The sequence below is a fragment of the Neomonachus schauinslandi genome, chromosome 7, assembly GCF_002201575.2.
Source record: "Neomonachus schauinslandi chromosome 7, ASM220157v2, whole genome shotgun sequence".
Lineage (NCBI taxonomy): Eukaryota > Metazoa > Chordata > Mammalia > Carnivora > Phocidae > Neomonachus > Neomonachus schauinslandi.
Genome location: NC_058409.1, coordinates 75,307,663 through 75,379,751, shown reverse-complemented (window position 1 = coordinate 75,379,751; position 72,089 = coordinate 75,307,663). Strand labels below are relative to the sequence as shown.

The following is a 72,089-nucleotide window of genomic DNA, read 5'->3' as shown; positions in this document are numbered from 1 at the left end:
GTCTACTGAATTGCTGGAGTGTGACACAGCTGGTTGGTTATTTTGGGTTTCTTAATGCTTGCCCTGATTATGTGGCATTCAGCTAATTATATGACTAAATATCTGACTCAACTACAGAGTAGTTAATTCACTGACCACATATGGACACAACAATGTTAATCTTTCCTTCCAGTGAAAAATTAGACATAATCATTCCAAGGAAAATGAATATACTGGACTCCTAGAGCTAGCATACATTATATTTTATGATGTGTCCCTCTGTCATGCTATTTTCAGTACCTCTATTTCCATCCTCACAAAGCTGGGTTGGGCTATGCTTAGGTCATAAAAACTCTACAATAAAGCTCACATGAATCAATTACTCTTTGATCTCACGGTGCTCTGCAATCATTTATCATTCTTTGCATCATATACATTCGTTTGTCTCCTAGATCAATACTATTCTCCAGAAATATTCTTATTCTCTTAGTTTACTTTCGCTTCCTAGTGGAAAGTACCTGTCTTTCAACACCCAATTTCACTGATGAATCTCTTGTTAGTTCTTAAAAGACACATGGCCAGACAGTTATGCTTAAGGAATATGCTGAGTCAATCTAAAAGTCAATCCTAAAATCCTAAAAAGTGTTAACCAACATGGGAGTAGAGGCGTTTTTAAATAAGTGATAAGAAAAAATAATGAAAAGCATAATGTAATCAAGTGGCTTTTTTTCCCCTGAAAAGATAATGCTGTAGAATGTTATTTTTGTTCTGTTTAACTAGGTTGGCTGTGATTATTTTTACAATTATAAAGAAAATGAAGTATAGATCTTATTTTTTTCTATCGTAGAAATCCTCTGAAAAGAATTGCTGAGGAATTGTTTTAGTGGAAAGATATATCATGTTAACTGTGACATTAGCAAGTGTTGTCTATTTTTACCTGAGGAAGGAGAAGTGTCTGTAATAATGATGTTCTGAATGCATTTTCCCCACGGTATCCAAATTCATCTTATAATTAACTTGGTTAGAATTTTAGATTATTTTTAAAGCTGGCATGGAGCACAGTTTTGGACTTGAAAAATTATCATGTCCTCAATCTTCCATGAATTCCACAGTAAGATGTTCATTTTGGCTTCTGTTCACATGTAGCTATTTTCCAAGGCAGTCCCATTCATAATATTCTTACTGTGATGGGAATGAATAATATCTAATCTCATATAGTACACAGATCATGGCTAGACCAAATACTATATCATATGATATAGTGGGCATAATTAAATATATATAACTTGAAAAAATTGTCTCTTTCTAAATAATATGATGTGCTATTTTGTTTTGTTTTGTTTTCTCTGAGGAGCTTGTCCTAAATAACATAGACTTTGCTTAATTGTGTGAGATGTTTGTTGCGGTAGCTAAATGTTGTCAGAGATCTAGAAAGTAATAAGATGTATTAATTAAGAGAGATAAGGAAAGATATTCAAGCCAGTATTTTTAATAGCAGAGCACACACTTCACTCTTTAATTAAATCTAACTTGTTTGAGAATTAAAGTGGCAAAGAGCACAAGGAAGAATATTGTGAGAAACTTTCATAATGCAGTCAGACCTGCAAAAATACAGAAAGAAGAAATCAGTTTATTTCCCCTTCTCTTTAAAGGCTGATATAAGGAAAGAAAAGTAAAAGAAATCGTGTGTGTGTATGTGTGTGTGTTTTCATGAAGCAGTAGATTGAATAGATTTAAATGATTTTTTCTAAATTAGCAAACTCTTGTTTGTTTCAAATCTGACTTTTCACTTATTAACTAATTAAAACTTGCCTTTTTTTAGCAAATTAAAAATATTTTTAAGCTATCTTTTAAGTTGAATATCCAAAGATCTGTGTGATAGAATCAAAGAAGCATCACAAATTGGTTGAAGACAAAATTCATGGTGCTTTTCAAAGCTCCCTTTCAGCATAAGACTGAAATCAGATACAAGAATAAAATCAGGTGCAAGCACTTTGTGAGGCCCTGGAACTTCAGTGGGAAGAACAGGACATCAGATTCTGTCCCTTCTCTCCAAAACACAAAACGTATGTGGCATGTTAGCAGGGGAAAATAGACATTTTGAGGACATGCTCAAAAAGAACAGAAAGATATTTGGTAGTAAGGGCTTCTCTGAATTATTTAATATCCCCAAAAGGGATATTAAATGTGATAATTCCACCTTTCTAAATTTTCTTTCCCATTTAGGGTGGTAGAGGGCAATTATAAATACGTTTGTGGAAAATACTATAAGGAATTGTATTTTCATTTGACCTCAGGATACAGAAAAGCTACCTTCACTTGATTATGTTTATAAAGTTGTTAAAATGCCTTAAGCTTGACAAGTAGTGCAGATTCGACCATCACGTCTAATATGTTTTACTTATAGAATACCATGTGGTTTAGATTGCCGACTGCATGGCAACTGAACTTTTGTGAATTTACCATCATAAATTCACTTATTAGGAATTCATATCATGTGGTTTTATGAAGATAAACAGCAAAGAGTATTCTTAGACAACAGGTTGAATTAATATAAATGACAATTTAAGCCCTATACTAGGAGATCACATTATTGAAGACAATATTCCTGAATATGGGGTAACTTACTGAAATATAATTTTACCTGGCAGATTATCTTTTTTTTCCAACCTGGTGAAAAGAAAATGCTTGTTGCCCACTCTTCTTTTTATGCACACCATTTTAGGAGTGAATGTTTCATATTTATTTTTCATTTGTCCATTAATTTTTTTCCTCTTCAGGTGTAATCTAGCCCCTGTGGTGGAGTTTGCTGCAGATGTGGGAACTAAATCAGATTTTATTACCATGAATCCATCAGTTGTACAAAGAGCATTTGGAGGCTTTCGGAATGAGAGTGACAGAGAAAAATTTGTGCATAGACTTTCCATGCTGAATGACAGTGTCCTTTGGATCCCTGCTTTCATGGTCAAAGGAGGAGAGAAGCACGTGGAGTGGGTTAATGCATTAATCCTTAAGAATAAACTGAAAGTGCGAACTGCCTATCCATCATTGAGACTTATTCATGCTGTCAGAGGGTAAGTGTCTGGAAAGGACCAGTCTGTCCTTGGCACAATGGAACACATAACTAAACATATTCCCTAGACAGGAGGGAGCCTCAGTAAAATCTCCCGATGGATATATGTTTCCACTTTTTTTATAATGGCTACTCTATCAACTTGAATTTTGTTTATGTACCATATTATTTTAGCTTACTCTCTTTCTTGAAAAAGCAAATATTTGAACTTGGCACTTATTTATGTCTGTTTTTATGTTTTGCTGTGTTAAAAAGTAATAAGGATTCACCATAAAGTTAATGAATTTGAGGTAAGAAAACTACCAACAGAAGTGCTATAGGGCTGCTGAGCAATATTGTGGAAGCATAAATGTTAGATGTATTTAAGGAGCAATTAAGTCCCATCTGTAGTTAAGCGGCCTACCAGAAATAGAGAAAGCTGGCTGAGATGACATGCCTTAATGCTCCCCCCCCCCACAAGTCACAGATGTCATTTTTATGAATTAAGTCAACATTTCCCTTTTATTAATATAAGCTAAGATGTAAAACCTAAGAAATAGACTTTTATTTAAAAGTGGCAAGTGACCAAAAGGCCAAATTCAGTCATGCATACATATAAATCTGTAAAATATGTAATACAAATATAAGCAATGATGTATTTTATTGAATATCTACTGTCAGATATTGGAGGCAGAAAAATGAAGAAGGCTGACCACTGCTTTAAAGGAATGCATAGGTTTTACGGTAGAAACAGACCCATATATAACTAGCTAGGACATAAACGCATGGTAAGGTGGTATGTTGTCAGGAGTGTAGAATTTGTTCCTCATATTAGCAAAGAAGACTTAAAAGTCTAGTCAAGTCAACTAGACTTGAAGAACAGAGTAGCTATTAACCAGGAATAAAAAGAAAAGGAGACAGAGACAGGGACAGAGAGAGATGGCGATAGAGAAAATGAAACAGAAGGAAATATTATTGCATTATTAGAGTGAACTGAGAAGGACATAAGTACATGGTAAACTTGTGAAATAATGGAGTCCATTGTGGAGCATTGGAATACAAAGTTAGAAAAATAACTTATGATCTGGTTAGGAAGAGAATCAATTTTATTTTGCATAAAGCAAAGTTGTATGTGTGAATTTAGGAGAGTAAATCTTCTAACAGCCGACTTTGCATGGGCAAGAAGAGGTGCTAAACGTGTGAAGACTAATTTGACTTTTTGATTAATTTACTCATAAGATGATAAAGATGTAGGGCAGAATCAGTGGCCATGGGAAGGAAGGGCAAGTGCAAGGGACCAATTAAGTAGAATGGCTGGAAGTTCTAAAAGAAAAAAGGTTTCCAAATGCAGAGTTAATAATAGTCTGCTTCAAAAACTGTAATTGGGTCTGGGCTAAGGTGTTTTCATTGTGTTTTGTTAATATGATACTTTCCTTCCGGGATTTATCATTTCCTTGGTTAAGACTCAAGACAGTTTCTTGGATTGTGTTATTCTGTACACAATTAAATTGCATTCTTATAATTAGATCATGGTTATTCAACATTCATTCTTTTGATGCTTGACATGAAGCTTCAACAAAGTAAGATAAAATATATTCATTTGGAGGATAAGTAATTTTTTTTTAATTATGAAGATTCCTGGTAATTACAATCTGACTCTGAAGAAAAAAATCTGTTTTTAACAGAGTAACTTTATAAAGCATTGTGCTAAGAACACATCTTATTTTTTGACATGTTAATGTTGAATATCAGTTGAGGGTGAATTTTAAAGATAACACTCTATCTTACTGTCTTATACACAGACACGCTCTGACACACATGTGCGCATATACTTACACACTTCAGTGATAGCTTATTAGATTCAAAAACAAATATTTTATAGTAATTACTCCTTGATTATAGGAAACTAATAAAATTTAAGATTACTCTGATTTATTACTATTTTTAATAGACTATTTTTAGAGCAGTTTTAGGTTCACAGCAACATTGAGAGGGAGGGACAGAGACTTCCCATATACTCTCTGCCCCCACAAATGCAGAGCCCCATTATCAAAATCTTGTACCAGAGCTGTACATTGGTTACAACTGATGAACCTACACTGACACAACATTATTACCCAAAGTCCATAATTTATACAACCGTTCACTCTTAGTTTGTATATTCTGTGGGTTTGACAGATGTATAATAACATGTATCCACCGTTATAGAATCGTACAGAGTAGTTTTGCTTTCCTGGAAGTCCTCTGTGTTCAGCCTATTCATCCATACCTCCCCCACTAACTCATGGCAAGAACTGTTTGTTTGTTTGCTTGTTTTTGTCTTCATAATAAAAATTTATTGCTGAGCAATTTTCCACTGAGCTGATATGTCATAATAAGAGATACATTTGCTCGTCTCATATATTTAGATTTTATGTAGTTTTCTGTTATTATAGATAATGTCCACTGACTATCTTCTTTTTTTTATTATGTTCAGTTTGTTTGTTTTTTAAATGTCTCTATTGTTTTGCCTTTTCTCAAATATCATGTAGTAGGAATCATACAGTATGAAGCCTTTTTAGATTGTCTTCTTGCACTTAGCATTAAGCACTTAAAGTTCCTCCATGTCTTTTCATGGCTTGATACTCATTCTTTTTAGTACAGAATAATATTCCATTGTCTGGATGTACCAGTTTATTTATTCATTCACTTGTTGCTTCCAAATTTTGGCAATTATGAATAAAGCTGTTCTACATATCTGTGTGCAGGTTTTGGGGTGGACATAGTTTTCAACTCATCTGGGTAAATACCAAGGAGTACAATTGCTGGATCTTATGATAGGACTATGTTTAATTTTGTAAGAACTTGCCAAACTGCTTTCCAAAATGGTTGTGCCATTTTATATTCTCAGCAGTAAGGAATGAGAATTCCTGTTGCTCCACATCTTCACCAGTTGGTGCTTTCAGTGTTCTGGATTTTGGCCCTTCTATGTAGTGTTATTTCATTGCTGTTTTAGTTTGCACTCCTCTGATGAAATATGATGTAGAGCATCTTTTAATATGCATATTTGCCATCTTTATCTCTCCTTCAGTGAGGTGTGTGTTGAGGTGTTTGGCCCATTTTTTTAGTAAGGATGTTGGTTTTTTTTTGCTGTTGAGCTTTAGGAGGTTTTTGTGTATTTTGGATAACACTCCTTTATCAGATATGTCTTTTGCAAATATTTTCTTCCAGTCTGTGGCTTGTCTTCTCATTTTCTTGACAGTGTCTTTTGCAGAGCTTAAGCTTTTATTTTTAATGAAGTCCAGCTCATCAATTATTTCTTTCATTTCTTTCGTGCCTTTGGTAATATATCTGAAAAGTCATTGCCAAACCCAAAGTTATCTAGATGTTCTTCTCTGTTATCTTTTTTTTTTTTTTTAAGATTTTATTTATTTATTTGAGAGAGACAGAGATAGTGACAGAGAGCTCGAGCAGGGAGGAAAGGGAGAAGCAGGTTCCCCGCTGAGCCGGGACTTGGTCCCAGGACCCTGGGGTCATGACCTGAGCCAAAGGCAGACGCTTAACCGACTGAACCACCCAGGTGCCCTATCTTCAAAGAGTTGTATAGATTTGCACTTCACATTTAGATCTATCATCTATTTTGAGTTAATTTCTGTGACAGATATAAGATCTCTGTCTAGTTTCTTTTCTTTATATGTCGTTGTCTAGTTGTTCTAGCACCATCTGTTGAAAAGACTATCTCTGGGGCACCTGTAAGGCACACATCAGAGGACAGGAGAAAGGTTTCGGCACATGCACAGTCCGGGTTCTCCCAGCAACCTCCAGCCCAAGATGGCACCAGGAGAATCTTAAAAAAAAAAAAAAAAAAAGGAAAGAAAGCAAAAGACTATCTTTGCTCCATTGTATTACATTTGCTCCTTTATCAAACATTAGTTGACTATATTTATGTGTATCTATTTATGGGCTCTTTACCGGTTCTGTTGATCTATTTTTCTATTCTTCACCAACATCATGCTATCTTGATTATGCTAGCTTCATAGTAAGTTTTGAAGTCAGGTAGTTTCTGTCCTCTGACTTTCTTCTATTCCATCAATATTGTGTTGAATATTCTGGTCTTTTGCCTTTCCATATAAGCGTTGGAATTAGTACTCTTGTTCCCTATATTGTATTTTATATTTCTTCATTCATTATCAATATCAAAACACAAAATAAGTGGTATGATTGGAATGGAGCATGTTCAATTAATTAGAATCCAGATGGAGTTGCACATGATCAACAACTGTGAATTCATATACACTTTTTATAGACTTTCCTAAATATAGAAAGTACAGAGCATTTTAATAACTAGTTCATCAATACTCTCCTTTTATGTTTCATCTTATCCACTTTCCTTCCATACCATTATGAACTACTTCACTAATTCCTAAGCATTTTATTCCAAAGAGTAACAAGGCGAAACAAACTTCTGATCACTGATGAAGTTAATGTTATACTTTCTTTTGATTACTGTGCTCTAGGTGTTTTTAACAAGACTTATTTTGAATTCTCCAGGAGGAATTTACCTTGCTACTTTACTTCTTATACATCTACATTCTCCCCCTCAAGTGACAAGTGATTGAATTCTAAAAACTGTGACCCAGGATATAAAAAGTAGCTCTAGAGTTGCCTTTCACCTTTCAAATAGATCGTAAATTTGTACACGTGGTATATATGAAAAGTAATTTCATTTATGGAATTAATGAAACAAACACATTAATGCATGCAGCGTAGCATTTCAACATGTTTGTACTCTACAAAGCTACTGAAACTCTGAAAGAAAATAAGGAAGTATGAATGCTGATGAGACAAAGATTCACATGATATGAAAGCAAGAACAAACTCCCCGAAGATCTGTTCTTTAAGTATCTGTTTTACATCTCTCTGAAACATATTTTATATTTTAATATTTTAATTATTATTTTGCAATTTTCCTTGTGAAAAATGGAGCAATTTTCATAGGACTTTAAGAATGAAGAGGGGAGTTTGAAACTTTAAAATGACTTATTGAAACTTTAAAAATGTGACTGCAAGATATAAAAAAATCAGTTCTTTTATTTTTATAATAAAATTATCAACGGACAACCTACAATATCCTGAAACAAACATTTAACCTAATGGCATAGTTTAAGATAAAATTTTAAATTATAAGACATATCAAAATATTTTTAAGGTTTTATTCATTTATTTATTTTAGATAGAGAAGGTGAATGCACATGGGTGGGGGGGGGAGCAGAGGCAGAGGGGGAGAGAGAATCTCAAGCAGGCTCTACGCTGAGCATAGAGCCTGATACGGTGCTCAATCTCACAACCCTGAGATCATGACCTGAGCCAAAACCAAGAGTTGGATGCTTAACCAACTGAGCCACCCAGGCACCCCTTAAAAAAATATATACATATATATGTATATATTTTTTTAAAGGTTTGTCTTATTTTTTTAAAGATTTTATACATTTATTAGACAGAGAGGGAACACAAGCAGGGGCAGAGGGAGAGGGAGAAGCAGGACCCCGCAGAGCAAGGAGCCCGACCCTGGGCTCCATCCTAGGACCCTGGGATCATGACATGAGCTGAAGGCAGACTCTTAACCGACTGAGCCACCCAGGTGTCCCTCAAAATATATTTTTATAAAATATTTAGTCTTAGCCAAAAAAAATCCTATTTTTATAATTACTATGATTTGATTCATAATAGCCAAGTGTTTTATTGAATGGGATGGTTATACTTTAGTTTCTTATTTTTTAACATGGTGAAAAAAAATCAGCAGGCAAAAAGTAGATCCTTAGGGGCGCCTGGGTGGCTCAGTCGTTAAGCGTCTGCCTTCGGCTCAGGTCATGATCCCGGGGTCCTGGGATCGAGCCCCGCATCGGGCTCCCTGCTCAGCGGGGAGTCTGCTTCTCCCTCTCCCACTCCCCCTGCTTGTGTTCCTGCTCTTGCTATCTCTCTCTCTCTGTCAAGTAAATAAATAAAATCTTATTAAAAAAAAAAAAAGTAGATCCTTAGTTCCACTACCAAGTGCAATAGATAATTCTTAAGAATTCTCCAAGAAAAGAGATTAGATAGATACATATGTGTATTTTAAAATGATGTTTTATATGCATAAACATGTTACATATAAATTGCTAATTCTTCATTAGAATCATATGTAGTCTTCTGCCTCTTTTTTTTTTTTGTGGATGTTGGTACTTTAGGAAGTTTGCTCTTTTAGTTCTCATCTCTACTATCTTATATCTTAATTATAATTCTCTTACCTCTATTAAGATATTTATATTTAAGAACATAATTGATTTAATTTTTTTTAAGATTTTATTTATTTATTTGACAGAGAGAGAGGGAGAGATCACAAGTAGGCATACAGGCAGGCAGAGAGAGAGGGAGAAGCAGGCTTCCCCCTGAGCACAGAGCCTGCTGCAGGGCTTGATCCCAGGACGCTGGGATAATGACCTGAGCCGAAGGCAGACGCTTAACCCACTGAGCCACCCAGGCACCCCAAGAGCATAATTGATTTAAACTTTAGATTTGTTTGCAATCATTCTGGAAAATATATTCAAACATTTATATTTGAATCCTTTGCCCCCTAATGATTATTATGAAGCGTTAAAATATTTAAGCCAAAAATTAAATATTCAAGTCTTAATTATTTTATAAATTTATATGATCCATTAGTTTTATTATTGTAATTCTACTATAATAAAAATAATGTATCTATCCTATTTTGTCATCACCCCTAATTATTTGTTTTAATATCAATATTCATACAATAGGAACTATACTCTCATTAAATTGATAAACACTTTGTATTAATTGAGATTAACATATAGATTAAGGATTCATTGGTTATTATTGAGATTAATAAAAGTACATAATGTTCTATGTGTTGGTAATTCTAAAGTTATCCAACAATTCTGTAAACATCTTCACCAAAATGATTTTTTTTTAAAGATTTTATTTATTTATTTGACAGAGAGAGAGAGACAGTGAGAGAGGGAACACAAGCAGGGGGAGTGGGAGAGGGAGAAGCAGGCTTCCTGCTGAGCAGGGAGCCCGATGCAGGGCTTGATCCCAGGACCCTGGGATCATGACCTGAGCAGAAGGCAGACGCTTAATGACTGAGTCACCCAGGCACCCCCAAATGTTTATTATTTAAAGGATAATTTAACAACTACAAAAGAAATGTACAAGTGTGAGACAAAATGACTACATGACTGCTTTAAATTTGCTTGGAATTAAGAAATTTCATTTGAAATGGTTGGTATACCCCATGATCTATAGCAGTGTTTCTCAAATTGGAGTCCACAGGTGTATTTTGCAGGTTCTGAGAAAATGTTCTTAATCTTTTAAAAACTGGTTTCTACATTGATCCAAACTGAGAACACTGGCTTAGAGAATTTTTAAGAATTATTTAGGAGTTTGATATATAAGGAGGGTCAAAATAAAACTTCAATTCTGTCCATGGATAGACTATTTACATCCTTCAGACTCAAATTAGTATCCTTTAAAAAGTGGGTATTAACATAATAATCATTTAGATTCTTTTCAGTGCTGAGTTTCACTGGTTTTCTGCTTTAATTGTCTTACTCAAGTAAATATTCAAAGCACCATGATGCATATTTGTACTTAATTTTTACAGACATTCTCAGAAGTGCCTTCTCTTAACCTAAATAAAAAGCTTCATTTGATCATCATGATAATTGAGGTAGCTTAATAAAATATTCCTGCTTCAAAGACATTTCTTTTGGAATTTTAGTATTCTTTATGTTTTTCAAGACCATAATTAAGCTAAATGTTTCCCTTTGCTGGTAAAAGATACACACACACACACAAACAGACACACACATATACACACAATAGATGATAGATAGATAGATAGATAGATAGATAGATAGATAGATAGATAGATAGAGAAGATAAAGGCACATATGTTTGTTAGGGAGCCATTTAGCCTATTGAGTTTATTCTTTCTTTAAATTTTTAAAATTATTAAACTTTTAAAAAAAGCATAGCTCTTTCTACAAATGCAAATTATGTAAAATTATTTCTGGAGTGGTGTTTATATGTTGTATACAGGAAAAATAAAAGTAATACATATAAGCTATATATACACAGAACATAACACAACATTAAATATAATATTAATATTTTATATACACTTACAAAGTATGTAATGTACAGTATAATACACTATTATAAATAAGTATATAGCATATGATATACTAATAGTATTCCATGCAAGTTGCTTTGCTAGACGTTTTGCCTGTCAAGCACAGTACCAGTAATACACTGGCTTTGCTTATAAAGACAATTCATGTTGATTCATGTTCAACTTGCCATCACTTGGGATTTTCAAAGATTAGTTTGGTTTTGCCATGCTTAATATATAGCAAGAGTTTCCCACTTTATATTTATTTTGTTGGTATTTGCTGTGCTACCTTGAATTTGTTCTTAGTAATTTCATCTTGTATTGGGAGGATAGGTATTCTTTTCCACTATTACTGTAAGTGACTAAAAAAACTTTTGAATTATTTCCCCTTATTCAAAATATAAGATGATATTCTATTAATTTGCATATTTCATGAACAGTATACTTATTTCTTCATTTTTGTCATTAAATAAAATTACATTTAACAATGGAATATCACTTAATACACCCTCTTAAGTTTCCCAGGGTTTTGCTGGATCAATGAGGTTTTCTTTTGGCATGCAGCCCCTAAACTAGCAGGCTGTGAGTACTTCACTCACAATTTAATAATCAAATCATAATTTTCTAACTTGTGGATTTAAATGTAGGAAGGAGTAACAAGCCTTGCAGAAATCAAATCAAGTGACATCTCTAGTTCACCTCTTAATGGTGTGGTTGTCATTGTTCTAAATTTTTCATTATCCAAGTATATCTTTCTTTTTATTTATCTATTTTTATTTTTTTATTTAGAGACAGTGCTAGTGCAGGGAGGGCTAGAGGGGGAGAGGCAGAGGGGGACAGAGGGAGACAGGCAGGCTCTGTGCTCACAGTGTGGATCCCAATCTGGGGACTGGATCTCAGGACCCTGAGATCTTGACCTGAGCTGAAATCAAGAGTCAGATGCTAACCAACTGAGCAGGCCAAGCACCCCAAAGTATATCTTTATATTAAAAGGAATAAAAGCACACGTTAGTTTATTAGTTGCTTTGTTAAATGTATGATTTTTTTGCCTTAATTTTTTTTATTTCAATATAGTTGATGCACAGTTACATTAGTTTCCATAGTCAACATAGCAATTCTACTTCTCTATACATTATGTGATGCTCACCACAAATGGAGCTCCCACCCGTCACCATACAACACTATTACAGTATCATTGACTATATTCCCTATGCTGTGCCTTTTGTTCCCATGATTTACTAATTCCACAATGGGATGCCTGCATCTCCCACTCCCCTTCACCCATTTTTGTCCATCCACCCACTCCCTTCCTTTCTGGCAGCCATTAATTTGTTCTTTCTATTTATAGGTCTGATTCTACTTTTTGTTTGTTCATTCATTTGTTTTTCTTAGATGTTGCATGTGAGTAAAATCATATGACATTTGTCTTTCTCAGTCAGACTTATTTCACTTAGCATAATACTCTCCAGGTCCATCCATGTTGTTGCAAATGGCACAATCTCATCCTTTTCATGTCTGCATAATATTCCATTGTATATATAACAATGTTTGATTTTTAATATAGTTCTTAACAAATAGATTGTATCTTCACACATCTTTGAGCATCAACTTTTTTTTCCACTTTTAAGACTAACACAAAAATACCATTTCTCGGATGTTAGTTACTGCACTCATCTGTCAGACGTGAAAATCTTTCATTTTTAAAGAGTGTAAAGATAAAAGGCTATATAAAATTAGGGTAATCCTCTGCAGGCTAAATTCTTGTGAATGGGATGAGCTTGCAGAATTTGAATCAGACCAGCCTCCCAGTAGAGTCTCCAGTAAAAGTAGAGACTGAAATAGACCACTGGTAGGAAATATGAGTTCATCACTGTTACTCAAATGGATTGTTTTGGAATATTGGACCAAGTCAAAGTCACACAAGGAAAAGTAATTTAAAAAAAAAAAAAAACAACTTTGAAGATCGTGACACTCACTCCAAATGCTTTCTGAAAATGGCTTACTTGTTTTAAATTTAGTCTTATGCCAAAAACATTTCCAAATTGTTTCTATTTTGACCAATGAGCAACACAGCTGTAATATTTCTTTTAAAAAACATGCCTCTTTCTTTAATATTTTTGGGTAGCTAGACTACTGCATAATAGGTATTTTAAACCTCATGATATTTCCATGATGGAGTATTTCTTCCCTTGCTGGGGATGCTGGAGTGTTCCTGAAATCATAATCCAGTTACCTTTGTGTCACAGGATTATTTCCTAGCAGCTCCTGCCATTTATATTTCATTGTGGAATGTGAACATATAAATGGCTTATATCTAAGAAATCATTCACAGGTATATGGCTCAAAAAGGAAGCTATTGAAAGCGCAGCTGACAGACTACCTTGGCCAACATACTTCCCAATTCTTGGTTCTTTCTTAATGAGACTAAAAAGTTCTGCAAAGTATCTAGAATAGCTTTTGAGCAGTGGGGAAGGCTTCATGGCCATCAGTGACAGTGACATATCCTAATTTTTTTTTCCTTGGTGTGCATTTTGTTCTTTTCTCCTTCTGGATCATTTCTATTATTTCTTCAAGTCTCAGTTTAAAGGTAAGTTCCAGTTGGGCACAATTCCTCACTCTTGTCCCTTTCTCAGAGATTGACATGGGTGTCTTTTCTCTATTCTACTTATAAAGGATTTATGTCTCTAATAGAACAGTAATCAGAAAATATTATTACTTTTCATTTTGTTCTCTATGTTGTAAATCTCGTAAGGGCAAAGACTGATTTTTCCATCTCTTTATATAACTAAGAAAAAGGATGGAAGGCCTGTATTCATTATGGTGGGGGCTGGGACACAGGTGCAAAAGTGTAGAGAATCGAGTCATGAAAAAGGGCAAAGTTGTACTGACGAAAGACTTCGAAGTCTGATTCAGGGTTAGTTCTTTTTTAGAGCAATCAAAGACGCAGGGCAGCAAACTGGATGGAGGAAACATTTTTTTTTTTTAATCAGTCTGGGTACCACTGGAAATCATGTTTACCATTTAGCTAATGTGGAAAAAGAGGAGAACCATGCCAATAAGGAAGGCTTGAATCTCAATAGAGATAGCTTATCTTCCCAGAAATTTGTTAATTAATCAGCTGGTATATATAAAAAACCAACTTGTGCCCAGTACCCACATAATTGTAAATAATTGCTTACTAAATTGTACCTGCCTAAGATATTGTTAGAATGAAAATGTAAGACTAAGTTCTGATTAAAAAGTAAATGAACCATAATAATGAAGTGAGACACTTGGAAACATACAGAATGGATATCTGTAAATTCATCCTGGCCACCTGAGAAAGTTGCCTTAGTTCCATAATTTAGTAACTTGGTAACTTAGAGTTATTTCTTGATTATTATCTTGAGCATTATCTTCCAAAACTGTATAAATATATGTATATGATTTTTAAAAATATTAATTTATTGCACTGTTTCCTAGAAGAAAAATGGCTATTTTAAACACTTTAGCCGGAGAAATAAATTGATTTTCATCATTTTTTTTAAATTCCAAGACTGAAATTTAGCATACAGAACAAATGTTTATACTGCTATATTTAAAAGCTACAGGTAAAATTCAAAGATTTATTTCATAGGTTATATTCATTACATGCTTTGGCTGTTTATTGCCTTTCTACTTTCAAGACCCAATCCTGTAATGAGTGGTAGAAAGTATATAAATAACCTTAGAAATTCCCTTGTTTCTCTGACCTTTCAGGAGGAAAAAGAGGAACACTGATCAATATGCAAACTATGTGTTGAATTAATCTGTATAAAGCTATTCTAATTTAAGTTCAGGTGACTGGAAATTTATTACATTATGGATTTTTTAATATACACTAAAATAATTGTGAATTTAAAAAGAAAGCAAATATATAATAATGAAATTTTAAACAATGAGCATGACTAGATACTGAGTTTGCCAAGGAACATTATTGAATCAACTACTCCATAAAGCTTTAAAAAAAATTGTAGTTCCTTATTTCCATAGAATAACTTAGATATGGTTTAGCTTGAAGGGAATAGTTTAGATTGGGTGTTTCCATCTGATGGATCATAGCCAATCAACTAACTCTAGCTCCTAATATGGTTGATTAGATGATCACAGTCTCAGGCTACAATTTTCATATGGCTTATATGGAAATATCTATGGCTTAGATATTTGAAATGCCAGCTGGTACCAAGATACCAGTAATATATGAGAAGGGAATAAGGCAAAAGACTTGGGACTTGGGTACTAGAATTTTCATGTAGGAAACAAGTTATTGACAGTGTCTGTTGCATATTTCAAAGGCCCGTGTGACAGCATACCATGCTCCCTTTTGGCAAGAGATCAAGGAGAAGGTCGTCTCTCCTTTTTCTCTCTTCTCAGTGGCCTTACCCCCAAATCATTTAAAAATCTGGGTAAGTGAGTAAGCATACTGTACCAGAATAAGGGCTCTGACTATAAAATATTTTTAAAGTCCTTTTTAACAATTCCTTTTAGTTATGGGTTATATAAAAACCAAGAATTGGAAAGCATGTTGGAGCAGGCTAGAAACTCTATTTTCTACAGGTTCCAGTTGGAGCCATATCCCTGGGACTGACTTCTCATAAGTAAGACATTTACATTTTCACAATCCATAGATGAAATAAGGCAAGGAAAACATTCAGAGAGGTGATAGAAAGCAAAATTATAGGACACTAGTAAAAACCAATATTCAGTGGTAGGAAGGGAGACCACAGTACTACACACATCAGTTTGATAATTCTGACAACTTGCCCTCACCAATGTGCATCCCAAAAAGCCAAGGGCTATTCTCTGTCCCCTACTAATATGCTGAATGATGTTCCTTTTATGCATTAATAGATGAATGTGCTCTCCCTTCAGGATAGGGCTTGTGGTTCCATATGGTTTTCTGAAGACTATATTTAAACACAATATATTTGTTGACATATGTGGGAAGTAGTATTCAATATTTTATTTTGAGAACCAATCAAATCACATTATATAAGTTGTAAATCCTTACACTTCTTTTCAGTGTTCATTGTCATAGTCATTTCCTCCAAATAGGGGGATGCTGGTGCTGTCACTCCAAGGACCTAAATGAAAGTAAAATCCTGAAGTATTTTCTGAGTTCTTAAGAAAACGTAATCTCTATCATATCTTAAGAAATTTAGCCTTCTGTATATTGTACATCTGAAGCTAATATAGTACTGTATATTAACTATACTGAAATTAAAATTAAAAACTTATTTAAAAAAAAGTCAAAAAAAAAAAGAACAACAGCAAAACAAAAACTTTAGCATTCTGATACACCATTGTTACTCCATGGCAGTAACTTAGGGTCCCGCCTAGATGGTAGAATTTTTATATGTGCCATGAAGGCATTCTCATTCCTTAAAAGACCTTACTTCTATATAGTTTGACAGATTTTAGTTTCAATAAGAAATTACCACCTTAACTTCAAAGTTAAGAGAGTAAAATAATCCTCTCTCAGAAGAGAGAGGATAAAGTAACAGTACCTTAGAGAAACAGTAAGGTATACATAACCGATAGCTAATTCTTTTTTTTTTTTTTTCTTTTAGGCACTTCTGTATGTTTTTTTTTTCTGTTTCATTTTTTTAAATTTTATTTTATTATGTTATGTTAATCACCATACATTACATCATTGGTTTTTGATGTAGTGTTCCATGATTCATTGTATGCATGTAACACACAGTGTTCCATTCAATATGTGCCCTCTTTAATACCCATCACCAGGCTAACCCATCTTCCCACTCCCCTCCCCTCTAGAACCCTCAGTTTGTTTCTCAGAGTCCATAGTCTCTTATGGTTTGTCTCCCCCTCCGATTTCCACCCCCTTCGTTTTTCCCTTCCTGCTATCTTCTTCTTCTTCTTTTTTTTTTTTTTTTAACATATAATGTATTATTTGTTTCAGAGGTACAGGTCTGTGATTCAACAGTCTTAACACAATTCACAACACTCACCATAGCACATACCCTCCCCAGTGTCTATCACCCAGCCACCCCATCCCTCCCACCCCCACCACTCCAGCAACCCTCAGTTTGTTTCTCAGAGTCCGATAGCTAATTCTTACCTAATGGCAAATAATTTGTTGGGAAGAAAGGAAGTAATCATAAAGGCCCGATGAATAGACTTGGGGAATTTGGGGAGTAAGAAGTGGAAAAGATGTGGGTGCAGAAGTACTGCTGATTTCTGTCCTCTAATTGCTCCTTACTCTGCATCTTTATCCAGCTGGATCATGAAGTTGGGCACTGAAGTTAAGGTCAGCACCAAAAATTGCAGGTGACAAGTCACTGCCTTGTTAATGGGTAAATGGCTGCTGCTTTTTTGTTTTCACATGAGTTTGTATCAGACCTCATGACCTCAGCAATGGGATTACTTAGCTATATTTCCTGATTATGTTTTTCTAGACAGAATATCAGTCAAATACTTTGTATGAAGAACTCAGTTATAGTCACTTGATTCTATCCTGCCTCCCCTTTTGTCCTCCAAACCATCATCCAATGACCATGTTGGTTGTCAAAGGGAATGTGTTACAGAGAGAGAATGGGCAGCAGTTGCTATCGTATCATTAATTTCTTACCAAAAATAAATTGGTTTTGTTTCAGGCAGTATACATTTTCATTGTCAGCACCAAACTGTTGTCATAATAAAAGTATGGTTCATGGTGCATGTCCCATTCTCTCGACCCTCATTTGAAGCACACTCTTAAAGGAAATACTGCCCTTTGATGTCACTCTAGGGATAGTAAAAGCAGGGGAGGAATCCATTTGTCCTTCCATAAAAAAAAAAGTCATAAAGTGATAGTATAATAAAGGAATTAGAAATTCTTCAGTACTTGGATTATATTCAATTCCATTGAATGAATTATATAGATTGAGTTTCCTTGGCCTTTATAACATTTCAGAGAAATTTGCCAAAATTAATTAAGCTGTAGTACCAAATAACTGCGTTCAGATTTAGAGCTTCCTTGTTTCAGATATCCAATGATATTTGTGCCAGTTAAAAACTTGGACAAAATTAAATAGCTAAAATGATGATGTGATATCTAGATATTCTTTACATAATCTAAAATGCAAGGGATTCTATATTACACTATTAATATTTTTGATAATTTGTTTTAATAGCAACTCCTTTTTTTCTTTTCCTTTCTTCCAGTGGATCTTACTTAAAGTAAAATTATTTACCTGCAGCTAATGTTATGATTTTGCATTTTATTCCATTGATCTTATTCCTCTCAATAGAACTCTGTAAACTTTCTGCAGAAATTATTTTATAGCCACATATAAAATTTTCACAATGTGACAAGCTGATCTTACATTAAAATATATTTTTTTCAGTAGTGCTTGAGAAAATTGTAAAGTCTTATAAATGTTAGTATCATTTTAAAACAAAAATTAAATGTTGGGGTAGGTTGTGGGCATCTTCCTAAAACTCTTTTGTTTTTGCTTCTTAATAGTCATCATTTAAAAAAAAATAAAAGGACTTGATACTTTGTAGAATCTGTATGTGTTGTAGTCAATCCATCAGCAGGTTCCCATTAATAAAAGTCACTACTAGGAAGAATCATTGCTGCTAAACACATTTTGTAGTTTCTTCAGCTGGCAAATATTTCCTCTGTTTCTTTTTTTCTCTAGACCAGATGCCTACAACAAAATTGCTGTCAGTTTCAAAATTAGTAAGCTGATTATTTTACAGAAAATAATTAACACAGAATATGTTTTGTACAAATATTGTAGTAATACACATGGCACTCCTATTAGACAGAATAAAAAATCAAATGCAGAATTTTTCATTAAAAATGTTTTTATTGAAACAAAATACTTTAAATCACATAATTCCACATTGTGCAAAACTGAATAAATGTGTTTCTGCACATTCCCTCCTTCAGCAACATTTACAGAGTGCATCCTGTGCCAGGGGCTGAGCTAGGTCTGGGGCTGCGAAGAAGACAACAAAGCAGGGGCTTCCTTAAGTGATGGAATCCCCACTTATAAAGTCCAGAGGTTTATGTAAGGAAGGACAAGGTTATTGGGGATTGTTAGCCCAAGGAATTTGGCAAATGCTTGGAATACCTGCGGTGGAAAATGTGAGTGAGGTCACTGAGTAGAGATACGCAAAAGAGTTTGCAAGCAGGATTAAAGGTCAACTGAGTATAAACCAAGAATTCACAGTATTGCCTATTTATAAGTTTTATCAGAGTTATCTACCGCAAAACAGTCCTTTTTTTGTTTTTTTTGTTTTTTTTAATATTTTTTTTAAATTTTATTTATTTATTCATGAGAGACAGAGAGAGAGAGAGAGAGAGAGGCAGAGGGAGAAGCAGGCTCCCAAGGAGCAGGGAGCCCGATGCGGGACTCGATCCCAGGACCCTGAGATCATGACCTGAGCCGAAGGCAGACGCTTAACCATCTGAGTCACCCAGGCGCCCAACAGTCCTTTTTTTGAAAGACCTAAATATAATGACTCCTATACCTATGGCTTGATTAAAAAAAAATGTTAATCAGAGTCCCGGTTTACAAAAAGCTTCAGGATCCAAACAGTACTTCTACATGCTAAAATTTATTCTAGAGAAGGATGGAAGGTGATAAAAGGAAACAGTTATACAGCTACTGAAATGAGTAACCTGTTTAGAAATAATTCAAAGTGACAGAACAAAATTATGTTCAAATAGATTTATGAATCTCTCTTCTTTCTCCACCAAGATATACTGTGGGTTTGACATTTCCCTTATTCCATTTTTCTCATTTAACTCGGTGTGCACAGGAACTAAGTCCTTGGATTTCTCACTGTGTGTGAGACACTGAATATGACAATGAGGAGGCATATTGTGATGGCAAATAGGTTAGGTGGAGGGCAGGGATTTACTGGAGAATAGAATAAGAAGCAATTATGAAAGAAAAAGGTGACACACTGGAAAATCTATCTTCATTTTGTTTTATTTTTTGGATCTATGTAATAGGAAAATTTTGGAGATTGGTTTTCTTATATCCTTAACTAACCAAGCACAAGAATGTTACAAGAGCAAATGAGGCTGATCCACCGCAAAGAGACCCAAAGACAGATAAAACTATTCAGTAGGATAGTGCCCTGACTGGTCAGGAGCTGATGGAAGCCTGAGGTTTCCTCTGTAGTAGTTAGAGTGTTAGGAAATAACTTTGCATTGCCCAAGCATTGTGACTCATGATGAAATGAACTGCTTGGGGAATTTGACATCCCTTCTCAATGTTCTGGACCTTTTAACACTTAGGTTTGACTGGGGACTTTCTAACCAAGCTGATTTGATGATATTACAGAACATTTTCATAACTTGTGCTTTATTCCATTACAGTAACATGTTGAAACATGTTTTGTAGTTTCTTTGAAAATCCCCTTTTACCCTAAAGGAAACTCTATATTTGCCATGTCTTTATATATGTTCACCAAACAGTTGTATCTTCTGCTTTGGATTTCTTTATAAATAGCACTACGATCCTCCCTAAAATAAGTAGAAAATATTTGAAAATGTTGGAAAAAGGTGTAAGGAAATTCATAACTGCTTAGAAAAACCTAAACCCATTTGAAAATCATTGGAAATTCTCATTTCATGCATCAATTTTTCTGTGTCTCACTAATAAAACCATAATAACATAAAAGTAAAGGATCAGGAATATTTAAAAACAGATTTTAGGTGTAGTGAAAATATTTAAATGATGTAATTATCATAAAAATATATAAATGTATTCCATTGTGTGTGTGTGTGTGTGTGTGTGTGTATACACACACATTCATTAGTCCATGGATGGGACGGGGGGAGAAGAGGGGGTGGGCTAAATAGGCAATGGGGATTAAGGGAGGGTGCTTGCAATGAGCACCAGGTGTTTCATGCAAGTGTTGAATCACTAAATTGTACAACTGAAACTAATGTCAAAGTGTATGTTAACTAGTTGGAATTTAAATAAAAGCTTGGAAGAAAAAAAGTATATAAATATATTATCCATAGCTAATTAATTTGTATTGATTTTAGTGATCCTTTGATATAAACTAGTTAAACCTCTCCTTTTACAAAGCAGATATTAAGGCCCAGAGTCCCATCTAATGAGATACTCAGTGGCAGAGCCAGAATCACTGATTCTAGGAGCAGCTCACTTTCCACCAATATCTCCATAGAAGAGTGTAGCTTCATATTATTATGACAGTTTTTGTGCCATTTTATAATTCCTTTTTGATATATTATTTTCAATATAATAATACCTATTAATTTATATAGTCTTGTACTCTTTGCCAAAGTTATATTTAGAAAGTGAATGCATTCCTATTTATATAACTTACCACAGATCTTGAGCTGTTTCTGGCTTGTGTTTCTTGGCCAGAGATAAAAAGATTATTTTTCATAAACAAGAAGAGGAAACACCTAAATAAACTGCCTATCTCACTAAGGATTTATATCCCAACCTCAGACACAAGTTTTTAAGTAATTCTAAAACAGAATTCCATTTTTTTTTTCAACTCAAAAAGAGATAACATGAATCCTATAGCTGAGCTCTGAGCGTTTCATTATATTTAAGTTCATTTACCCACTCAGGCTTTCAGCTGACATCTGCAGAGCAAAATCAAGATCTCTTCTAGAAAATTGATTGATGGTGTGCCATATTATTTGTGAAGCTCATGTCTTCTAAATTTGAATTGTCTTATTTTTTTTTTTAAAGATTTTATTTATTTATTTGAGACAGAGAGCATGAGAGGGAGGAGGGTCAGAGGGAGAAGCAGACTCCCTGCCGAGCAGGGAGCCCGATGCGGGACTCGATCCCGGGACTCCAGGATCATGACCTGAGCCGAAGGCAGTCGCTTAACCGACTGAGCCACCCAGGCACCCTGAATTGTCTTATTTTTAATAAAATTTGAAACACATTAAAGAACTTTAAAATATGTATTTGGCCAGAGAACAAGTGAAATTTGTATCAAAACTAAGTATCAACTCTTGCACATTTTAAGTTGGTGAAAGGTTAGAGGAATAAATAATAATCTGTTTTTAGAGAAAGCTTTGTCAAGACAGTTTAAATAAATTTTCTGGGAAGTTTAGTGTGGACAACACAGTGTTAGGATCAGAATGTTGCTGTTTCACAATTTGCTGAGATTACCTAGTGATAATCTTTTCTATTGTGCATATTTATTATCCTATGCAAAGCAAATATGCATAAGGATATACCTGAGAAAAGTGCCAGAGAATATATTCTAAGTAACTACAATGTTGATGATTTATACTTGAGTCTTTGGACTCAAATCTTCATATTAAATCTTTATTTTAAGTTTGAATTAAACAAATTGCCTTCTTCTAGATACATAACCAAGTGACTTGTAGTACTTTGACTTTTAATTCAGTGTTTAATTTAACAGATTCTTTTTCTCTGGTGCTCCCTAACTCCCTTGGTTACTAATGTTGGACTGGAATGAGAAAAGTATAACTTAGATGTTACTTCTGGCCAAAACAGATTTTAAAAATATGTTGTTTATATTATTTATTTGTTGGTAGTATATGTAATATAACGTTGGTCTTTATTAAAACCCCTAATTTCTTTCACTTCTCTTGTAGAAACACCCTATTGTTATTTCTGTTCCCCTTCCTGATTATAGAATACGGGTAGCAAACTGATGACTAACAATTTGATGACGAACAAAATAAATTTTGATTTCCAGTGTACTGACCTGTGTTTAACAACACAAATATTTAAAAATGAAATTTGTTGCCAACATTTAATAACCATCAGCTTTCAAATAAAAATTTCATTTTTTTGTTGATTCTTTAAAAAATAGGAAGATCTGGCAGCCTTTATATCTGCATGATCACTATGAGCCACAGTTCAGTTCTGTATTCATTAGTCGAGGCATTGTTATCCAGTTCTTCAGAAGCTGCATAACCCTTGGTCTCAACCATTCTGACACTCACTTATCCCGGTTCTGCTTTTTCCAGCTCTTACCCATTAGTTTCATTATTCTACCTTTTGGGAAGAGAATGAGGTATAAACATATATGGTAATTGATTCAGACAGTCTTAGAACTGGAGAAGACTTTGTATGTCTTCTAATCAAAAATCTCATTAAAAATATGACATTAAAGCATATTTGGGCAGGTTAAGTGACGTCCTAAGACTCCAAGCAACTTGGCCTCAAGCATACATCGTTTAACACCAAATGTTCTGCTCTTTTCACTAGTTTAAGAAATTGATTGTGAAATAGTTGTAGAAAATTACACAGTATTTCACCGATAGAGATTCTTTTCAAGCAGTGTGGCTAATAAAAACTGTTTAAGAATCAGCTCTCTGGGAAAACAAACAAACATGGATTATAGCATTTGCTGATTTCCGTAATGTAAATTCTGCCATGGTGTCCAATTTTAAGCTACTGATAAGATGTCAACCACCTTATTGAATTCAAGAAGATTTAACAGTGGCCTTCGTGAATCAATAAGAGCCAGTTCCAGCCCACCAGGCTAAATGTGTGATTCAAGGAGATTCTTATGTATCTTGCAGAGAAATTCAAGCCATTAACATACAGGCTTATTAAATAAGATCTTTTCTATCAAACTGGCAAATCTATCAGAAATGTCTATCTCATTTATTAGAAATTTTCTTTTTATTATATCTGTTGTCACAGTTTAGATTGGCTAATGAAAATGCGATGACATTAGTGACATATATAAAATCAAAATCAATAACTTTTATATAATTCATATTTTTCATTTACTATACTAATCAAAATAAGCATACATAATGGATATTTTATATAATGATCTCTAAAGTAGAATCTCTAAATGTTATTGACTACAGAAAAAATTACTCAAATTCTTTGCCCTGCTATTGAGTTTGGCCTGGCTAAATGCTTTTGAATAGATTTTGGATTTTATGATGTCTGTCAGAAATGAATATTTACTTTAAATCTATTATTATTGACCTACACGTTCATCATTTTTTTCTAAAATATAAGAACCCCTAATCTCATTAATAATAGTTATGATATGGCAAAATTCTTATATTCTGATTTCTCTATTATAAATGCTTAAAACATTTTTTTCAGGAAAAATTAATTTTTCCATTTTATTCTAGAAGAAACAGGAAAAATTAATTTTTCCATTTTATTCTAGAAGAAACATGCTTACTTACATAACTGGCAAATTTTGATTTCCTAACTATTTAACCAAAAAACCAAATGATATTAGGAAAAATGATAGTAACTTATCTGAGAAAGTAAAATTATATTTAAGTTGTTTCCTTTAGTAATAGCTAAATATATAGGAAGAAAAAATAATTTTTGGTAAAAGTTTTATACTGAAAACAAATAAGTTTCAATACTTGATAATACATGATTAAAATATTATAACAAATACATATATATACATGTTTGTATATATGTGCATATATGCATGTCTATTCCAGTTAATGCACATCCAATATCTAATTCCAGTACTCTAATGCATTATTTTATTGAACTAATTGAATTAATTATCAATATAGGTAAGATTCATTTCTAAATAGAAAAAAAATATGTGTGTGCGAAGTAGTTCAGATTTTTAGAGAAAATATTCATTTCACTTGTGATATGTTATTGTAACTCTCAGGGATCTATTTCAGACATGTTTTAAGTTAAAAAACTGAAATATTGTTTCTTCCTCATTCCGTAAAAAAAAGTATCTCAGCAGCAAAGAGAATTAGAACCTTTTACGATACTTGAGATCACACATTGTTCATATTACTCTATTTTCTAGCAGTTTTAATCTTATAATTGAAGGGAATGATTTTGTCAAGAAAACTGATTTTATAGAGCTGTTTTGGCAAAATAAAATAGTGGATGTTTCATCTTAAATCTCTTAAATTCCTTCCCCTAGTTGAACGTCGTTCTACTGCAGCCAGGACGTCTGAAATATCTCACCCCTCTTGCAAGAAGATGACTTGCCCAGAGCCCCAGAATTATTAAATGTTACAGATGGTGGATCTGTGCCATTTGTTTCCATTAATTTTCTTTGCCAGTTGAAAGAAGCAATAAGGAAACAGGCGAATGTAACATTTAATTTAGGGAAAGCGAGGAAAGATAAGATTTGGGGATAAACATTCAAATACTAGTGAAAGGTTGCTGCTACTCACAGGACCTGGGACCCCTACTTATTTTATTTATTGACTGAGAAAAGACTGGCAAAATGGAAGAACATGTGGGGGGGGGGCACTGGGAGAATCACTTGGAACAATTGTTGAAATCTGTCCTTTATTATTTACAGTTTTTTGCCCATAACATATAGTAAATTAAATCCTTTACTCAGTGGTTTGGAGAAGGTTAGGACTCTGAGTTTGGGGTGAGTGTACGAAAAATAACGTAGCGAGTTATTTATAATATAATATAATATAATATAATATAATATAATATAAATAACGAGAAAAGTAAAGTAGCCTGTGTTCTAGTACTCTAAAACTATCCTCAAGACAGAATGTAGGGGTAGAAATGGATGCACAAGACTAAGATATATGGGGCGCCTGGGTGGCTCAGCCATTAAGCGTCTGCCTTCTGCTAAGGGGATGATCCCAGCGTCCTGGGATCATCGAGCCCAGTCTTAGGCTCCCTGCTCGGCGGGAAGCCTGCTTCTCCCTCTCCCACTCCCCCTGCTTGTGTTCCCTCTCTTGCTGTCTCTCTCTCTCTCTGTCAAATAAATAAATAAAATCTTAAAAAAAAAAAAAGACTAAAATATATATTGGCTAATTACTTAATGTGTCTTTGCCAAATTTAAAAAGAAATTGTGGTAGGGAAAATAAAGCTGCAGGAATCTGTCTAGCCAGCTTGCTAGCGACCTATTTACCTGCTATCTATCTATCATCTGTCATTTGTCTTTTTTTCTTTCTTTCTTTGTAAACCAATTCAACACTGACTCTCCAAGGCACCTCTGACACTTACGATGACTCAGATTTTACAAGTGGAAAGTAGAGCTAATAATCAGAATAGTTTCAAATTTCCCTCAGCTTTCTGGTTTGTGTGTGTGTGTGTGTGTGTGTGTGTGTTTTGGCACTAATGAGAAAATTCCCTAGACTTCTTTAGAGTGCCTATGAGTAAAGTCAGTAGTGATAATAACTGGCATGGGAGTATTTTTACCTGGAATTGGAAAGTAAATCTCCAAAGTATTTCATTTAAATGTTAGCACAGAGTAGTTTTCTCTGATGGATTTTATTCTTTTCTAAGCATCAGCATTATTTCTGCCAAATCTAGGTAAAAATAGAATCTGGAGATGATAAAATACTTTTCTAGAGTTTTTTTCTTCTAATTATGAGTAGTTCAAGTTGACTGACTAAATTAGTTTTTATTTCTGAAAATTATGTCCCCCTCAAATATATGCAATGATAACTTTGATTTGACAAGTGAAAGTCAACATGGGGTTTAATATTTGCCATGGAAAACTAGAAGTTGTTTAATCCCAGGTAACATTCAGTAAGGAGTACCATATATTTAACTGAGAAAAGCATGTTAACCTTTTTTATTACATTTTAGAATGTTTCTACTTCTCTGTTTTTTTTTAATTAGCTAATGTAACACAACTAATAACTAATCTCAGAATAAAAAGAAAGTTATAAAATGGAGTATTGGATCTTCAGTCACATTTTACTTTTTTAGTAATTAAATTTTAAGATTTGAAATTAATGTAATGCCAACTAAAAATGGCATGACCAAATTAATAGAATTACTGAGATTCAGTGCAACATAATTTTTAGGGCACATTCTCTGGAGGGAGATCGTTTCCCAGCTCCACAGCTTAACAACACTGTGACTTTGGGCCAATTCTTCGTTCTCACGATGCTTCAGGTTTCTAACCTGTAAAATGGGGTTATTAAGAGTTAACCTCATAGGGCTGCTGAGAGGATCATTGGATTTTATGTAAAGTATATAGAACAATGGCTGGCACACTGTAAATGCTAAACAAGGCTTAGCACTAATTAATGCATCACTGAAAAACAGGTTCAATAAATTACCCTGTGGGTAATTAAGAGAAGCTCATTTCTCTCTCCAGGTATTCCTCTCTCCAGGCATCCCCACCCCCACCTTTCTCCTGGTTTATTTAAAATAGTAGTGATTGCTCCTAATAAAATATATTGAAATAAATAAAAACTTTGGAGAGAAAAACCAATAGCAGACCCAATAATTACATTTTATGCCTTACCCCGATATCAGAACTCTACCCCAGATGTTTGGGTTTATCTTCCTCTTTACTGCTTTCTCTTAATTTGGTTTGAAGTCAACTGATGTTTATCTTTCCATTCTGGTGAATATTAATAATGGATGAATATGTCTAATGAATCCCCAAAAGGGGAAATACCTCCATTTCAAACCTGGCAGATTTATCAGCTCTATATCAGTTGTTGGTAAATCTTTATTGTCTTTTACTATGTTATTTCTTAAATACTAATTGGCAGATATATTAGCCATAACAACTTTTTCCATTTTAAACTTTTCACAAGTGACAAATATAATTCTTATTTTTTTTAAGATTTTATTTATTTATTTGACAGAGAGACATAGCGAGAGAGGTAACACAAGCAGGGGGAATGGGAGAGGGAGAAGCAGGCTTCCCGCTGAGCAGGGAGCCTGATGTGGGGCTCGATTCCAGGACCCTGGGATCGTGACCTGAGCTGAAGGCAGACGCTGAACGACTGAGCCACCCAGGTGCCCTGACAAGTATAATTCTGATGACAAATTTGGTATGAATGTATATGAAACTTATTTCAATTACCAGTAATATCAATACTACAGAAAGCAAATTATCCCGTGTTTACTTTCTATAACTCTGTACGTGTTCCAATTTCAGGTGGCTGCGTTTGTTGGGATGGAAAACAAAAGGGATTTAAGAAAATTAATGCTTTTCCCCATGTATTTTCCTATACATTTTCCTCCTTAATTTGGTTATGTTTGAAAAAAATGGCAATTATCTTTCAAAATAGCACACCATGCTTGGCTATCAGGATATCTAACATTTCCAGGAACAACTGACTAATTCCCTACATGGCAATCTCTGGAGTGTTTTCTGATACCAACAACCAATTCTCCAATTCTCTGGACATCAACTGGTTGTTCAACAGTTCAGTTCTATTTTGACTCAATCTAATCTAGCATTAGATCCCACAAGTTAAAGGGCTCAGTCCCATAGGCCTACCTCCACTTCAGACACAATCCCAGGTGCCCAGCCACCTGCATTTCTGACAGACTGGCTATCAGTGGGGGTTCCCACAACCTCTTCCTCAGGTTTGATAATTTACTAGAACTCACACAACTTAGGAAGGCACTTTACTTACTATTACCAGTTTATCATAAGGGATATAACTCAGGAAATGCCAAATGGAAGGGATACATATGGCAAGATATGATTGAGGTGGGAGAGTGAGAAAAAGGGCATGGCTAGGAGCTTCCGGCATCGTGGTAGGTACACCAACCAGGAAGCTCTCTGACTTTCCTTGTTCAAGAGTTTCTATAACCCAATCTTCAGTCCTCCCCACCTTTCAGAGGTGGGGCTGGAAGTTCCCACCCTCTAATAATTTGTCTTTTTACCCACCAGCCTCAGTGCCCCCACATAAAGCCACCATATTAGTACAAACTCAGGTGTAGGTAAAATGGATGCTTTATGAATAACAAAAAACACTCCTATCAGGAGACTTCAAGGGTTTTAGGAGCTCTGTGCCAGGGACTGGAGACAAAGACTAAATATATTTCTTATTATACCACCTAACTAAGAGAAATGTTACTTTGTTGAGTTAAAGAAATGACCAGTTGCAAAAAAAAAGCTGAACCTATGGGTCTCTTTAGAATTTGGACTGAGAACTTCATTGAAAAGAGAACGAATTGAAAAGACAAAATTAGTGTCATGTCTGGGATGTAAAAGTGCTACAGCTATGAATACAAGAATATAAAGGGGAAGACTTCTTCCCATTTCTCTCTTGTTTTATGGCTTTGAAGAAAAATTGATCCAAGAAGGATGAGTCAATTTCATTAAGAGTGACAACTTGAGATGAGAATAAAATAAAAAAGGCAGAAAAAAATACTTTTTAAGCATTCAGAAATTCAAAGCCATCAAATTAAAATAAGTCACACAATAATCTCTTCCAGCAACTATGTACCCATTAGATAACCATTATAGGCATTGTCACAAATAAGGACTTTTTTTTTAAATGTGAGATAGATAAACATGAAGTTACTATATTTAATATCCAAGTAAAGTTTTAAGAAGTGCTAAGTGCTAAGCTGTTCTACTCTCTTTCCGTGCCCCACAAACTAACAATTGCTCCTTTTGTCACTATAGGATTTCATGTTTTCTTTCCTTTTATTATTATTTCATTTTTAAATTTTTCTAATTCTATTAAAAATAGACCTTAATAGTATATACTTAGATACATTATATATATATGTATATATATTTCGATTGTGTTTTATAGGCATCTCTTTTATTATATTAGTGCTCACATGGTTTCACGTGCTCACATATGATTTCCTAAACTTCAGTTTTCTATAATTCTTTCATTTATTCATTCAATTTGTATTGAACATATGCTATGTGCCAGGTACTTTGCTAGGTCCAGGGTGCAAATTTGGATTAAACAGACACAATTCTCACCTTCACGTGGGTATTTATATCAGTACCAGAAAATTGCAGTATGATGTAACAAGTGCACAGACAGAGGGGAAAGCAACACTGTGTGTGTGTGGGGGGGGGGGGAGTAACTTCTAGAAATGACAGTGGGAAATTGATTAAAAGAAAAAGACCTGCTGGAGAAATTGATGTTTTAGTTCATGCCAGGAATAAGGAGGAAGTATCTCAGGTAGGGAACGTGGCGTATATAAAGACAGATGCCTTTTTGCAATCTTTTCATTATATATTAGCTGAGACTCACGTAACATTCACCATGTGCGAATCATTGTTAAAAGTGATTTTCACTAGGTAAACAGTGCTGTGGGCTAGTTCCATTCTTACTTCCATTTTCCATATAAAGAAACCAAGGAAGTAACTAGTTAAGTAATATGCTCAAGTCTACACAACTGGTAAAAAACAAAGCCAGAATCAAAGCCAAGGAACTTGATTCCATAATCTGTATCCTTCCTCTCAATTCCATACTGTATTTGACAATGGACATATATTAGAGTAAAATTTTAATTTATTATACTAGGCATTCCTTTTGGAGCCCAATAAAACCGGACTTACAATAGTTGAAATAATATAAATCACCAAAAAGCCTGTGCCATTTATCATGAATCAGAATTCGATGACAGATGAGGAATTCACTTCATTTTGACAAAGATTTATTGTCTTCCTCTACATGCAAAGTTCTCTGCTAGGACCCAGACACATAAAGATCAATTAGTTTAATCTCTGCCCTCCGTGGGTTCTCAATTTTGCCTACAAGATGATATGTTAACCAATAAGAGTATATAAAACCTAAGACAAATACAACTGAGCAGAGATCTGAATGACATGAGAGCAAAGAGTTTACCTTATTCACCTTTAGATTCATGGCATAGTAGCAACACCTAATTAAATACAGGATAAATGAATACAACAATGTGCTATGAAGGGAAGAATTATTTTCATCAGGGTAAATCATGACATACCTCATTAAAAGGAGGCATTTGGGGTCCTGAGTAGTGGATTAGATTTCCCTAATGGAAGGTAGTAGAGTAGCAGGGTAAGTGAAACTTGTTTAACCCATGGAGGAGAAGATGAACAAAATCATTAGAGTAGAAAAATAGAGAACTGAGTAAATACAATGAGAGGATTATCTAAAGAGTTGACTGTATAAGAGTCTAGAAAGTCTTGAATTACGTAGGAAGGAGCTTTTTTCTTTTGAAAGTGGACAATCAAAACTTGTGAGCAAGAAGTGACAAGATCGGAGCTGTACTTACTTAAAATTAGTGTTGTATTGGGTAACTGGACACTGTAAGAATATTTTAGATGCTAATTAGTTCAACTGTGTGTAAATTAATGATGATGTAAAGCAGGCTGATAAAAGCAAGAAGAGAAGGAAACAGAAAGATGTGGGAATTAGCCAAGGGTATATTGAATTTTTAGGATGCTGCAATGCATGTTAGTGCACTAACCTATATTAACTGAGAGTCGCACTTTGAAAATAAGAACAATTTCTTTCACTTCATTGATGAGAATAGCAAATCTTTCTTCTTATTATTACAGTTGCTGTGGTCCAAAGCATGTTTGAAAATGAAACATCTGTGATACTGAAATATCTTCAATAAGGAAACATCTGTGGTACTGAAATATCCTCAATATTTTTTAAGAATTGGGAAGGCTTCCCTCAGGCATATGTCCCAGATATACAGTACCGCATTTTAGGTATAATTGCAAAACCTATGGTCCCCGACAGAGCCCCAAAAGTAAAAACTAGTAGCCATAGAGTTAAGAAAAAAAGATAAAACCTGAAGCATGGACTGATTCACATCAAAGGTCTTGCTTTAAGTATAAATGAACGCAACACATTTAATTTATCCAAATATGAAGTCTTTGTTATTGATACTCAGTATCTGCTTAGACAAAGATAGTGTTTAAATGAAAACAGATTCTGTTTAGAACTCATAGATAAATTCTAAGTCTTTGCCAGAATCAATATTTTAAACAAAGTTATGGTTCCAAATTCTGAGAGACTCAAGTATTTTTCACTTGTATATATAGATTCCTACCATGTATCAATTTCTGTCACTCATGCATCCCCCACTCCAAGAGAAAAAAAAATTGTAGAAGAGTTAAATCAAGAGTCAGATGAGAAGAATTTTAAAAAGTAAAATGATTTGTTTTGGGCCCCCTCAGAGATGACCAGAACTCACTCATCTAGGAACACTTGATCTGGCTATGAATTGGATTCCTACTCCAATGGAAGCTTAAGTGGTAGAGCAGAAACAGTGGAGAACGAAGGGAAAAAGTAAATGTGATGCAGCAGGGTGGAGATGAGCAGATATGCTGGAGGTCTGTGTGCCTCTGCGTGGGGGAAGTGAAATACCAATACCGATAACTCCATTGACCGAACATTTACCTTCTCATTTAATCCTCATAAAAAGTCAATTTTATAAATCTCTTTAAAGATGAGAACAGTTGAGGTTCAGAAAGTAAGAACTTGTTCAAAAATCCAGGTAGGAAGTTGCAGAATGGGGAAGTACTTTATTTCATAAGACATAACCCTTGCATTTTTATCGTCACATTTTGGAACTTTTCCTAATCTGGCACTGCCAGGGCATAATACACATCCCTTGACTTGGCTGATAAACAGCTCACTGAGTGTTCAGTTATAGGATGGAGATTGTCACCTCTCCAGGATGGTAAACTGTGTCTGTCCTGTTCTGTACTTGTTCCCCAGCAATTTACTTGATGAATAGTAGACCCTCAAAACCCAGTCGTTGCTGGAGGACAGGAGCATTAAATGAACAAAAGAGAGAGTTAATTTATATAGACAAATATAATTGTATAATGTAAGTAACGATCCACTGGTAAAACCCAGCAACTTCAGTTTCAACTCGTATTATGGTCAGTGGAAACTTAAAGCAAGTCCTATATGTATTCACAGTAGGATTTATTTTGAGAAACTATGGATCTGAATTTTAAGAACTAATGCATTGGTCATACTGTGTATTAGCAATTTGTTATTAAAACACGGTACTTAGTGGAGGCTGGGTGACTCGGTCGGCTAGCGTCTGCCTTCCGCTCAGGTCAAGATCCCAGGGTCCTGGGATCGAGGCCAGCGTCCCATCGGGCTCCCTGCTCAGCAGAGAGCCTGCTTCTCCCTCTCCCTTTGACACTACCCCTGCCCCGCTTATGCGCTCTCTCTCTCTCTCTCACTCTCACTCTCTGTATCACAAATAAATAAAATCTTAAAAAAAAAAAACAAAACACTGTATTTAGAGTTAACCTAAGTAACATAATAAAGTAACAACCTAAGTAAACATAATAAAAGATACGTAGATTTGAAGTCATATGCAAGTATGACTATATAAATAGATATGACTATCCACTTAATCCTCTGTAGAAATCATTGGTCTGAAAAAAAAAAAGAAATCATTTGTCTACTTTTTTTGAAATTAATTTTGGTTGCATTTGCACACATATACAAATGCACACACACAGACAAATATAATGCAGTCATTCAAAAGGATATCTTTGTTTAAATAACACAACAATGATTTGCCATGTTATTCTGGACAAAGTGTCCTTGACTGCTTGCCTAAACTCACAAGCATTATTACAATATATTATCGTCCAGAGATAGTACAAGACATAAAATAGGTCTACTGAGTTTGAAATGGTATCCTGAATTCAGAAAAATAAACTCTTTGTTTTATATAGATACTTGCTGCATATGCACAGTTTTCAACTTAGAAATGGATTGAGCTATAAAAATTTAGTTTCTTATTGGCTGTTGTTTTTGTAGATTTTATTAATTAATTGGGGATTTTTGCAATAAATATATTTTGATTAATTTCTATGTGCCAGATCTAGTGTTAGTTGGTAGAGATACATTGGTAAATACCACCCTGACTGACATAGAGTTTGCACTGTGTCAGGGGAAACACTAAATAATTAGACAAATTATTTGTATTAGAATTGGGTAAGCAGTACAAAGGAAAAATGGGTGAAGAATGGGGAAGACCTCCCTGAGCAAATGATAATAAGCTAAGACTCTCTTATCGACTGTTTTATTCAATAATAAATAGTGTAGTCATTAGGTGCCAGGCATTATTTGCAGCACTCTAAAAATGTTAGCTTATGTTATCTCCATAACAAACCTATAAAGGTAAATATTATCCCCATTTAACTGATGATGAAGTGAGACACAGCCCAGTTAAATATCTTGTACAAGCTCACCAGTAAGTGGTAGCACTGGGCCTTGAACCCCACACGGCTCCAATGTGCCCACAACTACTGCATAGTGATACATCTTGTTAAACTCTGCGGACTTACACTTGTTTGCCCCTTGGAAAAGTCTTCTTATACAACATTTTAATAATTTTTATAAAGAGCTAAACTCTTGACTAGGCTGCACAAGATAACGGGCTTTATCTTTAAAAAAGATAAAGATAAGGCCTTATCTTTATTGTTCCACATTCATGGGCAAAGATTCCAAAAATGTCACTACTGCAATCTTAATAGTACAGCATACGTAATAAATAGATGACTTTATATCTCTTTATTTTGTTTAATTGTACTTTAGAAAAACCAGTTTTACTTGGAGGAGAACATGTTGCTAGATATAAATATTGTGGTAACTCTGAAGAATATTCAAGCATCTTAAAGGTTAAGGACACAAGTAATTTATTATGTCCACTTTCTATTTTACTATGACTTTCCTTTCCCTGTTAAAGATCTACCACTGTCAGTATCCTTTGTTTTCCAACCTTTCCTTTATTACTCTAAAACAGAATTAAGGCAAAGAAAAAACTTCAAGTAAATGAAAAGAGTAAGTAAGCATTTGGGAAATAGTTGGAAGGAGTCAGGGAAAATGGATATAAGAGATATACATATGGTCATGTTTGAAAAAGGATTAAGGTTAAATTTCTAATCCATGAGAGGAAAAAAGACAAAGGAGAAGGCATCAGGCCGAAAGATAATTGCTCTGAAGAGAGAAAGACAGTGCTGGGAAAGAGTCCTTGGTCACAAAGCTCTCAGGGGCTCATCTGGTTCTTTTGCTCACTGGCATCCTTTTGGTAATTATCACACGAAGATGGAGCATGGAGGGCTGTGGCATGCGTCCACTGATATTTCTATGTACAGGATGGTCACATTTCATGGGGAAAGATCTGTGACATGGGAATAGTCCTGTACCTACAAATCCCTATTCCCACATCATCCATTGGAGGATCACTGTCCTGTGTTTGGGCTCAAATATTATCTGCCTCAGAATTCCTTGGCATTTCAGAGTAGGCCACTTGATAAGGTTTTGTCCTTTTCCTGAATGTGGTACTTTAGCAAATGAAAATTCTTCTCCGTCTCAGACTTGCTAAGGCATTTCATAGGAATCTGGGTCTTTGAAAAAAGCTGAACTCCTCCTTTGTTCAATTAGGGAGCATTATTAACTGAAAGCCTTTCCCTTTTTTGACTTGAATCAACACCTGTGGACTAAGGATCTCCCACACCCCATGTAAACTGCTGATCTTCCTGTATTGGAATTCTAGAGCTTTCTATCTAGATTTTTGACAGGGAAACTGCAGATTTAATCCTGAAATGTGGCCTTAGATAAGTCTCCGGAGTCTTGCAAGTAAGAAAATCTACAGCACAGTCTAGGCTTTTGGCTTAGGAGAAATCTTTTTGCAAAGATGTGCTTAGAAATCTTAAGCTCAACCTATAGTCCCATCTAACGCATCTTTTTAAAATTTTATTATAAGCCTCTTTCAGAGAGGTTTTCAAAGAGGTCCTACTTCTTGAGATCTCATGGAGTGAAAAGTGGAGCTTCAAGCTCACAGGAGTAGCAGAGGATTGCTTTCTCGGGTGCGCTGGGTGAATGACCTGAAATCTGCTTGCTAGCACAAACAAGAGACTCTGAAAAGCTGAGGGAAATACTCCTCACGTCAGGACTTACTAATTTATCACCCATCAGCTCATTAGGATTGCACAGTGATTGGTTTATGCAAGCCCCAGTTGGTAATGAACTCACGAAGTGTAAACTCCCCTCCGGAAGGAAGCAAGGGCTCACACAGGACAGGTAATTCACTTTCCAGTGAATGGACTCATGTTTCTTTGTAACAGTCAGAGCTTTGCTCTGATTGGTGAGATGTCTCAGAACTGTAAGTTAAGGTGTTTGATTTTTACTTCAGTTTATAGATCCGTATATAAATAGATAAATGGATGTAGATCGAGATTCAGTTTGAGACTTGAACCACTTACCCGGTGTTTATAACCGTGTGCGTGGAGCTGATGCTGCCCATGGCCTCAGGGAAAAGTGGTACAACAATGGGACACGAGGAATCTGGGGTCTTAAAAGACACTTCACACTGTTCTCCTAGAGTCACAGAGATCGCCACCGCGAATGTCACTGCTATTTAGGGAGCAACCAGAGTGAAAAAGGTACATCCTGGACTTCTTAGAGGGGCTTGTAGCCACACGTGCAGCTTGTCTCTGAAGCCAGGGAGGGCCTGATTAAATACAGGGCCCACCCGCTGGGAGAAAACTCTCTGGTATCCCAGCTGCCATTCAGAATGTGAAATCCAGGATATGACCTGTCAAGATGAGCCACTTCAGTATATTGTAGCAATGCAGCTGTCACTGAAATACGTAAGTCTCCAGAGAAAAACATTCAAACTGTTTCCAAGGTGGAATGAATACAAATGCACAGCTCCAGTCACACTGAATGTGACTTTTTCAACAGGATCCTCGCTGCTTAATAAGCAGATGGGTGGAAATGACCCCAGTACCTCTTCTCCTCTTTGATTGCTAAGCCTTTTCTGGAGGCCTACTCATTCAGTATTTCTCTTGGTCTGTATTGGAGAGAGACAGGGGATATTTGCAAGTCATACACATTTAAATTATGCGTTGTTGTCCTTTTTTGTCAAGAAGAATAAAAATTGCTATAGATCCCCCAAGATATTTCAACGAAATGTTTGCAAAAGAGGCAGTTCTATAACCCAGATTTTAAAGAATTATTTCGTATTTATTCCTTGGACTTACCCTAGTCAACATTTTTATAAATTTATACCATTCACACAAAAATTTATAATAAAATTTAAAAACTTCTAATTTGTTCCATTAATGTCAAGAGAAGCTCAATAAGATTAGTGATTATATAAGTGTTTTTCCTAATAAGGAATTAATATACATGGTCCTTCAGGTGTGTCTAAATAGGTGGAAGTAAATCGATTTTAGATCAAATTTCTTTTCTTGTAATTTCATATTAAAAGTTTCTGAAAAACCGGCTAAAATAAGTCTCATTACAAAATTGCCTCATCTTAGGGCGAGTTTTATTAGGGATCGTACAGATCTGCATTTTCAACCAACAGACCTCTAAAAGCAAAAGGAAATGTGAGAAATATTTGATTCAACTAACACTACAGTCATAAAAGTCTTGCTATCTCAAACTATTTTTTATTTTAAGGCAATATTCTCAACTATGTATTCTGATATTTAGGTAATTGTAACATACTATGGAATGTTTATGTATACATACATTTGCATAGCAAACTAGAGATATATTTACGTACGTATTGTATATGATTATTTTCATGTGTATTTCTACATATTAGTGTATCATATATAATTATACATATAAATATATGTAATATATAACTATATGTATTATATGGCCATACTTCGTATATAATACATAGAGATTCACTTTATTTTTTTATTTTTTTTATTTTTTTGTTAAAAGATTTTATTTATTTATTTGAGAAAGAGAATGAGACAGAGAGAGCACATGAGAGGGGGGAGGGTCAGAGGGAGAAGCAGACTCCCTGCCGAGCAGGGAGCCCGATGCGGGACTCGATCCCGGGACTCCAGGATCATGACCTGAGCCGAAGGCAGTCGCTTAACCAACTGAGCCACCCAGGCGCCCGAGATTCACTTTTTTAAAGTGTATTTATTTTAAGTGATCTCTATACCCAGTGTGGGGCTCAAACTCATGATCCCGAGATCAAGAGTCACATGGTTTTCCAACTGAGCCAGCCAGGTATCCCAAGATTCACTTTTTTAATTGGAATGAAATATCTTATTTCCTAATCATAACCTGTAATAATTTGTTTCATGTGTTTATCTCAGAAACTCTTGATTCCAGAAATTCATCACTTTATTTAACAAGTATGTTCATGCTCACTATGTAAAATTGTGGAGTATGTTCATGCTTACTATGTAAAATTGTTGAGTAGATTAATGTTTCTAGTTTGTATGTATAGAAATTCAAAACTTGTCTATTGCAAGGTACCTGAAAATCATCACTGAACCATGAGGTAACCTTGAGACTTTCCCACATGTCATTTCTCCATTGCACCGTGACAGATATTTTTTCCCCCAAACACCTATCATATTCCCCAGATGGCCTAGACATCATCTCTGGCAGATTATGAATAATGTTTTAGGTTGAACAGATGTAAGCAATTTGTAATTTTTCCCCTTCCTGAACCAGCTTTGTTTTGATGAATCAACTGGAAATTGAAATTTATGTAGAACTTCTGTTTGAAAAGGAGCAATGTTTTCCCATAGTGGAATATGCAGTCAGCTCTTAAGTATGGACAAGAGAGAGGGAACAGGGAAACTGGCCAAAATGTGTGACAATAAAAACGGAAAGATCATCACATAGCATTGCAGTGCACTTCCCATTTCTTCCGTCTGTCTAAAGGACCACATATAAAAAATAGTTTTAGGTCTTTCGAGATCAACCCAATTTCCATCAACTTTTGAAAGGACGGCAAAAGTATTAGGTTGCCTGTTTCTCTCTGGTCAGAAAACTCTACCGATAACTAGTTTGAGAAATGTAGAAATGCTGATTAAGGGCGCCTGGGTGGCTCAGTTGGTTAAGCGACTGCCTTCGGCTCAGGTCATGATCCTGGAGTCCCTGGATCGAGTCCCGCATCGGGCTCCCTGCTCAGCAGGGGGTCTGCTTCTCCCTCTGCCCTCTGCCCTCTTCCCTCTCGTGCTCTCTGTCTCTCATTCTCTCTCTCTCAAATAAATAAATAAAAATCTTTTAAGAAATGCTGATTAAATGTAAAGACAGAAGGAAATAAACTACTCTTCAGGCAAGGATTTGTTTATTCTGCCAAATTATATTTTACATAAATTACACAGGTTACAATTATATATTTGACCTTCATATAGTCACCTTAAAATGAAACTTACTGGCAATGCATTTTTGGGGAAAACACTCTACAAGATATAAATTAGTTAAATAACCCCTTTTATTTAAAAAAAAAAAGATGATAAAATATCTACCTAAGACATGTCCATCTTTATAGCGACAGGATGCATCTTTATTTATATACTGATATTCCATTTGTAAACAATATGAATTATTTTCCTTACCCTAACCAGTTGGCAGACCTAAAAGACCACTTAATGTCTAGATTTCAGCACTGTCCTGCACATTCAGAGCCTATCTCTGACCTGATAATTCTTGCCATGGGAAAAACAGTCATAGTGTTTTTGGCTTTCTTTAAATTAAAGTCTATGAGACCAAAATAATTAGCAGTTGGTCTGGATTAGCTAACTCTGAATTCTTAAACACTTAAGAATTCGGAAACGCAGGGGCGCCTGGGTGGCTCAGTTGCTTAAGCAACTGCCTTCGGCTCAGGTCATGATTCCAGGGTCCTGGGATCGAGCCCCGCATCGGGCTCCCTGCTCGGCAGGAAGCCTGCTTCTCCTTCTTCCACACCCCCTGCTTGTGTTCCTTCTCTCGCTGTCTCTTTCTCTGTGTCAATTAAATAAATAAATAACATCTTTAAAAAAAAAAAAGAATTTGGAACCCCCCCCCCCAAAAAAAAGACTTGGAAACTCCATATGCTACAGACAGAATATGATAACCAAAATGTGAGCTATTTAAGACAGCCATCAATGTACTTCTTATTTCTGTGCTTATTACTACATTTCAACATCACTGACTTGGAAAGTTTAATGTTAATATTATAAAATATTTTTAGGTAGAATTCATACCATAGACCATTCTCAAAACTTTTTCAAACCTTGCCCCCTTTTGAAAAACAGAAATCTTATGCCCTTCTTTAATTATATTTGTAATTTCAAAATAAATAGTATGACTTAAACCCAATCGGAATAGTTATAATATTTATTATGCTTCTTCTACTTCCACACCACTCCAGAAATCCACCTGTTTCCCCTTCTTCAGTGAATAATCTCTGGTTTTAATAAGCTAGTTAAGGATCTTATCTGGTCTCCCATGTAGGCAGCCATTTCAAGGAACTCATTAGCTATATTTTCTTACTTAATTAAAGAACTCTACAGGATGGCCTATGTTGGCTCCTTTTTTTCTCTTAGATTCTATAATGGAATGTTCTTTGGATTTATAGCTTAGTCCCTAAAGTTCCTGAGTTTGCTTTTATACACAATTGATAAACCAAAGACGAAAAGGCTTATTTTCATGCCAGTACAAAATGAAGGCCGCTCTAGACCGCTCTTACAGAGTGCCCATGAATTTTAATGATTTGCAGCTTTTTGGTGTTGCATTTCATTGATCCTCTTTATTTGAAAGTATGAATATTAAGATAGCAACTGAGACATTTGAGAGGTGTTTTATTAGTTAAGCAAGACCATTAGAGATTCAGTGTGAACTTTCTTAATATTTTAATCACTTTTATTCCAAAATTTAAATGTAATTTCCTCTCCAGTATTGTACACTTCTTTTCTGAATCTGTATATTCCCCAGATTTCATCCCTTGCTTTCCGTATTCTATCATGTTCTGTGCATCAAGGAAATTTATAAATGAAATTTGAGTCAGCATTCAAAACAATATTACATGAATGTACTAACACAAAGAGAAGCAGATGGTCAAGAATACTGTACACATGCTTTGTAAACCAACTCCCACAGATTGCCTGTCTTCAATTTTTTTTTTCCCAAGTAGAATCAATCATCAGATAAGTGATTTTGGATTCTTTATTATGGAAATATTCCTCTTGAACAACAATAAAAACAAAAAGCCATTTCAATTACATTTCCATTTTAAAGAAAGTTACGGTTCACCCTCTTGATAAGTTTATTGTTATGAAGTGTGAGCTAATTATCTCTATCAACTTATATTCTCATTCAGAGAGTCAGGAAAAAAGTTTTGTGACTCTCATTCCTGAATTTCTATTATATCAGTATAACTAAAAGAAAACAAATCATCTGTCTTAGGCAGTGCCTCTAAACTTACATGAATTTCATGATTGCTATATTCAGTTGAATGGCATATTTCACATTCTAGATGGAAACCTTATGATCATTTCTCCCTGCTTTTTAAAATTTATCAAGTTTAGATGCAGGATCTAGGTACAATGTAGCTATAAAGTGCTGCCTTGTCTTTGCCCCCTGCTCAAAATAAAACTGTTACCTTTCTAGCCCTGTCCACCATGGTGCTTAGCAGCCAGGGATGCATGGTCTCAGACATGTTTACCAAGTAAAACACTGACTTGAGGGGTGCCTGGGTGGCTCAGTCATTAAGCGTCTGCCTTCGGCTCAGGTCATGATCCCAGGGTCCTGGGATCGAGCCCCGCATCGGGCTCCCTGCTCAGCGGGGAGTCTACTTCTCCCTCTCCCACTCCCCCTGCTTGTGTTCCCTCTCCCGCTGTGTCTCTGTCTGTCAAATAAATAAATAAAATCTTAAAAAAAAAATTATCAAGTTTAAAAGAAGTAACTATTGGGTTTTTTGTTTGTTTGCTTTGTTTTGTTTTGCTAGATGATTTGGCCCTCGTTGTATAATGTAGGCAATAATCTATCGAGTTCTTTAAACAAAAAACAAGAACTAAACTAAACTCAAAATTCACTAGTTGAGTGAATGTTTTATAGGCATGTACATAGGTAATGTGATTGACCTTCCTAATATTCCAACAGCACAATATATTACACTGAACTTGTAAATAAAATTCATAATTTACAGTGAACTGTTATTTATATCAGATCATTCAATTCCTCCAATATTCCAGAAGGTAAGATGTTTTGCCTCAAATTTACAGATCAGGAAACTGAAACACAGATAAACAGACATCAAGGGTGGAGGAATTCTCACTAAAACTTAAACTTGGAAGGATTCTTGCTAAAAACTAGACTCAACAAGGATGGACACAGATGGCCAAAGTAGATGCCTAGTTGAGAAGAGAGCTCAGAGGAGTCTAACAAAATTTGGTTGAGGAGAGAATCTTCTACCTATGAGTGTGATTGCTACAAATATAATAACTTCATGTTTAACCTTTTGAGGAACTTTGGAGTGTTTTCCAATGGGTCTATACCATTTTACTCTCGTGCAGAGGTACCAGCAATATATGAATGTCCAATTCCATAATATCCTCAACAACACTTACTGTCTTCTTTATTATAACCATTCTAGTTGACCATCTTTTTGTGGGCATGTTGGTAATTTGTATATCCTCTTTGGAAAAATATCTATGCCTTTTCTGATTTTTAAAATTGGGGTTTTTTATATTTTTATTATTGAGTTTTAGGAGTTTTTTATGTCCTTTGATGCAAGTCCCTTATCAGATATGTGATTCACAGATATTCTCTTCCTTTCTGTGAGTTTTTTCACTCTTTTGATGGAATCTTTTGGATCACAAAAATTTTTAATTTTGATTAAGTCCAATTAAATTTTTCTTTTGTTGCTATCTAGTAAAAGCTTTACCTAAGGTCACAGTACTTTACTCCTGTATTTCCTTCTAAGAGATTTAGAGTTTTAACTCTTAGGTTGAAGTCTATGATCCATTTTGAGTTTTTTTTTTTTTTTTTATGGTATGATGAAGGGGTACAACTTCATTCTTTCAACATTGCATTTTAACTGAATATTATGACAAACATCATAATAGGGGCACATCTCAGTCAAGGTACAGTTTGTTACATGATAGCCTGATTTTGTAGTACTGTTTCCACTTTTATACTTTTCTATTGCAAAGAATACCTTATTACCTAATGTAGTTATCTTTATAGCTGTATTTCACTGTTTTATTTCCTCAGAAAATAAGAACATTTTTTTTTTTAATTTCTACTAATGGGCTTCCATTTAGCAACTATTTTATAAATGTGATTTATAAATTAAATGATTCTACCTAAAAATACAATGAAAGGATTGGCATTAAGTGAAGCTGAAAGAGAGGAAAAGGAGGAAAATTACCACTGACTGCATCAGATTGGAGTTTCATCAAATAGAGACTGAGATCTGGAGGGAAAAATACTCAAGCATTTATTAATGTTTGACTTAATGAAAATATTATGTAACACCTCAGAGTCCTTCAAAGTTTCAGGGATAAAAATATAAAATTTCCCCTAATTAATCTTGGGACAGAATTACAGCACTAGTATTTCTAGTGACAAGTAGCTTTGGAATATAATTCAAATCCCAAAGCCTGCATTAGGGGCATTGCCCTAGCAATATTCCTTCATGGGGGCCTTTCCCTCAGCTAGATGCCCCTTTATCAACTTATATGCTCGCAGAAAGCCATTTATTGAGTGATAAGTTTATGCCAAGGATTGTCTAAATGGGCAGTCCCTTCAGTATTGCACACTTTATGGCAGGAATAAATATAGAAAATAATGATCTAAATTTGACTAACCTCCCCAAATGCTATCATTTTGATACCTGCTGGGAAGGCTTTAAAGAACTACTTTGAACTTGCTTATAGCTATCGTGATTTTTTCCTTCACCCTGGGCTTTGAAAAGAAGTCTGATCTTTGGCTTATGTGTAGTTTGTATACTTTGCTAGCAAGCATTTTACATTATTGAATGGATTATAGATCATATTTGTTGGCCTTTACTCCTCTTGAAATAGATTTTAGCACAATTCCTATTTGGAAGGTTAATGTAACCTGACTTATTGATGGAAACTGGGCATACCCATTTGTAAATTGTCCACATCAAGCTGAAATAAGATCATCAAACCATTAGAAGAGTTGTTTATATTTTATCATAGTAAAAAGGGACTTTTATTGAGAGTTGTCTTTATGTTGTCTGGGAATGTGGAAATACAATCTCTAAGTGCCTTCTTGGAATAATGTTTATGTAAAGAAAAAAATTTGCATGGATAAAATACTGCTATCATTTTCATCTTTCAATATCTAACCCATTTTTGCTAAGCTTTAGGATTACCTATCCCCACCTGCTTTTAATTATTTATTTATTTTCTTGTAGGACTCCACATCTTCTGATAAATGGTTTGTTTCCTTTTAATCTTAATAGGAAAAAGCCAAGGTTTCCATAATTTTTGGCCTTCAGAAAGTAATCTGCTCTCATAAGGTGAATCAGACACAAGGCACATTAGCATTAACCTTATTTAATTCCATCATCATGTTTCAAAAGACCATCCCCCTTCTGTTTCCAGTATTTCACCTTTTGGACGTCATCACTTCCTCATTCTGGCAGTTCAGGTCATAAATTTCAGTTGCCTTTCAGAGTTCAATTGGGTTAAAAAAGAAGGTCATTGGGGCGCCTGGGTGGCTCAGTCGTTAGGCGTCTACCTTCCGCTCAGGTCATGATCCCAGTGTCCTGGGATCGAGCCCCGCATCGGGCTCCCTGCTCCGCGGGAAGCCTGCTTCTCCCTCTCCCCTCCCCCTGCTTGTGTTCCCTCTCTCACTCTGTCTCTCTCTGTCAAATAAATAAATAAAATCTTAAAAAAAAAAAAAGAAGGTCATTAAAACCTGTGGCTTTACATCTACTTCATTTTTTTTTTTTGCCATACCCCATGCACCAGTTCAAGTTTTTAAGTATAATCTTTGAGAAGTCCCCAAAGATATTATCTTTAATATCTTTTTTTAAGATTTTATTTTTAAGTAATCTCTACACCCAATGTGGGGCTCAAACTCACAACTCTGAGATCAAGAGTTGCACGCTCCACCAACTGAGCTAGCCAGGCACCCCCATCTTTAATAGATACAATATAGAATTCATCTATAATTATTTTTTTAATTCTCTTTCACCAAAATCTAACCAACATGTAATATACTTTTGGAGTGATCCACTTAAATTCCATTCTGATTTCTTTCATGGTAAATAAAGTCTAAAGGATCCCCTCTGTTTTTAATTTTTCTCACATCTCAGCAAGATTCCATTTTCTTTCACTTTATTCTCTTCCACTAGTTTTATCTTTGAAATTATGATGGACAATTTTATAATTCTTAAATAATCAAAAATCAATTTATTATGAATTTGTAAGTAGAGAAAATTTTCTGACCACTAGATACAAGTATTATAGGAAACTGGGTATGATGTTAAATTTTTAGCAGGGATGATTTTATCCAATAGCTCTATAACATTATTGAAGGGATATGCTGCATATGATGTCAGATCACACATTATGAAAGTAGGAGTAGTTAATTACTACAAACAAAACATAAGACTCCAGCTGCAAATGGAGGAACTCTCATGTTCCTCAATCTGAATTCAGATTACTTGTGACCTTTTAAAAATGAGAGTTTTAGATGTAGTAGGAATCATATTAAAAATCTCATTTTATTGTTGAGTAAACTAAAGCTGAATAAGTTTAAGTGGTTTGCCCGAGATCATTATTGGGTTAAAAAAGTTTTTCCAGTGCTTATCCTATTAAGTACTGTCACTCAGAGAATGCCAAACCATGAATATGTTCCCTTTTATTAACACTAAAAATCTCTAAAACTCCAGCAAGAATAAATTAAATATGCACTCATTAAGTATCTGCTGTGTATCCAACACTGGGCTTAAATATCTTATTTGAGAGAGAAAAATAGAAGACTCATTTATCTCTTTCTGTTTTCATTGTATAACAATGTTAAACTTCTCTATTATTATCATAAGAAGCAAATTATACCCCCATCTTCTCTTTTTACAAATGAGGTGTATATAAACAATTACCTGGAAATTTTTCTAGGCAAGTTTCTTTAATGTTGAATTTTCTTGTGCAACATTATGGGGCTACAGGTCATGAAGAATATTTTCTGTGCATCCTACAGCTGGTCGTGTACTGGAGCTAGCTGGTGCTGGCTGCCAAGAGTGGATTGTACCGTCTCTTCCCTCTTCACTGTTCACTGATGTCAGGTCCGTAGCTTGAACTCAGCCCTGATGGGAATATTTACAGCACAGAAATTTGCAAAGGCTACAAATCAGCAATTCCTTCTCCCCTAATTAGTGTTTGCTGTTAAACAGTTACCAAACAGCGTACAGCACATTGGCTGAGAAAACTCAGACAAATCTTGAACTTTTCACTGGATCTACTGTGAAGTAGAAATGATAATATATACCACAGCATCTATAACAGAATTTTATGAGGAGCATGTGAAAAGACTTTAAAACTGTGAATACGAAGTAGAATTACTAATACCACAATAACAAGAGTTATATGTTCCACTAATAAAATACCAGACACTTGGCAAAACCAACATAGATCTTGAGTTTTGTAATACTATCTATGCTCAACCAGGCTATGTATCTGGCTAGATAAAAAGAAGGCTGAGATTCAGAGTTAAGGTCAGAGCCTGATTCCTGTAGTGGACATAACACAGAGAGAATATAGAGATTTGGGGCCCTAACTTAGTATTCCTACTCCCTTCTCCATGCCATGAGAACTCTATGCCTCTGATGAATCAGGCTTTTGAAGGTCAATATAATCATATAGAGCTCTGCACGCAAAGGACACCTAGAAAACATATTGACAAATTGACCCCTTGAGGTTACAATCCCTGCTTTCATTTTAATAACACTTACAGATACCTTAAGAAACTTACTCATCTCTGCATGGAAATCCCTACCCTTTGATACAATGTCACTGCCTTTGACATTTGCAATGTGGTTAAGTTATGTACTGAAACTACAAAATCATCTGATTCGGAATACTTTTGAGAGTGTTCATGGGAAAAGTGGGTCAGCTCTTATTTACCTTTTACCTTAATTACCTTTGAAAGAAGTAAAAAAGACCAAAAAGCTCCATGTGTAAAACACATCACCACTGACACCAGACTGTTAATTGCCAGAAGACCATCCAGAACTATTTTTTTTTTCCCATATGAACCCTATGTTGAAAATGTACCCAGGAAATTACTATTCCAGGCTGAATTCTCTTGAGAAGTTAAACAATCCCATTCCTTTTTAGTTAAAATTGAAATCATCATAGCCATCTAGATGTGGGCTTGAAACCTGGCCCTGTCACCTACAGTCTCCATGACCTTAAACTGCTTATTTAACCTGCCCAAGCCTCGGTGTCCCCATCTGTGAACTAGCATCCTTTCTAGGGTTTGTGATGAGGATTAAATGAGAAAAACAACATAGGTAGAGCTCTTAACAGGGTCTCTGGTCCTTTATAAACACTCAATAAATTAGTATTATCATTGCTACCTTGTATGACATTGCTTACGTTTTTACTCCTGGGTTTACTCCTAGCTTGCCAAAGAACATGAAATATGCCTCTCTATCCCTTTGTTTCTTCACATGAGAGGGAGATCTAAGATGCATCGCTTTTTGCTTTAATGGGATACTATAAAGATTAATTCATGGTGGACTGAATTATTCTCTGTGAGTACAGTACTGGAAGTTCTTTTTCTGTTTTTAAAGAAATTATCACCAACCTACTGTTATAGAAAGACAAGCTATTTCATAATCTTGATAAGAGTTATTATAAACTTTACCAAAACAAATTTATGTATTTTTAAAAAATTTTTTTCCATATAGCCACACTTTATTGTTGTCTTTGTCTTTTTTCATTCATCTTAATTTTTTAAATTTAAATTCAATTAGCCAACATATAATACTTCATTAGTTACCAAAACAGTTTTGAAACAAAATTAAGTTTTCTTTTTTTTTTTTTAAATATGATGATATTTAAGTTCTTTTTTTTTTTTTTTTTTTATTTATTCATGAGAGACAGAGAGAGAGACAGAGGTAGAGGGAGAAGCAGGCTCCCCGCGGAGCAGGGAGCCCGATGCGGGACTCGATCCCAGGACCCTGGGATCATGACCTGAGCCGAAGGCAGACGCTTAACCGACTGAGCCACCCAGGCGTCCCCAAAATTAAGTTTTCTGCACTTTCAAAAGTAGATTCATGTGATGGAGCATACCATAGACTGGGAATACAATGGAAGGATTGTGTGAACAGTTGAAAACAAAACAGCAGAGATATTCCATTTCAATATGCCCTGGGATGACTGCTTTAAGTTTTATATTATACAGCTTATTCACATGTCCTTTTTCTAAGAATGAATCAACATATTAACAAATATGGAGGACAGAATATCTGAACACTTGTGTATAATATTCAGGTATTATTAAAAATTAGTTTTGCGGCATGGAGTATGGAATTGGGGAGATGAACCCATCTTCTGCAAAGATGAATTATGGAAAGCTAATTCTTTTATAATATCTCAAATTTCTGTAGACATTTCAGACCCAGAAGCCATATCACTTGCCCTTAACAGAATCTTCCTGCAGGACAAGGACAAAGCTCAGTTGTGGGAAGATAAATAAGGGAGGAGAAATAGTATGCACAGGCACCTTATGCTATGTACTTCATATCACATTCCTGAGAAGAGAGTTGCTGGGTTCATAAATGGAAACTTTGCAAATAATATATTAAAACTGGCACAGTGGAATTCCATATTCTAGAATATTTTATATTATATTTTATGTTCTTCTAGAAATTTTCATGTTTGATTTTTAGAAGAATAGTATCTTAAGAGGAAAAAATACTACTTCTAAATTTGTACACTTCTTTGGTTAAATATAAATGCAAATTAATGTTCCTTTTTTGCCAAACTGTTGAGTGTGAGTACATCAAATGCTGAATGCTGTTGAAGATAAGTTTTTTCTTTTATTTTGAAAATGTTGGTTGCTTGAAATAATATATTTTGGCTTACCAGGTGATTATTACCTAATTTGATTATGAGATAAAATCTAAGCTATTGTGGGCTTTAATACCAAAACTACTATATTGAGTACTTTCTTTGCTTTTCAGTGTATTAAAACCTGAAAAAAAGTTGAAGAGAACAGAATGAGGAGGGGGTAGCAGAGAAGAACCAAGAGTGTTTCACACAATTTCAAGCAGTGTGCAGTTTCATGGAGAGAGAAGATTTGAAACAGCCATAGAATCTTATAGATAGAGGAAACCTGAAAGCCATACAATTAAATGTTTTTGTTTCTCAACTAAAGAAACATGCCCTTTGAGGTTAAATGACATGACCACAATTCTCCAGGCAATATGCAGTTATGCAAGGCACCAGGAGAGAAGTAGGATGTGTGAGTGGGACTGAGGAATGGGTTGTTGTGGGATAGGTTAAAATTCAATTAATATTACTTACCACGTGTCAAGCTTGTGCAATGACCTTCATACTTACTGTCTCTTTTGCATTATCATAACAACCTTACAGGTTAAATATTACTAACTGAGGTCCAAGGAAGTGAAGTAGCTTTCCCAAGGAGTGACATTGATTTGGTGGGTAGACATTGCAAGTGTTGAGTTGGTTTGAAATAAGAAATGGGATGGATATGTTGGAGGAAAGGGAGGTAAGACACTTGCTTGGCATGAACAGAGCTTCCATCCTGGGAAGGATTGAGACCTATGGAGGCTATTGCATCTATAAAAAGTTAGAAATGTTCAATTTACACTTAAAATCCAGGGTGAGTTTTTTTCACACAACAAGGTAGAGTATTACAACACTGAAGCAGAAAGAAAGGGAGGGAGGGAATTAATAGTATCTGAAATAAAACTTAGCCTAGCTGGTGAAAAACACTCTCTGTATGAATGATTATAATACATATAATCATTATATAATATGTATATTTTATTATATATTATATATTAATATATAATATGTATCAATATAATATATAATATAATATATATTAAGATCCAAAACAGCTAGGGAAACAAGAGGATGCTGCACATTATAACAGTAATTATCTCTATGTAGTTGGATTATAAGTAATATTTTTCTTCCTCATTCATTTCTTTTTTCTTCAAATTTTCTACAGGGAGCCCGCATTGATTTTATGATTAAAAAAATCAATTTCTATAAAAAGAAATACATACATGGAAACTAGATTATTTGCTGAATTGAAAACATTGCCAATTTTAAACTACAACAGAAATGAATTTGAGATAAAAATTAGAACAGCTTATACTGAATTAGAATATAAGTAGTCCATTATTTTATATATGTATTATTTTCAATTCTATGTTTTCCTATTTAGGGTTAAAAACTTCAGTTAACATTCTATTTTTGATTAACTCTTCACAAGAAATTTGTGGTTTTTAAATGTCAGCTTGTACATAAGTAGATACTTCCAGATATGGATTTTAAAATTGTTCTCTGGATTTTGGCTTGTAAAGTTGGCAGATACTATTTAACTGACTGTGCTAATAGAATTTAAAAAGAATATCCATTTTTGTCCTTTTCACATATGGAACGTGTTCCTGGGCAAATACTGAATATCGGTAATTTATGTTGGCCTATACAATTTCAAGCCCGACATTAGATTTATAATAAGCACATAGGAAATTCTTACTGACTATATTCGGATCAGTTCCTGTGTCTTTTTAATTTCACAGAATGTTATTAGCTGTGGCCTTAGTTCCCAACCTGCTTTAAGGTTTCGTTTCAATTTATCAGTTACATGTTGATACCATTTATTTTATTTTTATTTTTATTTTTTTTATTTTTTTTTTAAAGATTTTATTTATTTATTTGAGACAGAGAATGAGAGACAGAGAGCATGAGAGGGAGGAGGGTCAGAGGGAGAAGCAGACTCCCTGCCGAGCAGGGAGCCCGATGTGGGACTCAATCCCGGGACTCCAGGATCATGACCTGAGTCAAAGGCAGTCGCTTAACCAACTGAGCCACCCAGGCGCCCTGTTGATACCATTTATTAAGATCTGTTTGCTAAAACGGCATTTATTTTGTGCTTTTTCTCCAAAAATGTCCTGAAAATGGGTAGTTCATTTTTTTCTTTGAAATTAGTCAAATTGTTACAAGCCAAACATCAGAAAGCTTTAGGATTTCTAAAGCAACATTTATTAGCACCAGTGTTTGAACTGCATAGATTAAAGTAACAAGTTTCTAAAGCCTCTCTACCCATTATTTTCAAGTAGGATGATTTGCGATCTGAGTTTAGTTTTCAAAACACAATTTTTCTTAATATCAATTAATTAATATCCCAGGTATATCTTCCCTATTCCAAAAGTCACAAATTTATTTCCTCTATAAAATCCTCACTGAAATCACATCACATACTTGAGAATTGTCCCAGGAATTACATTTTTCTCTTGTTTTCTTCTGGATGTGCTGATGTCTCCATTATGCTCATTTACCTGCTCTGCTTTTAGATGTCAGAGTCTTGAGGGTAAGAAGACGCCATCACTCATTTTCTGCTTGTGGTATAGCATGTGGTGCCTTGGATCAAAAAATGTTGAGTGCCTGTATATCTCTGACACTATTTTAAAATATTTAGGCCAATAATTTTGTCTTTGGCGTTTTTTTCTAATATTATAACTACTTATTTGTATTACATATAAAAGTTGCTTTGGTATTTTGTCTACGATTGATCATCGTTGAGTGGCTATCCAGGAAATCTCTCCAGAAAATGGAAAGTGTTTATTTATAATGTGTTCTTGAATTCACACATAAATGTGACCTTGGAGTCCCCTACAAATAATATAACATTATATTATTTCCTGACAGTTATTTTCTTTTCTCACTTCAGGAATAAGGTAATTCAGCACAACCTTTGTATTGCCAGACTATTCCCGATCATTGACGTTCCCCGATAGAAATAATCATTTTTTGAGTTTGAACTTGGCCTCAGCCGCTTTAAAAATTTATAAATAACATGTGTTTTTTTTTTAACTAACCAACTTCATCGACTGACATTTGTAACCACATACAGATCACATTCACAAAATTTTCCAATAATAATCATTTTGTGTTTGAACATCTGCTTTCTCAAAGCTGCAAGAGCTTTCGGCTGTATCACAGTCTCTTCAAAACCTTCAAACTGTATTGTAAGTTCCTTGCACAAAACCAATATCTATGGTTTCTTCATGATGCTAAGAATGCACGTGCTATGGTTTTTGTTCATTAGCTATCTTTATGTTGATAAAATTTCTTAAATAATAATCTCTGAAAATTCCTTATGAATCTTCTTTGTTGAAAATAGGCTTCCTTAAAACACTTTTGATAACAAAAGAGCTACAGTGCATTTCATATTGCTCAAAACATTCAGCACGAGACCTTCAACCAACTAGAGAATTAAAAAATGTAAAAAGTCAATCCCTGTTCAAAGGAGGGGGGAGAAAAGAAGGGGGGAAAGAAAGAGGAATGATGGTGGATAAGTGTATTTTCCCTATTTGAATATAGGAATGTTTCAAAGTCCAGTATTTCTTGGTCAACATTCAATAGTCTAGGTGTATTTGGTGTCCCCTGGAAAGCTTCATAAATTATTTAAAAAAGAAGACAAAGGAGGGGTGCCTGGGTGGCTCAGTCGTTAAGCATCTGCCTTCGGCTCACATCATGATCCCAGGGTTCTGGGATCGAGCCCTGCATCAGGTTCCATGCTCAGCAGGAAGCCGGCTTCACCCTCTCCCACTCCCCCTGCTTGTGTTCTCTCTCTCGCTGTCTCTCTCTGTCAAATAAATAAATAAAATCTTAAAAAAAAAAGGCAAAGGAAAGAATATTGTATAAAATCTAAGGCAAATATGTAAATACAGCAATGACCAGAATCTAATAGAATCTTCCACTTTACATTTGAATGGCAGGCAGAGTATATATTTCCCCAAATAAGAGATAAGAGTAAAAACAAAAATTAAAAAAATATATATATTAACTTTATTCTATTTGTAATTGGACAACTTTGAAAGTTAAAGAAACTCTATGCCCTTCCTCTTTTAGCTGTTTCCATATAAGATAATGAGTATGCCATGAAGTATTGGAAACCCCCTTCCTCGCCAGTGGTGATGATTAACTTGTGAGTTTGCTTTTCAGGTGAACAAAGTTTAGCAATAATGATGGATCTGAACATTTTAGAGTATTTTATTGCCTTTGAAATGAATAGTATAAAATACTGATTAGCATTAATTTATTTTACCTATGTAACAAAATGTTAAACTGAATAAATGGTGAATTGTTTATGTTTATATGTTATTTGTTTTATGCTGTTTTTCTGTGGTTTGAGGCAATATTTTTAATTAGCTTTTGTAAAATGGGGTTTGGACAATTGAAATTAAGTCAGTTAGTATAAGGCAAGCAAAGCATTTGTTTGGATTTTTAATTGAAATATCAGAGATTTTGAAAAACCTATGGGCAAAGTTTTAAAATCTCTTTTTCTAGGAGAATTACCTAATCTTTGCCCAATTACTGTGTCGTTTACAGTCATATTTAACACTTTCTGAGAAGATTCTATTCTGTATATTATTATAAATGTTTGCTGCTAATTCATTTTGAATACGATAGTCCACAGTAATATTTACACACTTTCTAGGTCCCCTGACTATTTGTATGACCTCAAAAATAAGCAAGGAAATAAAGGATAAGGAAAAATAAAATAAATATGTTAATTTTTCTAAGTGCTTGAGAAATATGTTATTTCTTCAACAATCTTTTGAATGTTATTCATAACAATACTTTTCAAATTTAATTTACTTTGATTCCACATAGTATATACTTTACTGTAGGGTGTGTTGTATGTTTCTCTAAATTCTTCTCTTCTGTGTGCTTTTTTCTTTTCCAGTTACTGGCTGACAAACAAAGTTCCCATCAAAAGACCCAGCACAGGTCTCCTCATGTATACACTTGCCACAAGATTCTGTGATGAGATTCACCTGTATGGATTCTGGCCATTCCCTAAGGATTTGAATGGAAAAGCTGTCAAATATCATTACTACGATGACTTAAAATATAGGTATTTTTCCAACGCCAGTCCCCACAGAATGCCATTAGAATTCAAAACGTTGAATGTGCTACATAATAGAGGAGCTCTGAAACTAACAACAGGAAAGTGTGTAAAGCAATAAAGCACATTTGAAAACACACAAACAAACTGAATATGCACTTCTTTTCTGAAGATGCTTCCTAAGATTTGAAAATGGGATCCAAAACAAGACTGAGTTTCAGCATCCACCAAGTATCGGCAAGGTGATAAAGGACACTTATGAGAAATCCACTACCAGCTGATGAAATACCTGCAAAGTGCTCTAAAAAACACATATTTTGACTTCAAGGGTCCTAGTAAGTGCCACTTCCACTAAGAACACGGTTTGAATGTATAATCAGTAGTGTTTACAAGATCCAACAATGCACTTGTCATTAGTTAATGAGGCAAATATGTTCATCACTGTTGGGCTGCCACGGCAATGCCAAGCACATTAGAAGAGTCACCCAGGAACACAACTCAGCCCTGGGGATTAAACCATCCTTGTCAGCAGAAACCGAGATGGAAAGAGTTTGAGCAGTGAAATCCATAAGATGAAACAACTCAAGTAAATGCCTTCAGTCAGGACTCTGAGTCTGATCATGAACTTTTGTTTTTGTTTTTGTTTTTGTCTTCTGGAATCTCTTTTGGTTTGGGTATTGGGTGCTTAGAAATCCTTTCTGAGATAAAAATGAATGAGATAAATAACCTTCAAGGAATCATTTTTAAACTTCTTATATTTTTAAAGAGCAATCACAGGACGACTTTGTCAAAGAGTTTTATTTTGCACAACTGTAAACCTCCAGATTTTTTCCAGGGGTGGAAAAGGTACCAGCTAAACTGTACCACTCAGTAATCTTGAGCCATTCTAAAGGAAAGATGTTCTATGTCATCTGAGATGGTAAAATTAGCAGAAAAAACAAGTACGTTTGGTACCAAAGATTGTGCTGATGTTTCTACACAACAAACCATTCTCCTTTCATGAAAATAATATATTAATATATTATTATGCTACTAATATGGAAGTTGTCTTTGGAGATATTAAAGTTTGCAAACTCAAACTTTATTTTTATTTGAAGGAAGACTTCCTTAGCTTTTACATTTCATAATAATTTCGTGGAAGCATTTTGCCCTTTAGAATAAATGTTAGACTGATGGGGCTGAAATGAGACTTCCAGTTCTTTGATATTCCCCTTATACTTCAAATGGAAAGATTGGCATTCTCTTTATGTCACTGTTAAATTTTCTTAGTGCAGAAATAACATGATTAATAGATTGTTTTCTCCATAATAGATGATTAATTTTAAGAGATTTAATAATGAAACTGTGGGTCAGTATTTGCACGTCAAGTGAATTAAATTGACCAATATTTTTTCTGTGGTTAAATTTATTCACATAATCACCTTAATGTGTTTTCAAAGAAGCACATGAAATTATCAAGAAAGTGATTCAAAAAGTTGTAACATGGGATAGAATTGACCAATAGGCCAGTTTTCTGTTAACTTATACTACACTGGTAGGTAATCCTAATGGTACATTGTTTAGAAAGCAGAAGTACTCTGTTCCCACTTCTACTCTTGGCCTGAAGCACTTGGCTGACTTCTTGTTTCTTAGGGAAGACAGTCTGAGGAAAGAAGAAATAGTGTGGGGAATATGTATGTTTTGTTTCTTAGGGAAGACAGTCTGAAAAAAAAAGAATAAATAGCGGGGAGATATATATATATATATATATATACACACACACACATATATAAGTTATCATAAAAAAGGATGTTCACAGTAGGACAGTTCTTAATATATTAATAATATGTGGTATTATGTTTAAAATATAAGAGAACCTTGGGTTTCAGAATACTATATTTGAGAATTCATGTGTCTCTAAGAAAACAAAATAGAATGCATAAAGGAGATGCAGAGCTAAAAATGGACAGAACATGATGCACTTTTATCATTAACCTCTTATCTATTGGAAATCTTAAAAGAATTAGGCACGTATTTTGAATGTAAAGTTGAAAAGTCTGATTTACGTAACAAATCCAAAGGAGGTGATTTATAGAACCTTAATTTTTACTATTTGTGGGTAAGTTGTTTGAATAGCCTTTAATTTGAATTCAATAGAAAATTTGAAGTTACAAGTAAATTCTGATAAGTAAAATCCATCTCAGAACTCATTCAAATTATGTCTTAAAAAGCAGCAGCAAGGAACCTTGCCATTTTTACTGCATCATCAAATGTGTTTAAACAATTTTAAGGCCACAGCAAAAGCATCCCAGACACTCACTGTTTAGTGCATTAATGTTTATCTCATAAATGCATTGAGTAGTGCCTTTTTAGCTTCATGTTGCTTTGTTACCCTATACTTTGTGTTCTCTAAATAAATGGCCCAGTTCTGAAAATGTTCAGCATATGAAAAGGGCTTCAGTATCGACTGAGACTACTTTTGTTCATCTCAGGGAACTTTCAGTACTCAAGAATGAATTCAATTAAAGGCATCTAGTGTTCAAAGAAAACAAACTGTCCTAGACCATTTTATTCCCTATTGTATACCTTTCCATCCACCCCACCACCTTCATAAAGCTACTGTGGCCTTCTTACAGGGATAAGGCAAGGAGATCACTGAAGGCTAATAGCAAGAATAAGAAGAATAATTCCATTTAACCAATAAGGGGCCAAAAGGGATCATGATAAAATCAAATTATAAATACATCCTTGAAACATCTGAATTTTTTTCTTTTGAGACGTGTCATATGTTCACAGCTTTAATTTTTTTTTCTTTTTCACGATTTACCCCTGTACCTGGCAATGCTCAGGCAGCTGATTGTGGAATATTCTGTCTTTTAGAGAATGTGGTTGTTACTGTGCTGTTGACATGAATAGGCCATGGAAACATTTTCATCATTATTACCCAGCCTGTTCTATATTTAATATTAAGTTGCTGGAATAAAAAAAATGAATCAGTAACAGATTTTCTGGGCAAATCTAGTGATTCAGCCCACAGGACTGATGAAATTACTGTGGAAGTTTTTCTGTCTGAAAGAAGGTGCTGGGCATTCAAATGTCTTTATGTATTGTATATCATATGAAATGTATATCAATTGCTAATGGGAATTTCTGCATATATGCTTACATAAGCAATTTATTTAAGTAATGCTATGGGTAGTGTACATACCAACTAGTTATTAAGCTTCTACACAGGAAAAGGGTGAACAAAGTAATTTATTTCTAATTGAGCCAGTTAGTCATAATGCACACAATGTGGTATTTGGTTCATAAGAGTTGTTTTCATGTGCTTATTGTTGGGAGTATCTATAATTGTGGAAGAGGTATAGGAAGAGTTATGTATAGTTAGTTGTTACCTCTACAAGTTTGAAAGTTTCCCCATTAGACCTTATCAATACACCAATGTTTTAAAAATTGAGTGAAAGAGGGTTATTGTTCATATCTGATGAAAAAAAAAATCCAAATAAAGCCCACCTAGAAATAGATATTTTATTATACATGTGCTATAGATATACCTATATAGTACAAATAGACATGTGTGATGCATATATACAATGTTATATATGTGTGTCTGTGTTATCCACACAGAGTCTGTAATATACACACACTAGATTTGTGTCATGCTAACATCTTCAGAGGCTGTATTGTTAAGCACTCTGGAGAGAAGGACACTTTAGAATAAAGAAGTTCTTTTGAGACTTCAGTTACTAACCTGTTTTAAGAGGGATCTACTTTATAACTGGATTCTACTGTTCATATTTAGAGTTTCAATAAGGGTCTAGTATGGCCAAATCTTAAAAAAAGAAAAAAAAAAGAAAAAAAAGGAAGAAAAAATTAAAATTAAAAAAAGTTTTCAAGCTGGCAATGTATTTGAATTGCAGTTTTCAGTGGCTCCCTGGCCCTGTGTCTCCCATTTAAGTAGCACCTTTTAATAAATACTGTTTCTTTGTGTAGGCAAAAGCACAAGCGTTTCAAATGTATATAGCAGGAAGAAAAAAGTTTACAGAGATAGCGCTGCTGCACAGGATAATTGCTACTGAATATTTCTTATATCATTTGTGGAATTGAAAGATGAGATTTATTCTGTCAAGTTCATTCTGTTCAACACTGTTTCCTATTGTTTATGTATAGCAATTGGGTGTTGTTTTATCATTTGTAAAACTGTAAAATAAATTAAATCTCCCTTTTTTTTTTTTTTCCAAGTTCTCTCTTATCTCTTACATCCAAGCCCTCGGTTCCACTTTGTACGTCAATATAAGAGGAAAGTTTTTAACAAGCTTTAGCTAGTGCTTTTGTCTTCCCTGCCCCTCTGCCCAGCCGATGGCAGTTTGGCAAACCATTTATTTTTACAGTGTATGCACAGAAACATGAACAATATCCACAGCCCCGTGAACATCAGGAAATCTTTAACAATTTTTGGCGTGGTACATTCTGCTTGTGGTTGAGGAAATGGAGTGTTACAGCAGTTACATTTGTATCCAGTTTATATTCCCACTGACTGCTGTCCGCGGGTCAACCCAGTTTCATGGCTGGAGAGGTCCATGGCCCCTTGCACACTGCATGCTCTTGTGGCTCCCCTTGCCTTGTGATTTCAACTTCTGTTAGGTCCACTTACTACTGTTTGCAGTTCACATTCCAGGAGATGATTCTGAAAACCTGCATATTTAAATCTTCTTCCATGGCTTTCTCTAACTGCCAAATCTACGTTTTCAGACTCTGCACTATTTTCTCCAGAAACTACTATGTCTGTTTTCATGAGGTCACTTTTAGCATTCTGCAATTTTAAAGTATTTGCTAGAGACCAAGAGTGAACCATTAACAATGTTTAATGACTATAGACGTTATTTGGATTTACATAATTACCTTTTATTTTCAAGGACCCATATACAATGGGTAATCCCTGTTGATTCTTGGGATAAAAATCACACCTCAGCATTAACCTATGCAATGGATATGGCAGTATCTCAGTTTTACAGATGAGCTGGAGTGGTTATGTGCCTTGCTAAGGGTGACATAGCTCAGAAGTGAAAGAACCAGGATTTAAATCCAACTAGTCTGACTTCTGTGTCTACCTTCTCAACCGTCACATTTTGATGCTGCCTCTTTTTAACTGACAAGAGGTTACCTGCAAAACTAAGTTTGCAAACAAATTATTATTCAATGAGCACAATGCTAAGTGAAACAAGTCAGAGAAAGACAAATACCACATGATTCCACTCATATGTGGAATTTAAGAAACAAAACAGATGAACCTATGGGAAGAGGGAAAAAAGAGAGAGGGAAACAAATCTTAAGAAACTGAACCATAACATACAATGTATTATTTGTTTCAGAGGTACAGGTCTGTGATTCAACAATTTTACACAATTCACAGCGCTCACCATAGCACATATCCTCCCCAATGGATACCCTCCTATCACCCAGCCACCCCATCCCTCCCACCCCCCACCACTCTAGCAACACTCAGTTTGTTTCCTGCGATTAAGAATTCCTCGTATCAGCGAGATCATATGATACATGTGTTTCTCTGATTGACTTATTTTGCTCAGCTAATACCCTCCAGTTCCATCCACGTTGTTGCAAATGGCAAGATTCCATTCCTTTTGATAGCTGCATAATATTCCATTGTATATATATATACCACATCTTCTTTATCCATTTATCTGTCGATGGACATCTTGGCTCTTTCCATAGTTTGGCTATTGTGAACATTGCTGCTATAAACATCAGGGTGCACGTAGCCCTTTGGATCCCTACATTTGTATCTTTGGGGTAAATAACCAGTAGTGCAATTGCTGGGTCATAGGGTAGCTCTATTTTCAACTTTTTGAGGAACCTCCATACTGTTTTCCAGAGTGGCTGCACCAGCTCGCATTCCCACCAACAGTGTAGGAGGGTTCCCTTTCTCCGCATTCCTGCCAACATCTGTCGTTTCCTGACTTGTTAATTTTAGCCATTCTGACTGGTGTGAGGTGGTATCTCACCGAGGTTTTTATTTGGATTTCCCTGATGCCGAGCGATGTTGAGCACTTTTTCATGTGCCTGTAGGCCATTTGGATGTCTTCTTTGGAAAAACGTCTGTTCATATCTTCTGCCCATTTCTTGATTGGATTCTTTGTTCTTTGGCTGTTGAGTCTGATAAGTTCTTTATAGATTTTGGATACTAGCCCTTTATCTGATATGTCATTTGCAAATATCTTCTCCCCTTCTGTCGGTTGTCTTTTGGTTTTGTTGACTGTTTCCTTTGCTTTGCAAAAGCTTTTTATCTTGATGAAGTCCCAATAGTTCATTTTTGCTCTTGCTCCCCTTGCCTTTGGTGATATGTCTAGGAAGAAGGTGCTGCAGCTGAGGTCGAAGAGGTTGCTGCCTGTGTTCTCCTCAAGGATTTTGATGGACTCCTATCTCAATTGGAGGGGGAGATGAACCATGAGAGACTATGGACTCTGAGAAACAAACTGAGGGTTCTGGGGGGGGGATGGGTGAGCCTGGTATTGGGTATTAAAGAGGGAACATATTAAATGGAGCACTGGGTGTTATACGCAAACAATGAATCATGGAACACTACGTCAAAAACCAGTGATGTAATGTATGGTGATTAACATAACATAATAAAAGTAAAAAAAAAAAAGAAACTGAACCATAGAGATCAAACTGAGGGTTACTGGAGGGAGGTGGGTGGGGGATGGGCTAGGTGGGTGATGGGCATTGAGGAGGGCACTTATGTTGAGCACTGGATGTCATATGCAAGTGATGAATCACTGAATTCTAGTCCTAAAACCAATATTACACTATATGTTAACTAACTAGAATTTAAATAAAAAATTGAAACAAAAAAATTATTTAATGAGCACAGATCAAAAGTATAGGTAAGTATACAGGAGGGGTATATAACTTAGACTTCGGGACCATCCAATAAGCTATCCCTGTCTCCAAATAGAGCAATCATCTCTAATGACAAGAAGATCTGTGCCTCCCAGGTCAGTGGCTCTCTCCTAGCTCTGCTTCATAAACACTACGGATTCTTGCTCCAAACTCTTCCTACATTTTTTTTTTTGCAAGTTTCATTACTCTTATGTTAGAATCTGACTTTATGTATCACAAAATTTGTTACATTACAGTTATTTAAAACTCTTAATTATGAGATTCCTATATAAACATGTGATTGAATTTGGGTGTTTTGTTCATCTGTTTTAGCAACTACTCAAATATCTTAAGGTTGAAGTTCTGCAGATGGTAAAGTATGAACTTTGTTTTTTTAAACATTTTCATTTAAACATTTTATATGTTTTTAAAACATCTTTTACTAGTTTCCTTTATGAGAATGGGAATAACCTAATCTCCAAATTCACGGGGCATCTTAATGATCTCCCTTACAAACTAGTTTCATCGTGCATGAGCCCATGAAAGAAAAAAAATCTTGGATATAAGAATAAAATTATTGTTTGATCCATTCTTAAGAGATATATCTCAGTCACTTAGTTGCTTAATTTCTGGAATCTCAATAAACAAATTATGTGAAATAATTGAATGCCAATATAAATCTCTCTTTTTAAACTTTTTTCCTTCCAGATTGCTGATTTCTGACTCAATCACCAAAGTAGACTTTCTCAAGTAAACACAAGAGAATATTAGTCCAGTATATGTTCCACAAAAATATGCTCATTGAATGAGAATTCTGTATCTCTCTCCCTTGGAGATTCTGAAAATACATCAACATTATTAAAAGATCTGAGAAATCTTACAATAAAGAAAGAAATTGCTATTTAAAAAGACATAAGTAATTTTGTATGTAACTTCTAGTAAGTGTGAAATTATGTTCCACACAACACACTTTGAATAATATTTCAGACTATAACAAGCAATGCAGAGAAGAGGACATGTAAGAGCTTCAGGTAGAAAGGGTGATACTTCATTTATTTGGTGTTTTTCCCCATAGGCCAAAATATTATCTTAATAATATTTTCAAATATGAAAAGTATTTTAAACTGATATATTTATTTATTCTCTAAACTTGCAGTATTAATTTTTATATTAATCTTTTTTTTCCTAAAGTACTAATCAGACCATGGCTACATGTTGAAGAGCAGTCCCAAACATAACTTTATTGCTTATTCTGGGCAATGCAAACAAATTAGTTCACTATAAGGCATTAGTAGCACAGGAAGAAAAAAAAATGCTATGAGGTGCTAATTTGCATTTTCTAGAACAACTCAATGTATTACAATAAGCTCTCTCCCCGCTGTCTGTCCAGACCAGCTCCCTTACCTCTAGCCTCCCAACACCACACAGATGGGCTATCTATGAGCACATCTGCCAGGGCTGCCAAAATGTAAACACACTCAGCTGGTAGCAGATGTTTTCCAGGAAAGATCGCTACACTGGAGTTGTTCTGCTGTGGATTCTATGTGAGTTGATCTCCATGACTAGGCGTAAGGTCAGTGTGTTCAAACAGATCATTTGTTTTTCAGATATAGAACAATAACAGTAGATGCAAGCTCAACTGTTTGGTATTTACCACGTACATATATAGAGAAATGTTTCTGAAGCCTCTGCTAATAAGTCAAGTTTTTAAAAAATATAGGCTTTATTTTACTTGATGTGCTTATTTGCTGAGCTCTTCAAAGGTAAAACATAGACTTAGTAAAAGAAAAATAAGGATTCTCAGTTTTTGTATGGTCATTGTTGTAATCTTGTGGGTTGTTATAATAATTGTCTATATTCATAGTTCTTAGTCCTTTTTATCAATATACTAGGTATTCATTTATGGGGTAATTTTATTTAGTTTTGTAGACACTGATGGTATGTTTTTCTTATGTGAGTTTATAAACTCATTTAATATGTATGTATTCCCAAATCCTGATGGTATGTAAAATCAAAAATACTTTATAAAGTACTTTTATAAAGTACTACTACTTACAAGGCATTCTACTAAACATGAGGTTTACTTGGAAGAGACATACAAGAAAATAAGTAATCATATCCGTTGGTAACAAGTATTCTATTTCTAGAGTGCCCTGAGAGTTCAGGGAGCATAAAGGGGCAAGGCAAAGACACAGGCTACTTTGAGCATGATTTATAGTCCGGCGGTAAAATCAAGACAAGCAATAGTCCACTAACAAAAAACTAAAGAACAGAAACAGAAACCAGCTGCCATTCTCATTATATATATATATATATATATATATATATATATATATAATCTGAACAGTAGGGTTTGAAAAACCATTATCCTAAAAAAACTGAAATACTTGATTCCTGCTTATGGGAATTAGATAATTTCCACCCCCACTCCTGACTAGTATAGTACCATTGTTGAGTTACAAGTTTAAACATAACTGAAGTCCACCCTAAACCAAACACCTACCAAGGCCAAGTAACTGCAGACCTATTGAAATTACCCATTGTATAAGACCCTCCACTTCCAAATATTTCTGTGTTAATATTTACTTTGTTTCCTGCTTGATGGAATACACCACACACACACACAAAAAAGTCTTGTACTTGCCTCCAAGTAATGACTTTTAACAATAACTTATTTCTCTCACTTTGATACATGCTTCCAAATTATCATGACTTTAAAGTTTGATTTTGGGATGGTCCCAGAATTTGAAAATCTACCTGCCCAAACTTACCAAGATATAGAATGTGAGCTTTCTAATATTACTTCTCATTCAATGACCACACCCTCACTTTCCTCTGTTGGCTTCTGATTCATGTCCTTATCTAAAACGTGTTTCTGAGGATTTTTCTTCAGTCTTCTTCTTCTCTTTCTTTATTTCTGTGCTTGGAAATTTTATTGGTCCTGGAGAAAGGAAGGCATGCAGGCCCCACCTCCTGCACAGAATGACAATACTCTCACTGCTTCCTGTTGCAGTTGATGGAAGCTTCACATGCTAGGGGAAGACCAGGAAGGACTTGAGCTTGGGCCCGGGGCCAAGGCATGCCACATAGGCAGAGAGCAGGGGGAAGGAGTCCAAGCAGCCCGGGGCCAGGACCTGGTGAATCAGCGGCAAGTTCAACAAGGTGTCGTCCGAGAAGGAGATCTAGTTGCCTGCGATAAAGACCTGCCCCTCCCTGGTTCTGGGACAGCAGGATCTCAAAAGGCTTCAGGTGCCCTGGTCGTGCCTTCATATACCCCTCCTTGCCTGCTTTGTGGTTGGATACGTAAGGATGAGGTATTTGCAGTGGAGATCCTCCACGGGGTCATTCAGCATGTCCACCAGGGCGCCCTCCCACTGGTCCTTCCCATAGAGCACAAGGGACTGGCCCAGGTATTGCAGGATGGCAGTGGACTGGTACAGGGTCGGGTCTCCATCCTGGAACTCGGGAAGCTTCCCGGGTAGACAGGAGGACTTGAGTGAGCTCTGCGGCCAGGTCTCCTTGGTCACCACCTCTTCCTTCCAGCTCTGAGCCTGGTCAGCCAGCAGCACGCTCATGGCCTCACGTCGCTCTCCAACAGGCAAGGAGACAACACTGTAAGGTGCCGTGGTTGCAGCGCCCACAGCACTGGCGGTGATGGCGGTGGCGGTGGCAGGCTCTCTTGTCTTCTTCTATCTCTACACCTCTACAGATCTTACCTACTCTGATGCTTTGTAAACTGGCAGATGTACAGATACACAGGAATAATAAATTTAAGGAATATGTTCATAGAAAAAATATGCATATTCATGTCATATTGATAGTATAGGTTCCTTTTAAAACACAGCTCAAAGGGGTTTTAATGCAAACAGTGTATTGGGCAAATGCTCCCAGGGAGTAGAAGTGAGGAACCAGGGTGCCATAAACTGTCTGTGTCCCTCCAAAATTCATACGTTGAAACCTAATCCTCAGTGTGATGCTTTTGGAGGTGGGGACTTTGGAAAGTGATTAGGTCATGAGGGTGGAGCCATCATGATTGGATGAGTGTCCTTATGGAAGAGCCCCAGAATGCTCCCTGACCTTCGACACCATATGAGGACATGGCAAGAAGACGGCTGTCTTTGAACCAGGAAGCAGGTCCTCAGCAGACACCAAATCAGCTGGTGCTTTATTCTTGGACATCTCAGCTTCCAGAACTGTGAGAAATAACCGTTTGTTGTTCATTAGCCCCCTAGTCCATTCTATTTTGTATTTAAAGATATGTTTTTAAATTGACTGTTTCTGTGGAGACTGAGTGCTCAGCCCCACCTGGAATATCTGAGGAAATTTACCATAAGAAACTCCAGATCCAAGCAATGTAAAGAAGAAGCAATTACTCACCAGACCTGACCCTCCACTGAGAGTTTTTCCATGAGTGATAAACTCCTTGAACTTGTGGGTTGCACATGTGAATTTTCAGTTAGCCCCCGGAGATGACCCAAAGCATGTGCCAGAAAAATACTCAAGTAGTATGCAAAAAACAATGCATGCTTGATATTAGGCACAGTCTGCACAATATTGTTTGCTAAATCAATGACTAGAATGAGTCATGAGGCAGTGAAGAAATGAAGTAGTGCACAAGGTCTTTAATATAGTCCTTCTAGCGCACCACTTGCGTAGGCTGGTGCCCTCCATTAATTCCAATCCATAACCAACTCTCCAAATTGTCAGATAGCTGTAAGCTTTACAGAAGAGGATTAGTTTGGCAACGATAGTCCTAGCACCTGTAAATCATTCCAAGTCATAAATGATATTCATCATCTCCTCTCTCAGAGTTCCCTCACGTCAGCTAGTGTGGGTTTCTTGTCTAAGAGGTGACCCAAATCTTCAAGGAATCTGAGCACTTAGTTGACTTCTCCGTGGTGGACCTGGATTGCTGTAATTTTCCATTCAGATTTATGTCTGCGCACTGAAGCAACAAGAGATACCCAGTGAATCTTCTGGGTCCCAGATACAGTTCCCTCTCCCCATCATATAACACCAACTCTATCTCTTTGTCATGATCAGTGTCAATTACTCCTGCCAGTATGATAACTCCTTTCTTTGCCTATTGGCTCATTGCTACCTTCAAGTTTAGTGGGATCTTTATTGTGTCCACTGGAAAACAAAACAAAACAAAACAAAACAAAACATTCCCACACTAGAAATCAAGACTTATAATCTAATGGAATTTGAATTGTGAATACCAGAAACAAAAATTTCTAAAATGAATTGACAGAAGTAATGAAAAAAAGAGCCAATGGTACTTTTATTACTTGATTACAAGGACTGGCATTCTAGATATTAGGGACACGGCACCATATATTGGCCATTAGTTTAATGGATATTACACACCTTAAAAGATAGCATACCAAAACTGCGTGGTGTCCTGGCTCTGAGCTGTCATTTTACTGAGCAGTTAAGGGTTATTCTATTATCACATTAGGTTAACACTTCGTGGTGATAGGGTGTAGAGTGAAACAAGTAGATTCCATGGTAATGGTAATTCATGCACTGCCTCACCTACTTTGCCATAAAATTGTCTTGTTAGTCTAAGGAAACTGATGATCCCATTCTAATGAATTAGGGATTTTTTAAGACCCAAGATGATATAAGGTTGGCAAAGTACTGAATGTAGGAAAGCAAATCCATATCGAGAATTATGTCAATTCTGGTAATTATAAATTGCTGTCTCTTCCAGGGTTGAAAAGGTCTAATTTGAAAGGGTCCAAAAATTTCACCTTTCATCATTTCAACATACCTCCAAATTGTTCAACATGAGTTAGAACCATGTTGAGGGCCCACACTGATTGCTGCCATTGATAGGTTATACATTTAGCAGTGGCAATAGCTAATCTATCTTAGTGAGAAGGAATCCACACTGTTGGGCCCATGCATAGTTCCATCTCAGCAACCATGGACAACTTGTTCATGGGCCAATTGGACAAACACTACACTGGCTGAGAAATGAACTGATGCTCATCAGCAGGATGGCCCATCTTGTCCCCCTAGTAATAAAGGCTTTTTGTCTCTGTCAGCCATTAATATGAGACAAACAATAATCTACAAATTTTATCCCAAATCCATCTGAATGTAATACTCCAGACTTCCTTTTTTTCCTATGTTCCAATCTTTGCCTCTCTAGGTCCCTATCCAACTACTCAAATCATATGTCACTTTGATTCAGAATAAATGACCAAGCATACTACTCCCTACTCTACTCACTGGGAGGGTTTCCGCTTACCACTGTCCTGTAGGACCACACTTGGATTGAGCAGACGTATAGTCAGATGTACATTTTCAGAATCTACTGAAGCTGACTTATCTGAGACTTAGACATGAATTTTCCCTCTGTCACCTGGTCCTAGGGAACCTCCTTAGAGCCCACAGATTTGAGCTGAAGGATAAACAATGGTTCAATAGAAGTAATTGATATGGAATTTTGCACCACCTATTTGTATAACTTATGTGTGTATCCTAGACTGACTTAAGCCCTATCCTGGATCATTCAGGGAATTCAGAGAGTTTACTGGTGTCATATAACAGGTAGAGCGGAAATAGCAATTTTTTTTTTAATTTTTTTTTTTTTAAGATTTTATTTATTTATTTGAGAGAGAGACTGAGAGAGAGAGAGCATGAGAGGGGGGAGGGTCGGGAGGGTCAGAGGGAAAAGCAGACTCCCTGCCGAGCAGGGAGCCCGATGCGGGACTCGATCCCGGGACTCCAGGATCATGACCTGAGCCGAAGGCAGTCGCTTAACCAACTGAGCCACCCAGGCGCCCGCGGAAATAGCAATTTTAAGGACACTAGGATTGAATGACTATTGGTAAGCACCATAACTGATGCTCTAGAAAAATATAATAAATAGCTATTGCTAATTAACAGCAATTGAAAAGATAGAGAAAGGGACTCCCTGGGAGTCCACACAGATACATTGTTCCATTGAGGAGGGAACAAAGAAAAAGCTGAGGACTAGGTCCAAAACTTAATCATCTGAATAACTCAGCTCCAAAGCAGGTAAAATCCTCAACCAAGGAAGCTTGTTTTATCAAAATCAGGGCCATGTTTGGGGAAAAAAATCAGGGACACATAGATTGACACCTCCCCAAATATTGAATTTGTAGCTTTTAAAGTGTTCAATAGCAACATAAGGCTAATGACTATTGACTTGGACTGCATGGTTCAGACCATCCTACTTTAATAGTCTGTGGGGGAATTTTCACAGTCAACAATCAGGTTATGTCTACAGAGGAAGGAGCTCAGGGCTACAGACAAAAAGGCCTGGCGTAACCCTGACTGTCTCACTTATTTGCTCTGAAATCTCTAATTTTCAAATTATCTGTTAACTGCAGAGAGTGATAATATCTTCAAGGAGATTAACACTTAGATATGCTAAAATGTAATAATTGATAGGAAATAATTTTATGGTGAGGATTTATGATATACTATACACTGAAGATACTTGATATTAGAAATATTGTAAAAAAACTATTGTCTTCTAACAAATTATACAAATCTTAACACATATATTAACGTATGTTCATGACAAAATAGAATACGGAAACCTTGATTTTCCAAGATAATTTTACCACGTGTTTATAACATTAAATAATATACAGTTTATTATGCATGGCTTAAATTTAATCAAAGTAGAATCATACTTTATGTATCATCTTACCACTGGATTTTTCTCTTAGTGTATGTATGGCCTGTACTGATGTTGATGCATATAGCACTCTGATTCATTTTCACTACTATTTAGTATTCTGTTGTGTGAATGTAAATTTTAAAATTCTGTCTGTTGGAATATTCAGATGAAAGAATGATTTTCAGACAACATCCTGCCTCTATCCTTCCAGATGCAAAGCTGAAGCTTCTCTGCATGTGTCAAGATGTACTCTATCTGCACACCTGTATGTCTCAACTCAAAAAGTTCTGTTAATTACAGGTTGATCCTCCAGGTGAACATCTTCCTTACAGCAAACATTTAATTCCATTTCACTCCAGAGGAAACAGGGTATTTCAAAGAGAAGTTGCACTCAGGGTGACTAGGACCCTGACTGTATTAAATGATAGCTATTATAGATCTCAGTGCAGTTTTCTACTACTCTTGGCTTATCAACCCTTCAGGAACTTGTACCTTATAGTTTCTTCAATTGCATTTCTTGACTTAAATTTTATGAACCAAACCATATGTTCTAGCCATACTAAATTTTTTTAAGCACCATCCTTTTCCTATTTCCTCTGGCCAACCCCTTTTAGCTAGAACACCCTTTCAGACACCCACTACATATTAGCTGGCTAGCATCTATTGATTATTTGGGTCCAGGCTCAAACATCAATTCATATTTCCCATTTCAAAGCACTGTCCAAACTTTATTATTATTACTTACTTAATATTCTCTCTACTTTGGAAAACTGTTGACAGCTTGGGGACAGAGATTGTATTGTATCAGTTCTGTTAGGACTAGAGTGCCTCTCATAGTACCCAATACCTAGTAGGTTTGTGATACCTTTAGTTGGATGAATTATTTAACTACTATATTTAGTTCATTCCAAGGCACACATATTTTAAATTCTAACAAGTCTAAAGTCAGAGTGCTGCTTAGAATTCGTCATGTTTATAGATTAATTGGAAGATTTGTTTTGTTTTGTTTTAATTTCACCTAAAATAATGAAGAGTCTTACAAGTGAGGAGGTATTTGATTCTACAAAAAGATGGTACTTAATGACGAAAATTCTTGGAGTTTGAAGTTATCTTCTCAATGTAGTGTTTGACATTTAATAAACGATAAGTGTACTAATGATGTCCAAATGAGTAAATTATTAGCCATCAATTAGCATTGACCAGATCCTTTCTGACTCATTTGTATTCGCAAGAGAAGTTGCTTAACTATTTCCTTCATGCTGCATTAGCTTGTTCTTATTCCACAAATTTCTATAATCCCAAATTTTCATCAGCAGGATCTCAAACTATCTTGGTGAGAACATAATGTATTAATATCACCAGGTTGTCCACAAAGAACATCTTTCCAGCTTGAGAAAGAAACATAAGTTAGCTCTAGCCAGCCAAGAAGTACATTCTTTAGAGAACTTAACCCTAAAAATGTAAAGTGTCCTTCCATATATAATCAAAAATAGAAACACTACTATGTAGTAAAATAATTGTAAGAAAGTAAAATAAGTCTCTAAGATGGATTTATACTTTTTTTTAAGTCAATTATCAAATTCTAAAACAACAACAACAACAAAAAAAACTGTGTCCCCATCAAGCTGGCTATCTTCCTACTGAGTAATCTAGCATTGGCCAAAACCCTCAGGCCACAAACACCTGTCCTTTGCATCTGAAAGGACAGAAGATGCTTCACCATGTATTTAAATCTAAAGCCCTTTATTTGCAATTATGAGTAAAAAAAACCAAAAACCAAAAAACTTAGAAACCATCTGCAAGTGACACAGAAGGTCTATCTTTTCATCTGAAGGGAAGGTGTTGTGGACTCCTTTTGAGGCACAAAACCATGTGTCCACATTGACTTTGGAGGTGTGCCAGGACACAGGTGCTCCTGGCAATGCCTTGTTCTCAAATCCAGACCTCCAGGGCTCAGTGGGCAGGAAGTGCTGATCTTCCTGTTCTGAACTGTCGCTGCCAAGCAAGGGCTCCCTTCCGTTGGTCTCTAGGCCTTCCTGAACATTCAGACCCAGGTGTTGAGCCCTAACTCTGGCTCTGAGAAGAGAGTCTGAACTCAGGGGCAGTGACTCCCACTCTCTGCTCTTCTCTGCCCCTGCAATTAGGACACCTCACTGAGGAGCCTGTCTTGGGATTTTTCAGGATGCTCATCAGTATGAAGAATATATCTTGGCCTTCGAGGTCCAGTTTAGCCCTGATCCATGCTGCTTTAATCCCAGTGCCCTGTATCAAATGTTCATACTCCTAGAGGTTTGACAGTAGGGGCAGTAATGTGACAAGAAACAATAAAATTCTCATTTCTGACTCAGGGAGAAAGTGGAAGTCATGGGGATTAGCCCTGTTTGGAACTCCTGCTCCAAAGGATTAACATTCACATGAATTTTGGTGCTAAAATAAAATTTATGTATCCATGTAGTGGAAATTCCCACCCCTTCCCATCTCATTCAGACTAAAGCGGGTCCTAACAGCGGCCCCTACATGATCTGCAACACTGAACCCCTCACATACTACTATTGTCCTCCTTCACACCACTCCGGCCACAGTGGCTTCCTTGCTATTTTTCTGACATATTTATGTTTCTGCCTCAGAGCCTTTGTGCTACTGAACCCTCTCCTTAGCGTTCCCTCTATCCCTGGATACCTTCACGGCTCACTTCCTCTTCGTCTTCTGTTCTCTTCCCAAAAGTCACATTCTCAGTGGGCCTTTTCTTAACTACGTTGCATTAAATGTATTCCTATCTCCCTTTCCTGCTTTATTTTTTATCCCCACACTCATCACTATGTGATACCTATTATGTTACTTACTATTTACTGTCTACTTCCCTTTAGTAGAATATTAGCTTTGGGAAGGCAGAAAGTCTCGTTTCTATTATTCACTTCTCTATTCTCAGCGTTTAAAATGGTCTGGCACATAGCAGCTGTTCAAAATATAGTTTTTTGAGGGGAAAAAACATTTTTAAAATATTTGAAGATTTAGAGTTACCATGATATTCAGGTCCATAATTTTGATTGCTGAACAAGAGATTAAAGTGGGAAAATATCCTATGTCTAATTCAACAAACCCATTATTTGTGACTAAAATTCATAACTTTATTTATAGGAATTCAGTGTAACATTGGATATTAATTTTTAAAAAGCATCTAAAGCTGCAAATTTTAAAATGTTGAGCTCACCCTTCACACTTTCCTAAATTTCTCATATCATAATGATAAATCAATCCAAATTATCATTCATTCACTTGTTCACTCTTTTAATATAGGCTTGTAAAGTGCCTCCTCTCCGTTCAAACATTTTCAACAACCTCATGGTACACTAGTAAATTTGGCTCATCATAGGACACTTTATCAAACAAAACAACAAAGAGTAGAGACTTTCTCAGTTACAAAACTTCCCTATGCAAATAAGACAAAATACAGTTTGCTTACCTTAGCAGTACCTATTTTTCTTCATTCATAATATCAGATACGTACTTCTAAGTGTATCTAAGACATAGGAGTCTTCTAACTTTTTAGAATAGGCCTTCTAGGGCACCTGGGTTGCTCAGTTGGTTAAGTGTCTGTCTTCGGCTCAGGTCATATCTCAGGGTCCTGGGATGGAGCCCCAGGGATCAGCAGGGAGTCTGCTACTCTCTGTCCCTCTGCTGGTCTCTCGTGCCTTCTCTCTCTATCTCACACTCTCTCTCTCAAGTAAATAAAATCTTTAAAAAAATTTAAAAAGAATAAAAATAAATAAATAGGCCTTCTACTACAGGGAAGAACATAAGTATGCTTCTCAGATTGAGA

At 35.5% G+C, this 72,089-nt stretch overlaps 1 non-coding gene and 1 pseudogene across 1 annotated transcript; one reads left to right on the top strand and one right to left on the bottom strand.

Moving 5' to 3' along the window:
- Positions 1 to 41,159: 41,159 nt before the first annotated feature.
- On the top strand, positions 41,160 to 41,290 carry LOC123325422. Its single transcript, XR_006540426.1, has one exon. It is a non-coding gene; the product is annotated as a small nucleolar RNA SNORA63 (small nucleolar RNA).
- Positions 41,291 to 63,464: 22,174 nt separating this feature from the next.
- Positions 63,465 to 64,827, bottom strand: LOC110587249 (annotated as a pseudogene).
- Between the last annotated feature and the right edge of the window lie 7,262 nt (positions 64,828 to 72,089).